This window comes from Lotus japonicus, chromosome 2 (genome assembly GCF_012489685.1).
Source record: "Lotus japonicus ecotype B-129 chromosome 2, LjGifu_v1.2".
NCBI classification, from domain to species: Eukaryota; Viridiplantae; Streptophyta; class Magnoliopsida; order Fabales; family Fabaceae; genus Lotus; species Lotus japonicus.
The window spans coordinates 65,326,704-65,388,174 of NC_080042.1; the positions used below are offsets into that span (position 1 = coordinate 65,326,704).

Sequence of the window (61,471 nt, forward strand, 5' to 3'; positions counted from 1 at the left end):
AGGTCATGCTAGTAATGTGATGATGCCCTTTGACTTGTTAAGAATTAAGATAGATGAACTGTGAGGACTAAGCTTTGCATACCGGTCAGTTCGGTTGATAATATGAGAGAAGATATACCTTGGGGTTATGATGGAGATAGAATGATACTCGTTCACTGTTAACCAATTCAATATTTATCTCACAGAAGGTAGTCATTACATAGTGTTACACTTTCAAGTATCTTTTGAAGAGGTCTACAAGGATGCATTGACATTAAAGAAGCAAGATTATGGAAATCGAATTTAAACTAGCATGTACTTGTACTTAGATAAAACAAATGAATTAAATTAGTGTCCCTGTTTTTTCAATTGAGTTATGAATGTTCTTGATATTGATGATTGACAATTGTTTATTTCTTCAGTTTTATCAAGTATGAGCTTCGGTTGTTTTTACCCTCTTGTAAAAAAATAGATTTGACAAAAATTCTTTAAAATGCGCTCAACTAACACATGCAAGGGAAGTGCATGTCCTAGGAGATAAGAAGAGAGATGATTAAAAAAGGAGGAAAAGTTGTAAATATTTCAAAAGTAAGGTGCAAATACGTACAGTTTGTTAATTGTTTGGCTTTTGTTCACGAATGAACTTTCAGTTAGTAAGACAAATGAAAGAGACTAGTATATTGCATAAGTAGCAAAAGGATGGATCTTTAGACATACGGAGGCCCCCCCTTTATAGTGGGTGAGCACTCTAACCCTAGCTCTTACGTCTATGACACAGTTTGTTGACTAAAGTGGACATGTTGCGCTAATTAGGATGAATGCCTTGACTTCTCCCTTGATCCTACCATAATTGCAAGGTGTCTAACTGTTTCCGTGATTGAAGGAGATCCGACTGTTTCCGTGATTGAAAGAGATCCGACTGTTATATTGACTCTAGCGTGATTGTGGAAGGATAAGCTCTAGAGTAGTCTGACCGGCCTGCTAAAGGTTCCATGTTCGCCCGACCCAAGTCGTGAGACGGTCCAGCTTGGAATTATGATTCCCTTATTTTTTTTCTTTCTTACCTAAAGTATGGTAATAGCCGTGAGACTAATCACTTGCCACATGGTCAGTGCACTAAGCGGTTGGAGTATGACCAAGAAATGTTTTCCTTTCACACTAGTTGAAAATCTCTTACCACGAGACACGAGTTGAAAATCACGCTACAGCTTGAATTACCTTATATCTATTGTCAAAAGAAACATTAGATCAAATGTTACATGACTTCATGTTTTAACCTTAACCATTCATGATTAGATCAAACAATCATGATTTATAGTCACATTTTCATATAAAAAGATCATTCTCATAAGATACATCCTATATATATAGAGGATGTATTTTTTTTCTTTTTCTTGAACACTTTTTTGATTAAAAAGAATTCAATGGCTTTCTCAAAATTATAAATTCGGGAAGTGTTTCCCTTAAAGCTTTATTTCATCTATGTTTATAATTATAAGATTTTAATAAAATAATGTCTTGCATATTTATTTATATTTCAAACTCTAGGTTTTTGAAATTTTTTTTTTCAAAATTTAAACTTAATAATTATAACTCTAAAAGTCAAAGTTTTCATTGAAAAAAGAACTCATTAAGAAGGAAGAGGCCTCAGTTTAGAATCTCCCAGATTCAATGACAAATTGTGCTATCAGTATAACTCTCCAGGATCAGATGAAAGTTATTGAGATGCCACCAATGTACATGCAATACAGTGAAAAATATGACATGATCAGAGAAAGCATGGTGAGAAAAAAGATGTTTCAGAAACCCCAAATGACCCAATGAAATCCAATCATGCAGATATAGACTTTCTTTCTAATATATCTGATATATTACATACATTAATACCTTTTCTTCATTGTGTGTTTGTTCAACTATGTGGCTAAAGAAGTTTAAAGAGCAAACTTAAGTGATGTTTGACACATTTACAAGGCAGTAACAACTCTCAAACATTATAAACACAAGGAATGCTAGCAACACGCTCGTTTAAACACTCCAACATATTTTGTGTGATTGGTTTATTTCGTAAGAAGACAATATATATTTGGCCGAACTTTTAGAAAAGAGAAAGGATATACTCACTCCAAGAGTAAGTCATCTAAGTCACTCCAAATCTTTAACCATTCATTATATTACAATCTAAAGGCTCATATTCATCACTAATTCCCTCACGTGATTTCACAAAACCTGGCACAGGGAGAAACGTCGATAAAATTTTCTCATCCTTGCAGCGCTAAACCAAGCTGTCGACAGGGTTGATCGATGGCGGAGGTGAATCCTATTTCTCTGCTGCCGCAACCTCCTTCGCCAAGGACTACTATCTCAATCACTCATTCTATGGCTTCAGGTTCCGTTGATGAAACAAAGGTATTCTTATGTAATTTTGGGAAATTGGTATCATTACGTTGATAAATCATCTCTCAAGAATTGTCCTATCATCTTGTTTGATTCTACTTGGCTGGGCACCATTGTGCAGTGTTACATATCAATATCGTTTTGGGTGTCATGCATTAGGATTTCTCCTTGGCTGGTTTTCGTGTTTTATATCTGTACTGGGAGGGAGATGGTGTTTTGTTGCTAAACATATACTATTTCTAGCCACCACTACTATTTCTAAACTCAAACTAATATTTGTTTTTCTTTTAAACTCAGGGCCAACAACTAATGGATGATAATGGTATTGGTTCATCTAGTAAGGATTTTACAACTAGTATACTGGATACTTCAGATATAGGTGGGGAATTGAATAGCAAACCTGAAATTGGGATGGAATTTGAGTCCATTGAAAAGGTTAGAGAATTTTATAATTCTTTTGCTAAGAAGAATGGTTTTGGAGTACGTGTTCGTTCAAGTAAACCAAAGAGAGCAGTTTTGGTATGTTGCAATGAAGGTCAACATAAAGTGAAGATCTCAAGAACTGAAGAAATTCAAGATAGCACTAATCAAACTAAAAGAAAGTGCTCAACTATCCGAAGTGGTTGTGAGGCTTCACTTATTGTTTCAAGAGGCACAACCGAAAGTAAGTGGATGATAAAGTCTTTTAACAATGATCATAATCATATCATGGTTAGTCCCAAAAGTGTGTCCTATATGAGGTGCCATAAAAAGATGAGTGTAGCAGCAAAGAGTCTTGTTGAAAAATTTGAAGAAGAAGGCATACCGACTGGAAAGGTTGCTGCAATTTTTAATGATGGTGACTCAACTTTCACTAATAGGGATTGTTGGAATTACATTAGAAATGTTCGGAGAAAGAATTTAGATGTTGGAGATGCTCAAGCTGTTTTCGATTATTGTAAACGGAAACAAGTAGAAAATTCTAACTTTTTCTATGCAATCCAATGTGATGAAGATTCTCGGATGGTGAACTTGTTTTGGATGGATGCTAGATCACGATTATCTTACCAACTCTTTGGGGATGTCATCACTTTTGATACCACTTATAAAACTAATAAGTATAGTATGCCGTTTGCTCCATTTGTTGGGTTGAATAATCACTCTCAGTCTATTTTATATGGTTGTGTTTTACTACAAGATGAATCAGAGGCTTCTTTTGTGTGGTTGTTTAAAACATGGCTTCAAGCAATGGGTGGAAAAAAACCTATATCTATCATAACTGATCAAGATTTAGCTATGAAAGCTGCTTTGGCAAAAGTCTTTCCAGAAAGTCGTCACCGCCTGTGTTTGTGGCATATTATAAAGAAGTTTCCTGAGAAGTTAGCTCACATATATCACAAACAATCTATTTTCAAGCGAGATATGAAAAGATGCATTCGAGGTTCACATAGCATTCAAAGTTTTGAAGAAGAATGGATGCGCATAATGGTCGAGTATAACTTGAAGGAAAATGAATGGCTTCAAGGGTTATATAAGATTAGAGAATCTTGGATACCAATTTATAACAGGAGTACATTCTTTGCTGGAATGAATACTACTCAAAGAAGTGAAAGTATTAATGCTTTCTTTGATTCTTTTGTTGATGCATCAACAAAATTACAAGAATTTGTGTTGACGTTTGAGAAAGCTGTTGAAAGTCGCTTAGAGGCAGAACGAAAGGAAAATTATGAATCAAGGCATAAGTCTCGTATTTTGAGTACGGGTCAAAACTTGAGGAGCATGCGGCATCTATATACACCAGAAATATTTTTGCTAAATTTAAAGGTGAGCTAGAGAAAATCAACCGATTCACTAGACATAAGATTAGAAGAGATGGGCCTAAATATGTGTATCAGGTGTCCAACTGCTATGATGCTCGAGATACTTTCACTGTTGATATAGACTTAGACTCACAGATTGCTAAATGTGGCTGTGAACTATATGAATTTATGGGGATATTGTGCCGACACATACTAGTAAGTTTCCAAGCAAAGGGAGTTGTTCAGATTCCTAGTCATTTTATTATGGAACGATGGACTAAGGATGCTAACAGAGGTCTTGAAGACACTTATAATGATAATGATTTGGGTGAAAAATCTGATACATTAAAGATTTTAAGAAGGGTGCATGTGCAACGAGAAGCAAGTTTTTTAGCTGATCTAGCAGAAGAGTCTGAGGAAGCATACAATTTCATTATTTCAGAAATGAAGCAAACTCATAAGTCAGCTGCTGCAATGAAAACAAGTGAAGGAGTAGCACTTTTGGAGTCAAGCGAGAAGAATGTAAATCAAGTTTGCTCATCTGAGCAAGTGAGTGAACCACCACAACTGACTATTGGAAACCCGCATGTATCACAAACAAAGGGGAGAAAGAAGGATGGAGGAAAAATGACTCAAAATGGCAGATTTAAGAGTGGACTTGAAGTGTCACTTAATAAATCAGTTGTCAAAAGGAAAGCATGTCATGAATGCGGGGAGCACGGTCACAATAGCAGAACTTGCAAGAAAAGAAATCAAAATGATTAATGGATACATGTAAGTATTCTCACTTTTAAATATTTTCCCTTAACTTATAGTTAAACTTACAGTTATCATAACAAACTAATATTGCATTTGTGACTATGCAGAACCGTTGTGATCAATTGCCCCTATTCTATTTATCCCCTTGAGTTGGCAGATTTGATGAAGGTAGCTGATTGTAATTTGTGTTGTCTCGTGGCAAATGGTCTTGGATGTTGGAGGATTTTGGCTATCTGTTTTGTCTTTGACAGACAAGTAAAAACCAGCAAGTTTCTTTTTTGGCAAAACCTTACAACGAGAAGTGCTGCGTGGATCTGTTTAGTTGGCTCTTAGTGAGCATTTGAAGTGTAGTGTGCTGTTTTTTGTGCTCTCTTTCAGAGGGATGGAGGGTTGGATTAGAATTATGTATTAGGCTTCACTCTGTAGCAGTTAATTATGTTACTATGTTAGAATTATGGCAAATTGCAATGAATAATTAGCAGGCTGTGTTCCTTATCTTGTAAACTCTTACTATATCGTGTTTGTCAGTTTGGTACTTTTCTTTTGGCAAGTGGTAATGAACATGCTGTTTTGGCTCTTTTAGTACTAGTAACTTGTACAATTGTTCAATCAAATGACAATTAAGAAATAGTTGTCGTATAATATTAATAATGTAAAAATCTCTTACAATGCAAAAAATAAAACAGATTCAATTTGTTTATGAACTAATTCTCTAGCTAAATACAAAAATAGTAGCAAAATACAAAAGTGTTGCTGTCATTAGCTTTCACAATGCAGCACTGTTTCACACATCTAAGTACATAAGCATTGAATTTCTTATGGTCTCTTAATGTCAGTTTGTTGTCTTGATGGAAGTTCTACTCTTTCCTTGCTGGTTCTTCAAGTGGGATTTACTTATTTTGTAATTGATAGCAGCAAATCCAGCAACTTTGCTTCTGTGTTTTAAGCTAAGTCGATCTCAGCTTATGTGTTTTATCCTGCACATTCAAAACACAAGAATGAGAGTGTGAATAACTTGTGTATAACTTGATTTATCAATATCATGCAGACTGGAATTTGGGTAAAATTTCAGCTTCAAAAGTAACTAATATGTGGAGATACAAAGTACAAACCGTCCAATTTTGAAATGCATGATGGAATTAGAGCTGCTTCCGGACTAATCAGTTTTAAACACTACAAAGCTCTCATTTGAAATGATAAACGTGAATTATGTAGGGGTTAATCAGTTCTGAAACAAAGCACTTCTAATATGCAATGATAAGCACATAATATAGAGGGTTAATTAGTTTTGAAACAGCAGCCCTGCAATGATTTTTTTGGTACCAATAACTACAATTTCTCATTATTCCCCTTTAAAGTGAACTCCTCATCCTAGAGGAATCAAGTCCAAAAAGTGCTGCACAGTTAATCTAGAGTAATGCATTCAAGTACTTGATAAGAAAAATGTTGTATTAAACTCTAATGAAGTGTTTTGATACATGTTATCCTGCAAGTAAGATAATGGTCTCAACCAGAGAAATAAACATAGAAAGAAAGATACCCTCCCAACAGATGCCCAAATGACAGCCACTCTCCCAATTTGATTCCAATATATAAGTTCTTAATGGTACCCTTAAGGAATGTGTCCCACCCAATTCAATGTTGCAGAATCTGTACCAGCACTTGATAAAACCGTGAGGGAAAAAGCCAGACACACAATTCAGCATATTGCCTTGAGTGGGTGAAGAATTGAAACCCTTAAAATGGATCCGGCAGCGAGAAAGCCTGCATAGTCCTTTCTATTTCCAATTCACCAAACATAAGCAATTAGATCTGGCTCTCATGACACCCATGAGAGAAATTGTCCTCAAAGGGATAATCGGAATCGTTGAAGACACAGAAGCAACGAGAGACAGGGAAGCCCTTATGTGGGGGAAGGGAGTAGCTGCAACCGTTGGTGTCGGTGTCAGTGGGGAACCCTTTCACCCCTTCCTCTGTCAGTCTCTCATGCCGGCGAAGGAGAGCACCGCTGCAACGATGAGAAAATTTTATCGTTTCTCCCTTTGTCAGTTTTTTTTAAATCACGTGAGGGAATTAGTGATGAATATGAGCCTTTAGATTGTAATATAATTAACGGTTAAAGATTTGGAGTGACTTAGGTGACTTACTCCTGGAGTGAGTATATCCCTCCTCGACATTTGTTGAAAAGTAAACAAATCAGATAGAATATACAGAAGAGTGTGTCTAAAAGAGTGTGTTGCTAGCATATTTCTAAAAATATACAAACTTAATTCAAACATGACCTTAATTCCCTAAGAAAGTATCAACCCTTTGATTTGTGGCCCTTGAGAAGAACCTCATGCAAATTGGTGGCTTAACTCCAACAAGAGCAAGTACTGAAGCAGGAAGTGTCCATATTCCATCCCCACATATCAAACCAGAAGCTACAGCTGGTCCAAATGCATCTGCCTTAGCCTTGTCAACCTTTTCCCAGACATATAATATAAAACTTCCAACACACATGTCAATGGCAAAGTAAGGCCCTATGTAAAAAGGAATTGTCATAGCCATTGGAAGTGGTATGAACCTCCCTCTCTTGCCCATTAAATCTTTAATCAAGTTTATCACAACGGCAGCACCAAGGAAGTTATAACATAGCATCAGGCAATTTTTGGGTAGCGAACCAAAGCCTTGTACCCCAAGTATGGCCATGTTGCGGAACACAATTGCATTTGGGGCAGGGTACTCACTTTTATGTGTCCCAAGGTCAGGAAAGGCCTTGTAGAAAATCCAAAAGACACAAGGAGAAATCACACATCCCATAGCTGTTCCAAGTATTTGGCTCACAAACATGGAGCGCGGTGAAGAAAGGGTAAGGTAGCCGGTCTTGAAGTCCTGCATCAGGTCAGAGGCGGTGGAAACGATGTTCATCATCACTCCACAGGCTGCTAGGCTAGCAAGAACTCCACCGTGTGATGCACCGGCCCACGCTCCGATTGTGAAGATGGCGAGCTTCCCGTAGGTGGATACTAGGGACCAGTCTGTTAGCCCGCAACCATAAGCATTGCAGAATGCTAAGGTGGGAGCAACTAGGTAGATAACAAGAATGTAATACCATTTTAGCTGGGGAAAGAAGTGTGGAAGAGTGGCGGTTGAGATGGCAGCAATAGCAACATAGCCTCCAACTGCAAACCATGGTGGAATCTGATCTTTAAGAAAGAATTGCTGGCGGCGCTGGTCATCGTAAGTTAGCTGACTCGAGGGAGAGTCCTGATCAGCGACAGGAAGAACATTCTCCCTTTGTTTCTCCTTGATTTGATAATACAAACCCAATAAGGTATGAGATAGCACCTTTAGGAAGTTGTATAAACCATCTCCCAGGATCATGGCTATGGCTATAAATACCTGAACTCAAGATGTAAGGAGAATCCTATTAATTGATATACCTTAGAAACTATGCAAAATAATGTGACTCTATAGGTGCTTTGCATCAGGAAACTTACCCTATATATATCCTTGGATTCCTTGAAGGCTACTGTCACCGAGGCCCTTATCGTACCAGTGACCCTCTTGATTTTCTATGAGAGGCCACATTACTCCCCAAGAAAGAATTCCTCCAAGGAGCGCTGAGATATTTATGATATATGGGCAAATCATTCCCACTCCAACATAGATTGCAGCAAAATCAAAATAAAACCTGCAAATAAGTAAAGATTAGATTGACACTTGCAAATTAGTTGGACTAATCTGAAGTTCATATTAATGCACGTTTTTATCTTAGAATAAAATCCACCTATGCTGTGTCATAGTCGGTCTAAGCCAGGATAAAGGTGGAATGCTATGTTTGGCTTGTGGCAGACAATGTTAAACTGGTTGTATCTTCAAAATGGATCATCTGATTCATATAACCGACTTCACTAAGTGGGATAAATTTCTTGTTTATGTTTAATTATGTTTTAACTCAGGAAACATAAATTTGATTTAAAATGAAGGGATGTGATGTGATATGAAAACGTACTTGTTTTCAAATGCTTTGAGCCCCAGTGAGGGGAAGGCTTGGAATCCACATCCATCAGAAGCAGTGTAGAACCATTGAAAGAAACCCCAGAAGAAGCTCAATCCAAAGAATTTTCCCAACACTTTCACCTGCTTCTTGGAAGAGTGGAAAAGAAGCAGTAAATTAGTACGATGGATGTCTAACTCCTCATGCACTCACTTCTAGTAACATGGCGTCTGCTACAGTGCTTACTTTGCTAGTTTGGCTCCTTGAGGAGTGTGGAAGCTGTTGATGAGATGGGCAGTTGCTGTACCACTTGGATATGCCAATTTGAAGTTTATGACCATAATCTACATCCAATAGTAGAGGCAACAAATTAATCAAGACTGTGGCATGGCAAGGGATACTGATAAATAATTGCTAGAGGTAAAGCAGTAAGAATAAATCATGGCTTAATTGCAACTTTGGTCCCTGACGTTTACCAATTCCACAATTTTAGTCCCCCACCTAATTTAATTACACAAATGGTCCCTGACTTTGCTGGCAGTCTACAACGTTGATCCTACCGTTTGTTTGTTAATGGAGGAGGTTTACGTGGATGGTCACTTAGCTGATGTGGAAGTTGAATTGGAGAGTGAAAGCGACCAACAACTGATTCAACCTTCTTGCTCGCCTCTAGGGACTCGTTCGTTCTTTATCTCTTCCCTCTTCGCTAAATCTCAAGCTTCGAAACATCTTCCTCATGGTACTCTGTTTTTCAAGGAGGAAGAGGGTAGAAGATGACCGTTGCAGGTCTCACGTGCAACTCACGTGCTTCCCTCTCTCTTCAGTCCTTCTTTCTCACTCTCCAATTGGACATTCATGTAAGCCTCCTCTGTTAACAAATAAACGGCAGGACCAACATTGCAGACGGGCAGCAAAGTTAGGGACCATACGTGTAATTAAATTAGGTAGGGGACTAAAATTGTGGAATTGGTAAACGTCAGGGACCAAAGTTGCAATTAAGCCATAAATCATTTTATTACTTAAAAATAAGTTTCAGCAATGATTTTCAAAGACTGAAAAATGCAAAGGTAAAAAAATGATTCTATGATTCGATTGATTCTGAAGCCAAAATCAATCATGGAGAGAAGCTTTTGTGAGTAGCTTCTAGGTGCCAAAACTGAGTCTGTAAAAAGAAAAGTTGATCCAAGCCTCATCAAGTTTTCTAAATTATTAATATATTCATTTATGGATACTGAAGTCTCAATATTTCAAGAATGTGTCATTACCTTTCTTAGAGGTACAACTGAGAAGAGGCCAAGAAAGCTAACAACAAAGAGAAAAGCAATGATCCACCCTAATTTTGGGTCCTTAAAATCACTGGTGTCTGAGGATTGCTTGGCTACATGCTCACTCATTGCAAAGAGGTAACTCCCAAATCCTCCTGTCATGACAAGAAAATTTTCATTTAATCAATCATCATAACATCAATAAAAAACTGTTTCTTGATCATAACCAGCTTAGGTTTCCTTTCACATTTATAACCTCAAAAACTCATTCTAGAGTTTCCCTTCTAAAATTCCAATTTTCTTAAATTACTATGACACACTCACCATACCAATGGTTAAACATCTTTGTGCTGGTATTTCCACTTAGATTTTATCTGTTGATTATTTTTTTTTTTCAAAATGATTGAACAGGGAGCAAATGATTTGATTTTCTTCAGGAGAAATCAAATTAATAGTCAATTTAACACTAGAAAACATGCTTAGCTCAAATTAGCATCCTGTAGAATCTAAAACAGGGTCGAAAATCCAATTATTCAAAACTTCTTGTCAATTTCAATTCGAGAAGCATGCTAGCTAGATTAACATGTTTAGAAATCCTTCTACAATCGAGTCTAAACCCAAAATTAATTATGCGGAGAAGCTTCCTTGAGTAGCTTCTAGGTGCCAGAATTGATTCTGACGAAAAATAAGTTGATAGAAACATGCTATAATCAATCCCAGATCATATTTAAACCCACGAACCAAAAAAAGGGGTCACAGTAATCACTGAAAAAAACATAGCAATAAGAACAGATTGAGAAAGATAAAGAGTGATGAAACAGAGAAGGTAAGATAAGGTTACCACTATAGGTGGTCTAAATTGGCACTTGAAAAGACCTTAGGTGAAGTACTCTATGTTTGTATATGGCTTAGTTCTATCATTTTGTGTTTTTTCCACATGAAGCTCTATTTGACTATTCTTTGGCATCTAACAATTGGTGGCTTAGAAAGGTCTGAGCGACACGTGAGTTGCATGGATTTTTTCCATGCAATAGTATTTATCTTCTATTGGCACCATACAATATTACAATTTACTAATTCTTTTATTTTTTCTTTCCATAATAATTGTATTATTAAAAGGGAGAGATATCATCCATTGGATTCATGGTTTATCAATTGATGAACTACTTCCAAGACCTAGGAATCTAAGTAAGATGGTCTTACTGCTAACCTTATTTGAAAATCTTTTATAATATTATTTCAGTTTGACGCATCATATACTAATTAGAGAACTTGATCCAAGTGAGTAGGTTTTATTTTTAATATTTGGCATGTAGAAAATTCCAACTGAGTGACTTTAAAAGTATTGGCAGTTACCATGGAATGTGAGGTTCAGAGGTACTCTCCTTAGGGACCCTTCTCCTATAGTCCAGCTATCTCCCTTACAAAACATCATATATAAATAGTTTCCAAGACCTTGAAACAGTCCAACTAGTAAGTGAGATGCCAGCTCCCCTCCTTTGCAATCAAAACATTTTCCAAAGACTAAAAAATAGCCAATCCTTACAGCACCAGACACCTAGAGAATTTAGAATTCTCAGAATCTGGATCAGCCATATCAAAATAAGTCACAGTGCATCAAGACAAGAGCATGGATCATAGATGGAAAATGAGAAATTTCCAGCCTTAGCCCTTAGCCACAGCCAAGCCTTAAATTGTGCCTTCTCAAAGACTTCATTGGAATCAAAGTCCTCTCCCCTAAACACTGGAGTTCCTCCCCATCCATATCTGCCATATAACTGCAACCCAAATTACCCAGCATCCTCTCCTTCGTGGACGCCACATAGGGGGAAGTTGCAAAAAGTTGTCCTTAATTAGCATCATCATGGAGCACAATTTCATACCCCTGTTAGGAGAAATAGAAAAGATGAAGAGAGAGCATAAGAGAAAGATGTGCTAGGGTTTCATTGGAGGCAAACAATAATCTAAGAGTATTACAATAAGAGACAAAGCAGAGTATAAATAGGTCAAGAGTAAAAGACTATACTACCCATAAATCCTAAATATTAAAATAATGTAATATTATCTAACATCCCCCCTCAAACTCACGATGCATCAACAGGAACAGGAAGCATCGAGAGTTTGCCAATCAAGAAACGAAAACGCCTAGCAGAATGAGACTTAGTAAATAGGTCAGCAAGCTGCATGGAGGAGGACACAAAGGGCAAGGTGATAGTCCCCTGCTGAAAATGATGTCTAGTGAAATGACAATCAATCTCAATGTGTTTGGTGCGTTCATGAAAGACTGAGTTGCGAGTAATCTGGATGGCACTCATATTATCACAACTAGTGTAGTGGCCCGTGCCATGCACGGGGAGTGTTTTTCTTAAAATAAATTTTAATTTTAATCATTTCTTATTTTTTTTATTTTTTTATAATATACATACCAAAATATATTAAATTTATATAATTTGTTTGGAAATATATTTAATAAAAATATGTTTTCAAAAAAAATATTTAATGAAAATATGAAATTTTACCTTAACTGAGGCCCTGTTGGGGCTTTCTACGGTGTAATTTAAACATAATTAAATGTAATGTATAAAGTTTAATTTTGATGCACTAACTGTGTCAATTTGTTTTACACCGTCAACCAGCAATCCAATTTCAAAGATTTGTCATGTCAGTCAATTTAATTAAATAAAAATTTCATCTTTCTCATTCAAGAGATCTGATTGATTGACGGTGTAAAACAACTTTACACCACCGGTGTATGTAACTTTCTCTCTCTCTCTATATATAAGTATATATATAATTCTCGTGTGATTTATTAGATTATTATAATTTTATATATTTTTTTTCTCCACAAATTATATAAAAAAATGAAAAATTGTTGAAATTATATCATAAATTCTTTATATTCTTATTTTTAATATGAAAATAACTTCATGTAAAATATTCCCATGTGAACTTTATATCTTATAATTTAAACACAAAATAAATGTAAAATACCCCCTTGTGAACTTTCAAATTCTCATACAATATATTAGATTATTATACTTTTATTAATATTCATTCATAAAAATTTATAAAAAGTACTCATATTATATTCTCTATTCTTAGCTTAAATGTTAAAATATTTTCATTTAAAATATTACTTAGTGTGGTGGCATTTTCCCGTACAACATATTTTCACTGTCATGTTTTTATTCCTTTTTATATATTTACTCTTAAGATTATTTTAATAATTATGAAAAAAATTCTTAAAATATAAAAAAATTATATTAGTTTTAACATAATTTTGTTTTCATTAAAATTGTTCATCTCGTGGGAACTTTTAATATATCTAATTATTGTGTCCTCTGATTCAAGTACTATCTCACCCTTCATCTCACTCAACCCTTATGTCTCTTAGCTCTTACCACTTAAGTTGATCCTTTGTGATGGATGATGCATGAATAAGCAAACTTATGAAATGTCCGAAGACAACGAAAAACAATATAGGTATTAATTCTGATTTAAAAGTCTTCCATAGACATGTGAATTTATGAGGGCTGAGGTAGGTATGAAATGGTGGAGGTCTCTAAGCTAGATAAGGAAATGACAACTAATTGATTACCTTAGGGTGAAGGACTCTATGTTCATGGCAAAAACAATCTTTAGAACTATAATATGTCATCAGTCTCCAAAGGCTAGCTCAAGTAGTAAGAGTTAGAGGACATAAGGGTTGGATGAGATGAAGGGTGAAAAGTCTAAGGTTCGAACCCTAAGGAGTGCTTAATTTACTAACATTACTAACAACTAACATTTGCCAATAAAAAAACTATAATACATCATCTAATATATTAGTTCAAATGGAGGAGGGGGGTTTAAAGTTTCGTGCAGAATTTTGTGATCATTTGTAATCTTAAATAAATTTTAGAAAAATTGTAATAGTAGGTTAAGATCAACCCCCCTAGCGGCATTTCTTATAAATTTGATTAAATTCATCATTGTAAAGAAAAGCTATGAAAATACCAGTTCACAATTTGTAGATCATGATTATTATATAACATGCAAGGAAGGTGGACTCGTGATATTAGTTATTTGGTTTGGATCTTGAAATAAAACAACACATGCATAGATTCAAGGTGCTACAAAGGGTAGAATACAACACTGATATAGTATATTGATTTAATAAAACTTTCTCATTATTTGCAGTTGAATAAGTATGCTTAGTAGGGAGTTCTAGCACAGGAAAAATTAACTACAAACTCACTATGAAGGTAGTTGACATAATGAGTTCTTACTTGTTGTTACTTGGTTTTTAGCATGAATTAAGCTATGCCAAAGCCAAGTTAATGGGGTCAGGGGTAATGATACTCATTTAGGCATAGAATAATATGGTAGATTATTATCAATAAGAGTTGTAATAGATAATCATAGATAAATTACTAACAATATAGATGAAAACATGTTGCAAAGGCATGGGCAGATTTCATTGAAAGAGATTCATTAATAAACCACACTGATTACTTTGGTTCTAGGAGAAGGGACTAAATTTACATGATAATAGCTTTTCATTGTAAAATAAAGAAACAAAAATACAACAATTTATATGCTAATCGTTGAAATCCTACACTTAAACAGACCCTAATACAAATACTTCAAGCCTTCCTAAATTAAGCCAAGAAAGTCCCAAGTATTGAAATCATTCCTAGTTCACCAAGACACATAAGTGTAGCAGTGTAGCTCATTGAATAAAGTTTCAAGGTTATCCTCCAATGTTACATCATTCATCATTGCTGAAAACCTGAACAACAATGAATAACAACAGGGAAATATAGCATTGGACAAATCCCAACTTTGAACATTCACAGTTCACAAAATAATAGTCAAGGGAATAAAAAATGAACCAAAAGGTACATCAAAGAAAGTTTAAAGTAGAATCCAACATATTTAGATTCCAGAAACAATAGGATGAGTCTAGCATTTTATAAGCAATATCTGGGAAAGACACAAATGAAGAAGGATTAGCAGTGATAACTAACTTGCTCATAAACCAGCAGTATCTTCCTTTCAAATTGGACACTGATTATGAACTCGTGTCTGATTATTTGATAACCTTCAGTGTTAGCAGCTACTGAGAAAGTCGTGAAATAGTGCACCAGATCTTCCCTTAGTACAACTCAAACTTTTTAACCAAAGACTCCATCGCCGAGGCCGGTATTTTGTCACTCTGTTAGAGAAATGTAGTTAGTAATGAAGTAAAGTTGTACATGTAAAGACATGTAAAATACTTATATACATAATATAAACTTGATTAGAGATTTCAACGGGAACATAGTCAGGTGATTACATGGATAGCCAAGCGATACATATACGGTGCAACAAACATGATAACGGTAAACTTAGACAACAGATGGAAGGTCTAGAACACGAAAATATGACAAAACACAAAGACACCCAATAGGACCACTACTAAATCTTTTAAGCTACATGGCCAATAGCAACATCAACTACATTGAAATTAGTATCATTAAACTTAATCTTGAGAATATCTCCAGCTTGAAGGCTATGCATGGCACAAAACCGTAAATTAACAATTAATTTTCGGCATTAGCCTAAGAATTGTAGAGTACCTATGTAAAGTTCAAACTCATTAAATTGAACAGAATGGTTTCTTCCAAACAATAATTCTGCTCCTAGTTTCCTGCCAAGTCTCGGAGGCATCTCTCCTGTGAGCTTGTTGCTTTCCAACTACACCAAACTGGCATAAAATCATTCCTGTACATAGCAGGATCAAATCACAGTTTTCATCAATAGGATCAAATCATTGATTTTATTAATTATAAAAATTATTATAGGAATGCCTAGTTCAGTAAAAATATCACAACCATAGTAAAATTACTTATCCCATGCTCACCTTTTTCATCTTATGCTTTATTTTCCTTTGTTGATTGTTTCTCTCCTGCAGGCTGCAGCATTAGAAGCAATATTCACTTTAGGTTAATTCTTTAGCTACTGCCCACTGAATCAAAGGAAAACAGATTAAGCAAAGGTAGCAAAGACAGTACTTTCAACTACATTCACCATATCAAAATAAGCATCTTAATAGACCATAAGACAAATTTAAGCAAAAGACAATAATTTTCTATTATATTGTAAGTTCTTAACCTTTCCATAACAAACTCACCCACAAAATAATCAATATTTTCATCTATACCCATAGCTATAAATTCATTGGTAGACCTCATATCATCTAGATTATCTTGGCTTTGCCCGTAGCCAAAAGCAACATAGGTTGCGGGCCAATACAATCAGGAGGTGCTTGTTTTGAACCTAACACAGTAGCATCCCATGCTTCCTTTGCTATTATTCTCTACTACCAAGAAATTTGAATTTCAAATTTGAAAAGAAGTGCATATCAAGGAGGATTCTTGGAGAAGGAAGATGCTCAGAGAAAATCAAGAGCCAAAACAAAATGAACATATGGCATGTTCTGGAGGAGAGTTATACAGGTTTCTCAGAAGTCGGAAGTAAGCTCATACTTGTGTACATTGCGTCCAGAAAACATGTGTGGGAAGCCATGTGTGTGGCGAACACATCAGTTCACGCCCAATACTTGCATTTAAGAAGAGATGCTTATCTCCATACAATACAATAATTAGACAAATCAATCTTCTAATTGTCATTCTCTTCTTAACTATTATTCCTCCCTTGATAAAAAAAAAGCATAACAATCTTAGCCTTCTATAGGTTCTAACAATTTAGGCATGCTTATATGACAACCATATTCTCAAGAAGGCTATCTTATACACATTTCTGTCACGTCTTCTCTTGTAAGTATTTCAAGTGGCTCTTCCATAAAAGAAAATAATCTGAAGAAGCAAGTCAGCTTTGATAGAGCTAAAGTGACACAAAGATTGAGCAAAAACCTTTCTAATAACTTCTTAACATGATAAAGTGTCATATGCTCTAGCTACTTCCATTCCTCTAGCCATAGTCACAGCATCTACATTTGTTCTTCCTATCTCCTTGCCTGCTCCATTTATCACAACTTGTTCCACAAATAGGTGTTAAAGCACTTTTAGTTTTTGTTTACTGAATCAAATAGTTAAGTTTCAAAAATCAATTCAGCTTGGTATTTATGTTGCAAACGCCTTCAGTTTAGAACGTGTTGCACATACACATGGTAGCAATGCTCATATTTTGCTACCTAATAGGAAAATGAGTAAAACATGGTTTATGTGTTTATTTCTAAAATATGTATTTCTTGACATTTGAAAATCACAATAGCTAAATATAATAAGCCTTAATGTGTTGAAGTATATGGGCACCCAAGAAAGAGAAACAAAGAAAACATTGTATGATAAGGCTAAGAAATGAAGTTAGTCCCTGATAGCAACTTTGAAAGCAAGCTTCCTGAAAGAAATCTAGAGCAAAATAAATACTCAAGAGCGCAGAACAAATAGAGAATATGTATATTTGGAACTTAGCAAAACCCCATAATGATAGCACACCAAAAATATAAAAAGCCAAGCAAAAATTGTAACTCCAAAGCAATACTGCGTACCAACAATGTCTTGGATAACCACTTAAGAGACTACAGAAGTGAACTGCTTAGTAAACTATATCAAAATTAATCTATGATGGAAACTTGAAGGAAACCCATAAAGCTTTGGCATTAAAACTTAATTTGAATAAAAACAGTTATCAGTAAAGGAAACCCCCAAACTTCAGCAAATCGTGGCACTAAAATTCTTATATCAAAATTCAAATAGCACAATAAATTTTCTTTCAGCTTAGAGCTTCTGTTCCAAACTAATGTTACTGAATCAAGAACCATAATAATTCAATCCTCTTCTCTATATAACTTCGACCAACCATCCTGCACTAACCCTAATACCCATTATCTTACTGAATCAAGAACCATAATCATTCAAAGAAAGTCTCTTCAGTTAAGTGCTTCCTAATGTTATTCTTCAATTCACTGATAATACAGAAAAACCATGCATCAGAACTCACATATCATAATCTTAAATGAAATGGTAAAAAAAATTGATAAAACTTCCTACTTACCCAAAACATGTATCATATCCTCCTCTTTGGCCAATCTCCACATCACCTGAAATAAGTTCAAACTAAAATGAGTTGCCGTATCCTTCTATTCCAATTCAAAAGAAGCTAGAATCAGATATGAGAATAAGGAGGAGGAACACATACTTTCAGAATACATCCTTCACTCTTGCCGACAAACCCTCGTTGTCTTACTCTTTAATCTTTATCACTAAGACTCACCCTGTTAAATAAATTCATGAATCATGATAAAATGGTGAAGACTGCCTTCAGATTTCACAATTATGTAGTACAGAAGCACATAAAGAGATTAAAAAATTCATATATGATGCAAATAGAATATAGAAGAAGCTACTCTTCGAACAGAAAGTAAAGAGATGAAAAATAGAGCAAGCTTCATCAAACCCACCCAGATCCTCCCTGCCATGAATCGATGTCCTCTGATCATGAAGCCTCCACTGTTATAAAACCTCAATCTCTCCGATTCAGACTCCATCTCCAATCTCCATAGCCTTTACCCTCGAAAATCCAGAGCATCCCCCTTCCGCAACCGTCGTCGCCACGTCCAACTCTGTCTTCAAAATATCCGCCAAGAGGAGAGGAAGTGATTCACAATCAGTGCTTTCATTCATCCCTATTTGTAGTATGTTCAATAAGGCTGAATGCAACTATTTCAAATTTCAAATAGAGTTCAGAGCCTCAGAGGCATCTGCAATAGATAGGGTAGGACTGGTGATGGAAAAGAAAAGTAGGCTAGTGTTTGTATCAGACACGCAAAGCAACCCTCATAATTAACACATGTTGTATTCTCTATTTTTGCTCTCTGGTAATTGGATCAAGTGGGCGGTTTGGGTAAACACTTGCACCTGCCACCTGGTGAACCAGTTCAATTTGAAACAAAGCATGCTGGTAGGCGGTTTGGGGCGGTTAGAGAGAAAGTAGGGCATGATAACCTATATCTAGCCTAGGTTTATTTTTTAAATACAGTCTGGAACAGATAAATGACAGATTTTTTTTTTTAAATCAATTTACACTAATCTTTCAAAAAAAATTCCACACTAAAACATACTTTTTGAATTCACTCATAAATGAGTATTCAACTTAATTAAGAAAAAGAACGTTAGAAGTGATAACCTTTCAATTTCTTTGTTTTTATTAAATATAAATAAATGACCTTATATTGCAACACATGCTGATTTCTTTTTCAAATATAGCCTGGATGATGACAGATTTTTTTTTTAAACAACACACGTTGATTGGCTCTCATGGACGGTTAGAGATAAAGTAGGGAATGATAACCTAAACCTAGATTTAAAAAGCTGTTTGTTATTTTATTTTATTTTCAAACACAGCCTGGAAATATTGCAACACATGCTGAAGCTACCACGTGTCCAGCTCCAATCTTTGCTAAAAATAGTAATCATAATTTCTTTTAGAATTTTTTTTAATGTTTCTGCATACATGGCGCAAGATTGGGGGTGGTTCCAATAGTATGACGTGGCAAACTTTCCTTCTAATGGGTTCTCTTTTTATTTATATTGAGATTGAGATACATAGGAGTAGGTGCAGAGAGGGAGACACCCATGGATGCAAGGAGCCAACGCAACCAAACAATTTCTGCAGTAGTGGATGCCATGGCACGATATTCAGCTTCAGTAGAAGATCGAGAGACAACAACTTGCTTCTTACTTTTCCAAGAAATAAGAGAATCTCCAAGGAAAATGCAAAAACCAGTTGTAGATTTTCGATCAGAGGGAGAACCAGCCCAATCAGCATCAGAGTAAGCATGCAGCTCCAATGAGGAAGAAGAGGGGAATAAGAGGCTTTGAAACTGAGTGCCCCGAAGATAACGAAGAATGCGAAGAATAGCTGCCCAATGAACTGTAGTAGGGGAGGAAACAAACTGACTAACAACATGCACTGCATAGGCAATGTCGGGTCTAGTAATGGTAAGATACACCAAGCTGCCAACAAGAGTGCGATACAAAGTATGATCTTCCAAAGGGACACCATCAGATGAGTTGTATCGAGTATTCATTTCAAGAGGAGTGTCAACTGTTCGAGTATCAGAGAGACGAGCTTGTGCAAGAATGGTGGCAATATACTTAGATTGAGAGAGGAGATAGCCTCGAGGGGAATAGTCAACCTCAATTCCCAGAAAGTAACGAAGAGTCCCCAAATCTTTCATCTCAAATTGTTTAGCCAATTGAAGTTTCAAATTCGTAATCCCAACAACATCATCCCCAGTAATAATCATATCATCAACATAAAGAGATAGCAAAATACGACTATGAGGAGAGCATTTGACAAACAATGCAGAGTCATGTGGGCTGGAGGTGAAACCAAGTGATTCAATCACAATGGAAAACTTCTCAAACCAAGCACGAGGGGCTTGTTTAAGCCCGTAGAGAGCCTTCTTCAATTTGCAAACTTCACCTGGATTATGAGAAACACCTGGTGGTGGTACCATATAAACCTCTTCCTGTAGATCACCATTCAAGAATGCATTTTTAACATCTAGTTGGGAAATATGCCACTGACGAACAGACGCAACTGCAATAAGGGTCCGAATAGTGGTCATTTTAGCAACAGGAGCAAAGGTTTCTTCATAATCCATACCATACTGCTGAGAAAACCCCTTAGCAACTAAACGAGCTTTGTATCTCTCAATTGACCCATCAGACTTGGTTTTGATCTTATAAACCCAACGAGAACCAATTGCAGTTTTTCCTGGTGGAAGAGAGACAAGTTCCCAAGTATTTGTCTTATGTAGAGCAAAGAGTTCTTCTTCCATAGCCTGCTGCCAACAAGGATCAAGAATTGCCTCTTTATAGGAGGAGGGCTCAGACAAGCTATGAACGGAGGTTAAAAATGAAGCAAATGAAGTGGAATAGAGAGAATAAACAAAATCAGGCTTTTGAGTGGACTTACGATCACGTTGAGGACGATGAGGTTGAGGATCTACAATCTCAGAAGCTTCTTGGGGAGGCATGGGTGCAGATGAAGCTTCAGAAGTAGCATAACTACTAGTGTCGACTCTGCAAAGCTCAACATGAGAATTAGTTTGACTACTGGGAACAAGGGGAGCATCTGTGATGACCGAATCTGTAGAAAAAGGATCAATGCGAATGAGATCAGATTTGGTAAGATCATGGGTACTAGAAGGAACAGTGTAAAAAGGAATATGTTCAAGAAACACGACATGGCGAGAGACATACAATTTTTTACTTGTAGGGTCATAACAACGATAACCCTTTTGACCATCACCATACCCAAGAAAGACACAAATTGATGAAATTTGGACTTTGGAGAATTCCTCTGTCAACTTTTCCTTTATCAGATTGAGACCTAAAGCGAACTTCTTCAGCTATCAATTCACTAACCACTGAATCAACAGATGGAAGAGGATTACGATGCAGAATTGACCCACGTATCCCCTCAAAATCATTCCGAAGAGCCATTAAAAATTGAACTAGACGTTGTTCCTCTCTACGTTTAGTGTACGATGCAAAAGCACTCAGTTCTGCAGATTCAGTGAGAGCCAACTGGTCCCAGAGGTCAGACATAGCAGAATAGAACTCTTGAATGCTCATGTTATCTTGTTGAAGAGCCCGAATGTCAATTTCCAGCTGATATTGTTTGGCAAAATTAGACTGCGCATACAACTTTTTCAAATGATCCCAAACCTCCTTCGCTGTTTCAAATTTTGCTAACTGGAAGCCAATAGACTGCATAACAGAATTATTAATCCAAGTAATAATCTTTGAATTATTTGCTTCCCAAGATTCGAGCTCCGTTTCATATTTTCCATCTTTCTTGTCTTTTGGTGTTTGAGAAGTTCTAGAAACATAAGCCCACATTCTTTTGCCTTTCAAAAAATTCTTTAGTACATAGCTCCAATACGGATAGTTTTTACCATTCAATTGCACACTAATAGCTTGAAGGGAATCATCCTTTTCACCAGCCATTGCAAATAGAGATGAACAAGTACAAATAAAAGAGAAGAGTAAGTGTTACCCGATTTAAAGGCAAAATTTAATGCAAGAGAGTGACCAACAAAGAAGCAACACAGCAACAAGTGGATCACAAGGTTCCTACAGCACGGTAATTCCAATATGCCCAATACTCCAGCATGTAACAACTTGCGTAACCAACCAAAAGAAAATCACAAGGTTCCAATATCAATTTCAAGGCAAATTAAAATCACGTGGTGGAGCATATATCAGAGGTGCAACAAATTAAAGCTTCAAATCACGTGGTGCAGTGGCAAGACAATTGAATCTTCAAATAACTAATATTATGGACCAGCTTTGCTCAGAAACACCACCAGATCTCCAAGAATCAAACTAGCTCTAGATACCATGTTAGGAGAAATAGAAAAGATGAAGAGAGAGCATAAGAGAAAGATGTGCTAGGGTTTCATTGGAGACAAACAATAATCTAAGAGTATTACAATAAGAGACAAAGCAGAGTATAAATAGGTCAAGAGTAAAAGACTATACTACCCATAAATCCTAAAATTAAAATAATGTAATATTATCTAACAACCCCAACCAAGTATTTATTTTTTACCACACCTTCCATGATTGGGGGCAAGAGAAAAACAAATGAGATGTAGATTCAGTAGAAGAAGAACAAAGTTCACATATACCATCTATTGCAACATTTCTCCATATCAAATTTTCTTTAGTTTGGACACGGTCAATCATAGTTTTTCATCCCAAAGCAACAGCGTTTGAATGGGCTGGGGTCCACGAAGAAAGTTCACACATGTTTGTGGGTATAAATTCCACCCCCCTCTCTTTATCTTCAGTTTTATCACTTATGAGCTTTCTTAACCTCCTGTATGTAAGGAGAACTTAGGCAGTTAAGTTTGTTGAGTACCACACTGAGTGAGAAAGGGCTTAAAGGCGAGATACTCTTTCGCATTATCGGTTTGGAAGGCTTTAATCTTGACATCAAACTGATTTTCAGAAAGGGTTTTAAAACTTTGAAAAGCTGCAAGAGCCTGTGACTTATGATGCAGTAAAAACAGCCAGCTATACCTAGAGAATGCATCCACAAAGACTATATAATATCTCTCACCAGTCCTTGAAGGCATTGGGGAAGGCCCCCAAATATCAGAATAAACCAATTCAAGAGGCTTACGGTAAACAGAAAGAGAAGATAAAAAAGGTAGTTGATGAGACTTTGCCAAGCAACATGATTCACAAACAACACTGATTTTATTCAATGACAAAGAAGGATTACATTGCTTGAGTACATGGCTTACAATCTTCTGTGAAGCACGTCCTAACCGAGAATGCCAGAGTCTAAAATCTATGTCAGCCTGAGTACATTTATTTGAAGAAAAAACAGAAACAGACAAAGCAGATGCAGGACTGGAAGAAGAAAACAATGCAGAATTTGAAAGTGTTGAAGCAGAATGCAAGTTCACTTTGTGAAGAAGGTTGTCAAAAGCATATAGACCATTCCTAAGTGTTCCTTGGAGAAGAGTCTCCTCGGTTTCCTGAGATTTCACAAGACAAGAGTCAGAGTGAAATTCAAAGAAAACATTATTCTGCTTACAGAATTGTGAAACACTCAACAGGTTTTTGCACACACCAGGAACATGAAGCAAATTATTCAAAACAAGAGGAAAAGAAGTAGAAGAGGATCGAAAAGAAGTATTGCCAACATGCTTAATAGGTTTACCTGCACCATTACCAAATTGAACCATTTCATGACCAGTGTAAGGAACCTTGTGATGCAAATTGCTAAGATCAGAAGTCATGTGGTTTGTTGCGCCAGAATTGGGATACCATACTGGATCAAGCACGGTTGAAGGTTCAAGCAAATTGCTAAGATCAAAAGGCAAACTTAATTATTTTTTTGCAATTAATTAAGGAATCCAACGAACCAATGTTCCAGTATATGTGGAGTATTTTAAGAACTTCCTGCAATTTGGATTCTAAATAACGTGCTGCTGCATAATTCAAGATGCCCGGTAAGAATTTTTCAGCTGTCAACCTTCCTCTTTGGTGCTCTTAGGAACGAAAAAGAAAGAATTAGATTTTGCCATGAAGTGAAGTGAAGTTTTTGTAGAATGATTGATCTACTTACTTCAACATCTGATCTCATGTGAACATACTATAAACGAGTCAACTCAGTATTAACATCATCCTCTTCAAGTGGTGCCAAGTTCAAGTCTAAAGGATTCGTGAATCGGATATCCTTCGTGTTTTGCTCTTTCCATACATGGATTCCAATTCCACAATCTAAGCCACTGTCAGTCCTAACCTCCACATGGTTCCACCCATTTTCTATAAGTATATATTTATCCTTGTCTGTTAGGCGTAGCCTACTAAGACACGTATGACCCCAATCTACTCGGAAACGGTGCATACTTGGGTACCCATAAAATCAAACGAGTGTAGGCTACTGGAGTGTAGTGTACCAATAATCTTTGTCCACTTAATTTGACGTGAATAAGTAAGAGCTGACTGGATTCTTTTTTACCCTATTTACATTATCACCCCAGTTGAATTTTAATATACTAAATATGTCCAATGTTTTTTATAATTACGTCTGTAAATTTAGTTTTTAACCACAGTTTTAAGGGTTCCATTATTTGCTTCCATCGCTGCACATAAAAATAGGAAAATTGTTTGATGTTCTTCAAACCCAGTAATTGTAATCCTTACAAATTAGGCCCAAAGATGCCAGTCTGCCTTCCACCGTGAAGCCACCACGCCGCCGGAGATGCCAGGCTGCCACCGCGACCAGGAACGCCCTGTGCGTCCTCTCTGCTCTGTTCTTCTCTTTCTCCCTCACAATCTCCTTCTCTTATCCTTCAGATCAACTCCTAGCCACTGCGAGTTACTTCTCCCCGGAACCGGCGCCGCCATTCTCCCTCATCACTGATCTCCTCTTTGCCCTCTTCTCCTTCGCTTCTCTCCCTCTGTTTCGACGTCACCACGCCGCACACCGTGCTCAGGGCTACCACCACCAAAGGCTGCGGGATTCTTCACGGAGCACTCTCTTCGCTGCCGCGAACGGCGTGGCCGGGCCGCCCAGATCTCTCTCTCTCTCTCTCCTCTGCGTGTGCCCTGTTTTTGTTTTCCTCTTTCCTTCCTTTACTTCATCTCCGTTTTTTTGGCCTTGTGTAATAGAGAAGAACTATTCATCTATTGGAAAAATTTCAACTTTTTTACCTATTTGCTTTTCCCCTATTACGGTTATTGGCAGAACAAAGAGAGAAGAAAAATTGTAACTTTACGGATTATATTGGTACTTTTGTGTTTGGAAGTGAATGAAAAAATGTAAAAGATTTTGGGTTTGTGCTTACTTCGACTCCGTCAGTCCTGTGCCAAGATTTGTTTTTTTAACCCTAAACCAGTTGCCAAACGAAGAACAGATGTGAAAGTAGTCAAGTAGATGAAAAAATTATCTGAAAAAATTAATCTAACAAAATGACTGAATTCGGAAAAAAAAGTTTTGGGATTAGTTTATAATTACAATAAACTTACAGGGTTTATTCAGAGTTTTAACAAGTCCGCAATATTATTAATCAATAAATCCAAGTGTATTTTTTCTATTGGTACATGTCACTCCTGTATTTAACCCATAATTTATTTGCTTGTACCGGAGGAAATGCCCTCGGAAACGGTCACACGAATAGCAATTGATGAAGGAATCTACAAATAAATAATTATGACCAGGCACATTTGGCGAAGGCATACATAGTAAGATGCAAGGGAAGTTGTTACGAAACCAGAAAGAAACTGACTGAGATCGACCCTTGTTCTGGTACTCAAACCACTCTAGAATCGTTTCTCCTTCTAAGTTTTGCAAATGAAGACGAATGTCTACAGCCTCATGCAGTTCCTGATTTAGCGTAGAACATTAATAATGATGAAATCCTCCATGCGAGTGGAGATGAAATCCTGGTCGAGAGCGACTGCACGAGAGTTCTGATTGTCCTCAAACATAGAAGCTATACGGTTCCAAGTAGCCATAGCAGTAGAACCTTTCTCCATAACAGTGGAGAGAAGGTCGAAGGAGATGGTGGAATAAATCCACTGTTTGACGGTAGAGTCAAGAGTGGCCCACCGAGCATAGGAAGCATCGGTGCGCGCATGAGGCTCCATGTCAGCTTGAGGAATGATGTGGTGGAGCACCTGAGTGGCGTGAGCATGAGTCTCAAACAATTCAGCCCACATAGCATAATGATCCTTGTCTATCTCGAGTTTAAAAGGAATGTTGTTTTTGATATTGGTGACAGCAAGGGCCGGATGGAAATCCGACTTGGCAGGGGAGGACGTCGGCGGCGCCGTCGGCGGGGGAACCATAGTGGTGTCGCCAATTGGAGAACCCGTGGTAGAATCAGTATCAGCCATTGAGCCTGCTGCAAATAAAGAAGATGGGAATAATAATAAAAATATGGGGTTTTGTTTTTTTTTTTTTTTTTTTTTTTTTTTTTGAAGGTTTGGGTGGCAACCGGTCTGGGGAGAACCGGTCTGGGCGAACCGGTTTGGGCCGGTCCGGTTCGCTGAAGTGGGGCTTGGAAAACGGGTCAGACGGGTTTGATGGACCCGGATCTGAAGCTGTCGGGTAGGAGAAGACAACGGGCAAGGGGCGAAGCGGCAGGCTTGGGCAGGGGTCGCGGCGGCAAGGACGGCTGTCGGCGGCGGCGATCCAGGAGCGGTGTGGCCTTAGAGAGTGGCGGCGCGACGGAGGCGCTGGAAGAGGGACAGAAACGCGAGAGTGAAGATGCTCTCCAAGGGACGACGGCGCTGCGGGCAGAGGCAGGGAGGAGGCACGCGGTGGTGCAGAGCGGCGGCGCGAGGGAGGGCGCGGCGGCTGGAGAAAGGGGCGGCGGCGGCAGCACAATGGAAGAAGTGGTGCGGCGGCGGGTAGGAGTGAAGGGGCGGAAGCAGTTAAGGGTGAAAGAAAGAAGCAGGAAATTAGAAAAAAAATTAGGTCAGAAAAGTGGATCTGAACCTGCTCAATGATACCATGAAGGAAATCAATTCCGTGAGTATTATTGATAATGAAATACCCTATATATACAACTTACCTAGTTGACTAACAATAAATATTAAACCCTAATTACAGGCGTAATTACAAAGAGAATAAATAATATCCTATTCTATCACATAACAAATCAAATCAAAAACTAACCTGCCTCATCAACATGCTTCTACAACTAGAACTCAAGGATCGACATCCTCTTACATATAACTCGGTTAATCTTGGCAAAATCCCTTCAAAAATCTCACTTAGTTGCTCGCAATAAGCCAAGGTAAGCCTCTAAAAAAAGCGACATTCTTTGATGCATTCAGGTACAGTTGTGAGTGAACAATGCTTTAGGCACAACTCTTTCAAGTTAGGAAACAACGAGGGAACAGATACTAAATATTCATCTGACAGGTCGCACTTTTCGAGAGTAAGATATTTTAATTTTGAAGGCAAAAGCATGGAACTCTCTCTTTCATTCAAGTTAGGAAACAACGTGGGAACTAATGCCATAGCTCCCCCATCCATCACTTCTTCACTCCAACTCTCGTCCTCCTCTTCCAATATCCACTGCTGCCTGATTTTGAGCCATACTAGTTGTGGCATCGTGACTAAGCTCCTTGATGGCAGCAAGTGATAAACTGTCATTGAATCAAGTCGAGTAAGATTTTCAACTGAATGTGGAAATTTGCTTATGTTAGTGCAGCCCAAATCAAGTTCGTATATATTTTTCATCTGGTCCAATATTTCTGGAAAACTCTCAAGACTTGAACAACATCTAAGCTTGAGTTCTTTAAGAGAGGGCAGCTTTAGGGGAGGAAAACTCCTAAGCTGGGAGCAATAATCAGCATCCAAGATTTTAAGCTTGTCCAACAACCCAACGGAACAGTCAATAGTGATTAATTTTGAACAATGTACAAATGAAAACTCTTCTAAATTTGGGAGACCAGATAGGTTAGGTATATGTGTTAATGATGCACACCGATTGAGATTTAAAACTTTCATAGTCACGAACTTCTGATAAAAAGAAAAGAAAGAAAGAAAAATAAGAATCAAATGAATATTAGTGATGTATCATACACAAGAAGATCAAGGATATGAAATCATTATCATACTTGCCTTTGATGATCTTAGCAACTCAAAGGACACCAAGCTACTCTCAAGTAATTTGCATATGGAGAGTTTCTTTGGATAAAAGTCACTTGGTAAACGTTGTGAAGGATATTTCCACCACTCTAATACTCTTAAACTATTTGGAAGATGCTCTGGACCTTTAGAAAAATGATTTTTTCTAATAATAAGTGTTTTGAGTTTTTTCATCTTCTTGAAAACCTCTCCATCCCAATCCACATCTTCAGATGACGGGAAATCTAGATGTATCATTTCAATTTTGCTTGTTCCCTTAAAAAAAGACAAATCAATCAAAATGAATACATATACGTTAGGACATTAACACAAGTTCTTAGAGACCTGCAAATATTATAAAGCGGGAAAATGGTAATATAAACATTAGTAGCTTTGAATAATCAAAAAGGCTAAATCAATATTAAAGATAAACAACCAAATCATCCATACTAGACTTACCGTATTTTCTTCCAAAACTTCAAATATATCTTCAAGAGACCATAGCCTACTGCGGTTTCCAGGCTCTTTTGGTGATTCTTGTCGCACAATTTCTTTACCCATATCCTCAATTAAGTCATGTAGTGTCACTTTTTCAGTCAAACCAGTATTCTTTATGAGAGACTTTTGAACCAACACTCTAATGTGATTTGCTATGGAGAAACCATAATGAGCAGAAAGTATGTCCTTGAACTCTTCCAACTTATATCCTTTGAAGCAACAAGCAATGTCTAGGAAAACATTCTTCTCTTCTTCCTCCAAAGAATCAAAGCTCACTTCAAGTATCTTTTGGATGTCTCTAGGTGGAATCCTTCTATATTGTTCTAATGTCGATTCCCATTCTTCCCTTGTTTTACCAAACAAGTTAGAACTTATTACTTCCAAAGCTAATGGAAGGCCGGAAGCGTAACTCAATGCTTGGTTCAGTAAGTCCTCATAACTTGAATTAACTTCCTGGTTTTTAAAAGCTTTCCACTTGAACAATTCGGTAGCATGTTCCTTCTTCAACTCTTTCACTTTGTATGTTCTTTCAACCCCATGGCATGCTAGCAATTGTTGGTTTCGAGTCGTGATGATGACTCTACTACCAGGACCAAGCCAATTAGGTCTTCCAATAACATGATTTAATTGCTCCTACTTGTCAACATCATCTAGAATCAGAAGAACCATTTTTTGTTGGAGCCGATGTTGTATTATTGAACTTCCATGCTTGACACTTGTTATCTCAATTTCCTTCTCTCCAAGGACAGCCAAAAGAAGAGTCTTTTGGAGATGTAGTAACCCATGTTTGTTTGAATTTTCTCTAACATTCTCCAAAAAACATAAACCTTCAAAATGGTCAGCAATGGAATTGTAAACTGCTAGAGCAAGTGTTGTTTTACCAATTCCACCTATTCCATGGATCCCTACCATGTGAACTCTATCAATAGACCCAACATCCAAAAGTGAAACTACTTGTCGCACTTGTGACTCTAGTCCAATCGGGTAATCAGCAATAGGTAAAGCAACACGATTAATCTTTCTCGAAACTTCATTAACAATCTTTCCGATAAACTCGTGTTCATATCCATCTTTGTCCAATAAGAGAAGTGAAGTTTGTGTAAAGTCATAATAGTGCATCATGTTCATGTTTTTATTATTTATTCACTATAACTAAATTTTTGTAATAATTAGACAATATCTAAAACGCAAGGAAATCAGTATATGAAACACACCCATGTTTGAAATGCCAGCCTGACAAATCAGCCACTTGTTGTAGAGCTGTCCTCCATTTTTGCAACTTGTCCTTGTTATCTATGAACATCTCCGTATGCAGGATCATTGCTTCTCCGAATGTTCCTTTCAGCTTCCGTACATCAGAAGGATCCACATCATAAAATACTAGCCAAACGAGATGTCTCTCTTCTTGAGAGCAGTCAAGAATCTTGGAAAGCTCATCTAAGCAAAACGAGGAAGATGCATAGTCCTTAGAGAGGACAATGATGAAAATCCTGGACTTTTCAATGGCCTTCTCAAGTGATGGTGTGATTTCGTCCCCTTTGTAAAGCTCCTCATCATCAATGAAGGTGTGAATTCCCTTATCAGTTAGAGCTTTGTAAAGATTGCCGGTAAAACCATAGCGGGTATCAAAACCCCTGAAGCTGATGAACACATCAAATGTGAATGCATAGGTGATGGAAGAGGAGGAGGAGGATGATGGTAGCAAAGCCATGATAAAAGAAGGCTTGGAATGATAAGTGTGGAATATGAATGGTTTGTGTGAGTGAGTCTCGAAAATCAAACAAAGTATGGTAGCAACATGTTGCAGAAATTCACAGGAAATTTGTTCTCTTCACACGCTTTGTATTATTAACCCAATAACGACGTCCATTATTTTACTTTAATATCGATTTCATCAAATAGTAATAAAGTATTGTAAGTCATGTGAACAATTGAACAAAGCAAGCAAATCGACATGAGATTTATAAGACAAAAAGGACAAAGAGATCTAATATATAGAAGCTAAATAAGAAGTGTAAAAAAATATCTAGGAGGGTGATGCTTGGAATTACAGAATTAAAAGTTTGAGTTGTAAAATTGTCTCACGCGACTTAGTCTTTTCTTGTTCTTCACTTAGGAATTTGGAATTGTGGAGAGACTAACAAATAAATAAAGAGAGGAGGAGAGAGGTATGACTTATGAGAGATAGAGAAATAGTCTGATGGAGATACACTGATAGGTGCAATCTCCCTTGTATTTATAATATTAGGAGAATGGTCTAGAACAAGTATATAAATGAGCTTGGTCGATGACGGACATCCAAATATTCATAACAAAATGTACTATGTAAATACATACAATTTTTTAATTGTTGGGCTTGGAATTATGATTCCCTTATATATATTCTTAACTAAGGTATCTCCATAGCTGATAGTCGTGAGACTAATCATTCGTTCCACAATCAGGGCACTAAGCGGTATGAGATTGATTAAGAAGTGTTTTCCGTTCACACGAATTGAAAATCTCTCTACCGCTTGAATTCCCTTATATCTACTGTCAAGTGAACACTAGATCAAACATCACATGACATAATATTTTGATCTTAACTATTCTTGATTAGATCAAACGGTCGCGATTTATTCTCATATTAAAGGATCATTCTCATAATATACTGTTGGAATCAAGTTTTAGAGTTAAGTCCCACATCGGATAAGTCAAGGTAAGAGGAAGAGTTTATAAGGAGATGGACCCATAAACCTAATGCCTTAAGGTTTTGGGTTAAGATGTGGTGTCCCAGATCTCCTTAGTGTCTCCCCTCGGACTTGGCCCATGGGTCCTCGCCGTGACCCTCCCCAACAAGTGGTATCAGAGCCGATGGTTCGTGTGACCATGACGGCTCCTTGTGTCGAAAGTCTTCCTAGCAGTGTGGCTAGGCGGCGGGTTCCGTTGAGCAGCGAACGGCGGTGCAAGGTGGATAGCTTCCGCAGACGGGAGGACCATGGGTGATGTGGTTGAGGGACTCACACTTGAGGGGGAGATTGTTGGAATCAAGTGTTAGAGTTAAGTCCCACATCGGATAAGTCAAGGTAAGAAGAAGAGTTTATAAGGAGATGGACCCATAAACCTAATGCCTTTTGGTTTTGGGTTAAGATGTGGTGTCCTAGATCTCCTTGGTGTCTCCCCTCGGACTTGGTCCATGGGTCATCGCCGTGACCCTCCCCAACATATACATCACATAATATCAAGTCTGGCATGTTAGTTGCACTTTTCAAATTTTTTTTTAGAGTACATTTTTTATCAAAAAAAAAAAGTCAAAGGCTTCCATAAGATAAATTCATGTTTGCATAATTATTTATTTTTCAAACTCTGGATTTTGAAGTTTTTTCTTCCAAAATTTAAACTTAATTATAACTCTAAAAGTCCAAGTTTTGAAAGAAAAAAGAACTCGTTAAGAAGAAAAAAGTCTCACTTCAGAATCTCTCAGATTCAATGACAAATTGTGCCATCAGTATGACTCTCCAGTCAGATGATAGTTTATTGAGATGCCACCAATGTACATGCAATACAATGAAAAATATGACATGATCAGAGAAAGCATGGTGAGAAAAAAGATGTTTCAGAAGCCCGAAATGACACAATGAAATCCAATCATGCAGATATATACTTTCTTTGTCATACATCTAATATATTACATACATTAATACCTTCTCTTCATTGGGTTTTGTTCAACTATGTGGCTAAAGAAGTTGAAAAGAGCAAACTTAAGTGAAGTTTGACACATTTACAAGGCAGTAACAGCTCTCAAATATTAAAAAGACAAGGAACGCTAGCAACACGCTCGTGTAAACACTCTCTCCAACATATTTTGTGTGATTGATTTTGTAAGAAGACAATATATTTGGCCAAACTTTTAGAAAATGTATTGACATTTGGAAAAGTAAACTAATCAAATAGAGTGTACAGAAGAGTGTGCCTAAAATAGTGTTGCTAGCATTTTTCTAAAAAGATACAAACCTAATCCAAACCCAATCCAAACTTGACCTTAATTCCCTAAGAATGTATCAACCCTTTGATTTGTGGCCCTTGAGAAGAACCTCATGCAAATTGGTGGCTTAACTCCAACAAGAGCAAGTACTGAAGCAGGAAGTGTCCATATTCCATCCCCACATATCAAACCAGAAGCTACAGCTGGTCCAAATGCATCTGCCTTAGCCTTGTCAACCTTTTCCCAGACATATAATATAAAACTTCCAACACACATGTCAATGGCAAAGTAAGGCCCTATGTAGAAAGGAATTGCCATAGCCATTGGAAGTGGTATGAACCTCCCTCTCTTGCCCATTAAATCTTTAATCAAGTTTATCACAATGGCGGCACCAAAGAATATATAACATAGCATGAGGCAATTTTTCGGTAGCGAACTGAAGCCTTGTACCCCAAGTATGGCCATGTTGCGGTACACAATCGCATATGGGGCAGGGTACTCACTTTTATGTGTCCCAAGGTCAGGAAAGGCCTTGTAGAAAATCCAAAAGACACAAGGAGAAATCACACATCCCATAGCTGTTCCAAGTATTTGGCTCACAAACATGGAGCGCGGTGAAGACAGCGTAAGGTAGCCGGTCTTGAAGTCCTGCATCAGGTCAGAGGCGGTGGAAACGATGTTCATCATCACGCCACAGGCTGCAAGGCTAGCAAGAACTCCACCGTGTGATGCACCGGCCCACGCTCCGATTGTGAAGATGGCGAGCTTTCCATAGGTGGCTGCTAGGGACCAGTCTGTTAGCCCGCAACCATAAGCATTGCAGAATGCTAAGGTGGGAGCAACTAGGTAGATAACTAGAATGTAATACCATTTTAGCTGGGGAAAGAGGTGTGGCAGAGTGGCGGTTGAGATAGCAGCAATAGCAACATAGCCTCAAACTGCAAACCATGGGAGAATCTGATCTTTAAGAAAGAATTGCTGGCGGCGCTGGTCATCGTAAGTTAGCTGACTCGAGGGAGAATCGTGATCAGCGACCGGAAGAACATTCTCCCTTTGTTTCTCCATGATTTGATAATACAAACCCATTAAGGTATGAGTTAGCACCTTTACGAAGTTGTATAAACCGTCACCCAGGATCATGGCTATGGCTATAAATACCTGAACTCAAGATGTAAGGTGAATCCAATTAATTGATATACCTTAGAAACTATGCAAAATAATGTGACTCTATAGGTGCTTTGCATCAGGAAACTTACCCTATATCCTTGGATTCCATGAAGGCTACCGTCACCGAGGCCCTTATCGTACCAGTGACCCTCTTGATTTTCTATGAGAGGCCACATTACTCCCCAAGAAAGAATTCCTCCAAGGAGCACTGATATATTTATGATATATGGGCAAATCATTCCCACTCCAACATAGATTGCAGCAAAATCAAAATAAAACCTGCAAATAAGTCAAGATTAGATTAAAACATACAAATTAGAACTGGACTAATCTCAAGTATCTTGCAATCAGATTAATGCACGTTTTTATATTAGGATAAAATCCGCATATGCTGTGTCAAAGTCAGTCCTAAGCCCAGATAAAGGTGGAATGGTGTGTTAGGCTTGTGGCAGCCAATGTTAAACTGGATGTATTTTCAACATGGATCATGTGATTCATATAGCCGACTTCACTTAGTGGGATAAATTTTGTTAATGTTTTTTATTATGTTATATCTTAGGACACATAAATTTGATTTAAAATGAAGGATGTGATGTGATAAGAGAAGACAGGTAACATACCTGTTTTCAAATGCTTTGAGCCCCAGTGAGGGAAAGGCTTGAAATCCACAAGAATCAGAAGCAGTGTAGAACCATTGAAAGAAACCCCAGAAGAAGCTCAATCCAAAGAATTTTCCCAACACTCTCACCTGCTTCCTGGAAGAGTAGAAAAGAAACAGTAAATTAGCGTGATGGATGTCTAACTCCTCATGCACTCACTTTGCATGGAGTCTGCTATATAGTGCTCACTTTGCTAGTTTGGCTCCTTAAGGAGTGTGGAAGCTGTTGATGAGATGAGCAGTTGCAGTACCACTTGGATATGTCAATTTGAATTTTATGACCATAATCTACATCCAATAGCAGAAGCAAAAAATTAATCAAAGACTGTTGCATGGCAAGGGATACTGATAAATAATTTCTAGAGGTAAAGCAGTAAAGATATATCATTTTATTACTTAAAAATAAGTTTCTGCAATGATTTTCCAAGACTGAAAAATGCGAAAAAAATGATTCTATGATTCGATTGAATCTGAAGCCAAAATCAATTATGGAGAGGAGCTTTTGTGAGTAGCTTCTAAGTGCCAAAACTGAGTCTGTAAAAAGAAAAGTTGATTTAAGCATCATCAAGTTTTCTAAATTAATAACATATTCATTTATGGATACTGCAGTATCAATATTTCAAGAATGTGTCATTACCTTTCTTAGAGGTACAACTGAGAAGAGGCCAAGAAAGCTAACAACAAAGAGAAAAGCAATGATCCACCCTAATTTTGGGTCCTTAAAATCACTGGTGTCTGAGGATTGCTTGGCTACATGCTCACTCATTGCAAAGAGGTAACTCCCAAATCCTCCTGTCATGACAAGAAAATTTTCATTTAAGTGAGTCAATCATCATGACATCAATAAAAAACTGTTTCTTGGTCATAACCAGCTTAGGTTTCCTTTCACATTTATAACATCAAAATCTCATTCTAGAGTTTCCTTTCTAAAATTCCAATTTTCTTAAATTACTATGACATAAATTTCAGCAAGATTAAACAGTTTCATTTCAAGGTGAGATACAATACATTCAAATGATACAAAACAGATGATCTTGTAAAAAAGTAATTATGAGATAAGAAAAAGTAAATTGAAACTTTAGCTCAGCACCAAAAAAACAAAAAAAAAAACAATAAAAACTTTACCTGATGAAGTTGATAAAAGACATCAACTTCTTATTCAATGTCATGCGAAAAGTAAAAGAGAAAGCGATATTAAATTAATTTCCAACTGTTGCTGAAGTTCAAATAATAATACATTGACTTATAAACAGTCATTTTCACTATTAATACTGAAAAATTAGTTTGATTTGGCTTCTATGCTTCCTGCCTTGGGACATTTTTTCTAATAATTAATACAGCCCAAAATTTTCCAAATTTGCCGGTATGAGTTGAAGTTTGAAAACAAAAGCTGCATCTTTCAAGACAGGATGAAATGGGTGACTTTTCAGCTCTTCTCCTGTTGCTATTTATCAAAAGTGACAGAACTTGTCATCAATCATATGCCCAGGCTGTGATCAAAGGGACTGCAAAACACAATGAGAGAAATGGTGGAAAATCAGAGACTGCAAACACAGAAGGAAATAAGGTGATGGCAGGATTGGAATTGTGGTGTGGCCCAGAATTACCTAAGGGGGAGGAGTGGCTATTGAGGAGCAAGGTGGGAACAATAAAAAATTTAGAGATGGTTTCTGTGCTGCAGGAGGCATTCTTACTGGAGGGGCATAACACAATACAAATTAGGCATATGGGAGATGACCAGGTGCTAATTACTGGACCAGAAGGTGAAGCGCTTGAGGAAATATTGCAGGGATCGGAGGAATGGTTGAAGGAATATGTGGAAGACATCAAACCTTGGAGTGCCATGGTAGCCCCAGTGAGCAGAATAACTTGGGTTCGATGCTCGGGGATCCCGCTGAATATGTGGACGATGGAATGTCTCAGTCACATTTTACTTCCAGTGGGCAACGTTGTGAAAGTGGATGAGAAAACATGCCAGTTTGAGAAGTTGGAGTATGCCAGGGTTCAGGTGAGAACGACAGCCTTGGAATTGATATCTCTGCCACGAAAGATTTTGGTGAATGGAGTTACGTACACTATCAGAATCATGGAGGAGATGTGTGGTGGGCATACGTGCTGCTGTGTTGAGGAGGTAGAAGACGAGGACGATGCAAAACTCGGGATGGTCCTTGAATGCCGGCGTGAATTTTTCAGAACAGTCGGAAGGAGATGGTGAGGCTGGCCGTTCAGATCTAGGGGAGAACGATGGTCAACGGGAATACCAAGATGCATTTAATTGCTCCCTTGGAGATAGCAATAATCCTGGGAATACCAAGAATGGTGAGGAAATTCAAATTGTGGGCCCTATTGGTAGTGGAAAAGCACTTGAGGAGAATATCATGCGTGGGGATAGCAATAATCATGGAAATATCAAGAATGGTGATGAAAATCAAATTGTGGGCCCTATTGGTAGTGGAAAAGCACTTGAGGAGAATATCATGCGTGGGGATAGTAATAATCATGGAAATATCAAGAATGGTGATGAAAATCAAATTGTGGGCCCTATTGGTAGTGGAAAAGTAATTGAGGAGAATATCATGGGTGAGGTGAATGTGGGGAATATTGAGTCTACAACAGATCAGGATATGAATGGGTTGGCAAACCAAATAATTGACCCACAAAGAAAGATTCCATTATCAATCGGGGACCCACACCAGGACTTGTGTGCTACTGGACAAATTAACGAGCAGATTAATTATCCAGAGAAAACTATGGCTGAGGAAAATCAATTATTGGGGGAAAAATCCAACTCTGATAATTTTTTTGACAGTGGCGTGAGGAAAGAAAGACCGTCCAACCTAGATGATACAGCAAGAGACTCAACCGCAGATACTGCCAGAAATTCCCAAGGTGAAGCGGTGGTAAATAGAAGGCCCGTGATGCTGTTGAGTCGTGATGGAGGCACACCTAGACTTCAAGGGATTGGAACACCGGGATCCATCTCGTTAGCAAAGATGAATGCAGCAGAAAGGAGACAATTTAGAACTGCTATGCACTCAAATTGCAGCTCTGTGGCAGAGTCAGGGATTAAGAATTGCAATAAATCCTTTTGGCTGAGGAATGTTGAATCAGAAGCAAGGAAAATATGGGCGCTAGGAAAAGAGTTTGGGGTTACTGTCGTAGGGAGTGAAGATGAAATTATTGGCAGATTAATTGCAATGGAGCAAAGGGATGCAGGGGAGGCACAGGTTCAGACGAATGGTGAACCAAATGGGGCAGAAGTTGTGTCATCATGAAGTTAATGTCCTACAATGTTAGAGGTTTGGGCAGCAGATTGAAAAGGAGAGTAATCAGGGAAATGGTACTACAACAACAGGTGGAATTGATATGTATTCAAGAGACTAAATTGGAAACAGTGGATGCAAGCTTATGTTCTCAAATCTGGGGGGATACTGAATTTGAATGGAAAATGGTCCCGTCTATCAATAGAGGTGGCGGCATCCTTTGCATATGGAAACAAGGTATATTTAAGTTCCAGGAATTTGTGATTGGCAATGGTTTTTTGGGCCTAGTTGGTGTATGGGGTGATATGACAGTAAGTTCGGTGATTGTTAATGTTTATTTCTCTTGCCATATTGAGGAAAAAAGAAGGTTGTGGGAAGAATTGCTAGACTGGAAAAGAAGGAGCAGCTCCACAGTTTGGTGTGTTGGGGGAGATTTCAATTCAGTAAGAGAGGAAGATGAAAGAAGAGGGGTGGCAACGGGGGCAAGTTCACAGAGAAGGGAAATGTTTGAGTTCAATAAATTTATTGAAAGCATGGAGTTGTTGGACCTACCACTTGCAGGAAGGAAGTTCACATGGTGTAGGCCTAATGGTCGTGCACAAAGCCGTATTGACAGGTTTCTTGTTTCCCCTGATTGGATTGCATTCTAGCCTAATTGCTCTGTACTGGGCCTCAATAGAGACATATCAGACCACTGCCCATTGTTATTGAGGAGCAAAACTACTGATTGGGGGCCTAAACCTTTTCGTGTGATGAATTGTTGGTTCAAGGACACAAGGTTTGTGAGTTTTGTGAAGCAGGCTTGGGGTGAGAATCAGTTTTCAGGGTGGGGAGCGTATGTGCTCAAGGAAAAACTGAAACATATGAAAGTGAAACTGAAAGGGTGGAATAAAGAAGTTTTTGGTGATCTTAGGAGCAGAAGGGATGTGGCTGTACAGAAACTGAATGAGTTAGACCGTAAAGAAGAGGAAGAGGGGTTGTCGGAGGAGGAAAATAATGAGAGAAAGCGGCTGCTTGATGAGTTTTGGAGTGTCTTACGGCTTCATGAGTCACTTCTTTATCAGAAATCCAGATCACGATGGCTCAAAGAGGGGGATCAAAATACAAAGTATTTTCATTCTCTTATTAATTGGAGGAGGCACACAAACTCAATCTTGGGGTTGATGATCGACGATAGATGGGTGGAGGATCCACAATTAATTAAATCAGAGGTGAAAAGATATTTTGAGCAACGCTTCATGGATTTAAATGGAACTTGGATGCGATTGGATGGGGTTACATTCAATTCAATTTCAGATGCTGATAATGAATTGCTAATAGGGCAGTTTGGGATGGAAGAAGTAAAGGAGGCAGTGTGGGAATGTGGCGGGGACAAAAGCCCGGGGCCTGATGGATTCAATTTCAAATTTATTCAGAAGTTTTGGGACTTGATTAAGGAGGATTTCCATCGGGTGCTTGAGGATTTCTGGAATAAGGGAGTGTGGCCCAAAGGCAGTAATGCTTCATTTATTGCTTTAATTCCAAAGGTGAGCTCTCCCTTAAGTCTAAATGATTTTAGACCAATTTCACTCATTGGATGTATGTATAAAGTTGTTTCCAAGATTCTTGCGAATCGACTGAAAATGGTTCTACCCCAAGTGATCCATGAAAACCAATATGCTTTCTTGGGCGGTCGCAGTATGCTGGAAAGTGTGGTAGTAGTGAATGAAACCATAAATGCAGCGAAGAAGGCAAAGAACCCAACTTTGATCTTCAAAGTTGATTATGAAAAGGCGTACGACTCGGTAAGTTGGGAGTTTTTGTCCTACATGATGAAGAGAATGCAATTCAGTGATAAATGGATTCATTGGATCCAAAATTGCCTCCAATCTGCTACTGTATCTGTCTTGGTGAATGGAAGCCCATGTGAGGAGTTTAGGATGGGTAAGGGCTTGAGACAGGGAGATCCTCTTGCCCCTTTCTTATTCTTAATTGTGGCAGAAGGATTAAGTGGTTTGTTTCGTAATGCACTATCGTTAGCCAGGTTTGAAGGATTCAAATTCGGAAGGGACAGTGACTTGGAAGTTTCTATGTTACAGTTTGCTGACGACACTATCTTTATTGGTAGGGCGACCGGACAAAATGTCGAAGTATTAAAATGTGTATTAAGATGCTTTGAGATGGTCTCGGGCCTCAAAGTAAATTTCCACAAAAGCAAGCTCACAGGTATAGCGGTGGATAGAGGAAGTTTGAGAAGATATGCTGCTGTATTACACTGTAAGTTGATGGAGGTCCCTTTTACATATTTGGGCATGCCTGTTGGTGGAAGACTGAATTCACTTATGATGTGGGAGCCGATTATCAATAAATTAAGAGGTAAATTGTCAGCATGGAAGCAGAAGCATATATCATTTGGTGGGCGAATATGTCTCATCCAAAGTGTGTTGTCTGCAATACCTCTTTTCTTCCTCTCCTTCTTTAAGATTCCTGCAGGGGTGCTTAAAATATGCACAAGTATTATGCGTAGTTTTCTGTGGGGTGGTACGGATAATGAGAATAAAATTGCTTGGGTGAAGTGGGAGAAGGTGTGTTTGCCAAAGGAATATGGAGGGTTGGGGTTAAGGGATTGGCGGCTGTTTAATATGGCATTGCTCGGCAAATGGCAATGGAAATTTCTGAATGAGCCGAATTGTTTATGGTGCAAAGTAATAAAAGCAAGGTGTGAGATGCAAGGGGGATCTCCATGGTGGAGGGACATTAAATCAGCTTGCTCGATGGATGGTTGGGATTGGTTTGGAGCTGCGATCCAAAAGACAGTAAGGGAAGGCAATGACACACTGTTTTGGATTGAGAAGTGGATGGGGAATCAACCATTGGAATCTCGGTTCCATAGATTGTTTAATTTATCAAAACAGAAATGGTGTAGTGTGAAGAACATGGGTACATGGAGTAACGGGGAATGGAATTGGGAATTTAAATGGAGAAGGAATTTACAGGGGAGGGAGCGAATGTGGCTGATGGAATTATTGGAGGAATTGAGGTATGTCTGCTTAGTGGAGGCTAAGCCTGACAAGTGGACATGGAGCCTTGAAGGGGCTGGTGTATATTCAGTTAATTCCTCTTATCTATTTTTGCAGGAAAAAGAATTGGGTGACCGTGACTCAGTCTTGGCGTCGATCTGGTCTGTACCTGCACCTTCTCATGTTCGTGCTTTCGCTTGGAGACTGGTCCAGAATCGTGTGCCAACGAAGGACAATCTATTTAGAAGACAAGTGCTGGGAACTGAAGATGATCTGCTATGTCCACTGTGCCATCAAACAGAGGAAACAAGTAGGCATTTATTCTTTTCATGTCCAATCTCTTTAAGCATTTGGTACTGTTGCTATGCCTGGAGAGGTCTTGATACAGTGCTGCCTTCTACACCAAGAGAGCATTTTCTCCAATTTCCAATGAGTGGAAGACCTAAGTCACAACAAGTTGGTGAATTGGCTATTTGGTTGGCAGCTACTTGGACTATATGGACTATGCGCAACAGGATTATTTTCCAAGGTGCAATACTGGAAATTGGGAATATATTGGACCTAATTCAAGTGAAGTCGTGGCAATGGATAAAGGCCAAGGTTGAAGGTTTCATTTACACATGGTATGATTGGAGATCAAATCCAGGGGAGTGCTTAAAGTTGCTATGATAAACACAAATGGTAAATGTGCTGGCCTAGGATCCGTGGGTGCTATGTGCATATGATTCTCTGGCTGTTACAGGTTGTTTGTTGCATAAGGGATAGGTTTGTGTTACAGCACTATTCGTGGAGAGCATATTTGATGGAGGAATTTTTGGGTCAAGGACTTATATGCTGTTTGTATATACCTCTGGGTGGCTCCTCTAGGTTTATTAAGTATCTACTCTTTTTCCCTACTAGGTTTTTCCCAAGGGGTTTTCCTAGTAAGGTTTTAATGAGGCATTTCTTAATTTAGTCATGCTTCCAAGGGGTAGTCAAAGTGGTCACTTGAGTTGTAATTTTTATCCACCTTTTCCTGTATTGCTTCTTTTTCTTTCCTTCTTGTATTGGGTTGAAGTACCCCTTGTACTTCATATCAATATATTTCTTTGCTTATCAAAAAAAAAAAAAATGTAGGCAGTGATTGATAGTGAAAAGTAGCAACTAGCAAGTAACCTTTGATAGCTAGATAGTGATATCATCCAGCCAGCAAGTTTCCTCCAAACTTTTCAAACAGTGGGAGTTGACTTTAAACTTTGGAAACTAGAATAAAATAAAGAGAATCCAATCCTAGTAAACCAGGCTTGTTAATAGGGCGCTATAGCGACGTAATAGCCTATAGTGTAGCGCCCTAGGGGTTCACCGCTACTCCACTATTCACAGCTATTTGGCGCTATAGCGCTGCAATAGCGCTTGAAATAGCGTTTTTTGGGTTTGCCGCTACCCTACGCTATCCGCCATTAACAACCCAGAGTAAAACTATTTACCATATCACTAAGATGAACCACTCCAGTAGTTATATAAGTGTGTGTTAAAATTTCCGTTGAACTCAATGTGGCAAAATCTTGTTTCTATGATTTGGATTTCTGATACATTCATGAGATCAAACTGCACTTTTACTTAAATCTGTTGTGAGACATGAATTGCAATTAAAAGTGCTTTTAATAGCAACTTAGCAAGTTTAGATCTGGTTATTTTCTCTCATAATCAATTCTGACACCTAAAAGCTACTCACCGTAGCTTCTCCTTACAATTGATTTTGCTTGTAGAATCAATTCTACAAGGATTTCCAAATATGCTATAAGTCTTGCTAATAAAAATTCAAACACACTCATCATTCCAATGTTGAAATTTATCCTATAAATGATTGAACAGGAGAAAATGATTTGTTTTTCTTTGGGAGGAGTCATATTCAGAGTCGAATTCAACACTAGAAACCATGTTTTTGCTCAAACCCATATCATATCCCTTGCAATTTAGCATCCTAGAGAATCTCAAACAGTGCCAAATATCAAATTGTTCAGAACTTCATGTCAATTTCAAATATAAGAAGCATGCTAGCAGATAACTAGCATGTTTAAAAATCCTTCTACAATCGAGTCTAAACTCAAAATTAATTATGTGGAGAACCTTCTGAGTAGCTTCTAGGTGCCAGAATTGATTCTGACGAAAAATAAGTTGATCGAAACATGCTATAATCAGTCACAGTCTCACAGATCAAATTTAAACCCATGAACCAAAAAAAAGGGTAACAGTAACCACTGAAAAGAACATAGCAATAGGGACATTTAAGATTGAGAAAGACAGAGAGTAATGAAACAGAGAAGGTAAGATAAGGTTACCACTAAAGGCTATGCCAGAGGAGGCAACAACACAGGTCTGGATGACAGTGTTCTCCTGCCTTGTAAAAGGCTGCTTCAACCACCCAGACCTCTCCAAGAACTTAGTCCAAGTCTTCACAAAGAAGAACCCCAGAAGACCAGCAGAGACATTGAGTGAAGGAATAATCCCAGTGGTGAGGTTGAGCTTCATGACAATGAAACTGAAGAGTATGCTGAGTGCAAAGCTGACCACAAAAGCTCTCACTGTCAGCTGGTTCCTCCATGATGGAACAAGCAGGTGCTGGAACACCCTCTCCACAGAGGGCTCTTCTTCTTTCTTCCCTTTCAGCTTCTCTTCATGTTCATCACCCCTTGCATGGTCATGGTCATGGTGGTCATGGTGGTGATGATCATAATCATCAGTGTTTTCCACCATTACCCTGTCTTGATTCCCGTTTTGGGCCATATGTTGGAAAGTGCAGAGGATGAGATCCCAATTATGTGGATGTGGGTTCGGAATCTACTAGGATTGTTGTATATGTAGTAATAATTCCAATTCCAATTGGGTTAATGTTGGCGTTTACCTTTATTCCTAAGGATCAAATTGGAACATATATATTAAATAAATAAACACTGTCCACTAACGGTGGCAATTGGCATTGATAATATACACATGTATATATTATAGATAAAATATGGAGAGAGGAAGAGAGCACATGTGAATGTGATAACCCACCTTTGCTAGAAGTCATCGACTTGTGTGACATAGTGGAATTGACCAGCTAGCACACAATTGTATGGGGACATCTACTACACCTTAAAAGAGAGACAAGAATTCACTATTCATAAGAGAACTTTCAATCTGGGCCGTCTATTCCATTCTCTCTCCATTTTCACTCTTTAATCTTGGCCACTCTTTTGTCAGACTTTTTTTTGCCTCTATCTACTCTATCTTTACTAGAGAAGATCCAATCTGAACCATTGATTTCAATCCAATGGCTGGTTCTACTCCTCACCTAACCATACATCACTGCAGTGTCCTGTCTCTCTTACACACACTGTTCACACGCCACCACCAACTATACTGCCATGGAACTTCTCCCTTCCATACGCTACCAACAACTCCATTCCCATCATTCACTTTCTCACTGTTCGAATTAATTGGAAGGTCAGAGGAGAAAGTAAGTAGAGGAAGCTTGCATCAACTAGAGTATAAAGCAGAATAGAAGGTGATGAGAAAGTAGAAGGAGAAGTAGAGGCAAACTTGCATCAACAAAAGGATAAAGCAGAAGGAGAAAGGGAGCATCAAAGAGGTTAGCATTTAGCATACATCTTATAGAAATATTAATAAAAATCCAAACTTTACATAAAAAAATCAAACTTTACAGTAAAAAATGTTCTTTTACACTGAATATTGATATTTACATGAAAAAAAAAGAAAAATCCATCTTCAGAGGCTTGCAAGTCCAGTTTGGTTGACAGTGAGATGATCTGGAAGGGAGAGGAGAGGGATTCAGTGAGTGCAAATTTTAAACAAACAAAATCAAGTAAAAATTTGATTTTTACATACCTCAGAGCCTTAAATGTCCGATCCAGGTGCTTCTTCCCTCGGATTTTGGTGAAAAAATCGTTGCTTGGATAGCAACGAGCCTTGCATGCATCAAATCGTTTTAAAAATCTCTGATCCAGGTGCTTCTTGACTCGGTTTTGGAGAAAAATCAGGGTTTTCGATCGGCAGGGGGCGAAAGTTAGGGTTTTGGATCGGTTGGGGGCGAAAATGAGGAAGAAGAAGAATCGAGTTTGAAGAACAGTATAAGAAGAGGAAAAAAGAAGGGGGAGAAAAGGAAGGGGAAGAGAGGATGAGGGGGAGAACGGGAAGATGAGAAGGAGAAAGGGAGGAAGAAGAAGAAGAAGAAGAAGTTTTTTTTTATAAGCAGAAGAAGAAGAAGAAGAAGAAGAAGAAGAAGAAGAAGAAGAAGAAGAAGAAGAAGAAGAAGAAGAAGAAGAAGAAGAAGAAGAGAGGAGAAGAGAGGAGGACGGAGACGTTTCAGAGAGAATGAGAGATGAGAGGTGGGCGGCTAGGGTTTTTGGGGTGAGGAAGAGTGGAATGAACTTTATATAGTGGGTGACCTGCTGAGCAGGTCATCCAACTGTTGTTGACCGGTTCCAGACCGGTTTTGACCGGCTGGAGCCAGTTTTTTTTAAGTTTTGACCGGTTTTCTCCCTTTTTCCAGCATTTATTATTTTAAATATTAAGTAAAATTAATTTTGTATAAATACTCTTTAAATTAATTTTTACTTATTGCAGATATTGGGACATGAAATTTGATCAACCGTGAGACCTTAAATTGGTGCAAGTATTTTGAAGGAAGCAAGCTTGGAAATTTGGGACCTGTCAACGACATGGGCTCGTCATTTAGAAGTTTGTGCTAAAATTTTAATATTATTTGTATTATTTTAATATTGTAATTTTGTTAATTACACTAATTGTGTGCTCTCCTGTTTATTTTGACTAATTTGTAGATATTACCAACAAAATTCAGTACTCAAGTTGTGTACAAGGGAATAATAGTAGTGCTTTTCTGTCTGAATATCTCTTTTTCAATTTTTAAATAGTAGTGATCACGTACTTGTAATGGCATCACCATTTAGAGGTTCCTATGCTTAAAAAAATTTATATATTGACCTAATTAATACCTTAGATGCGTTTTTTTAGTATAGTTTTGTATATATATTTGCTAATTGGACTAATATTGTGGTTGTTTGTTTTATTTTTCTTAATTGGTAGATATTACCAACGAGATTGATTTATCAAGTTGTACACAACGTAATAATAGTTGTGGTATGGTTTTCTATTTTAATTTATCTTCATCAATTTTTGATGTTATTTGTTGTTAACGAATTTTGTTTAAATTTAGAAATGTATGTGCAGCTGATATTTTTCATGTTATGGACAGGTTCAAATGAGAGTAGGAGCATGGAACACAAAGCTTTCTGGGCCATTAAAGAATTGAATTTCAACCTGAAAGATGCTGGTGAGAAGAGGTTACTAAAGCTTAATGAACTTGATGAGTTTCGACTCCAAGCCTATGAGAGTGCCAATGCCTATAAGGAAAGGACCAAGAAATGGCATGACAAAAAAATCATGCACAGAGAGTTTGTTGCAGGACAGTTTGTATTGCTTTATAACTCAAGAATGAAACTTTTTCCTGGGAAGTTGAAATCAAGATGGTCAGGACCTATGATGATAACAAAAGTTTTTCCACATGGAGCTGTGGAAATTGAGGACCTAAAAACCAAGGGTCGCTTTACAGTAAATGGACAACGCTTGAAAGTGTACCATGGTGGTACAAATCTGGAAGCCGAGTCCATGCGCTTGTTAGCTCCAGAATGAGGTGATGAAAAAGTCTATCTAAGACTATAACTTAGAGCTGCTTGGGAGACAACCCAAGGAGGTTTGTTTTAATTTCGTGTGTTTAAATCATTACTGTCAAAAAAAAATAAAATAAAATAAAATAAAATAAAATAAAATAAAATTTAATCTCTGGTTTTTATTTCCATTATATTTAACTTAGCCAAGTTCTGTCACTAAACTTCCTGTTGTCCACTTTTGTTTTGTAAATACCTCTCTTAGTAAACTTTTGCACACTGAATTGTTGATTGGAAAATGACTTGAACTTTGTTTTGGAACTTGAATTTCAAAAAAGGGTAGTTCACTATAACTCCCTAAAAACTTCTTGAAGAGTGTTGAGTGTGTTTACATTGATTCCTGACTTGTTTGCATACACCCGGTTCTGTTCTGACATACATTTCAATTTTTGCAAGGAACATTAATCTTTGAAGAGACTTGGTAGGAATTTTTTAGGCTTCAGAGATTTGTCAAACTTCAAATTCCCCTAGTTGCCCAACTTTGAGCTTTATGAATGAATTCTTTGGCACCCAGGTTAATTGAAGAATGAACTCTTGAGTGATTCCAAAAGGAAATATGTTGAGCAGGTTTAAACCAAGAAATGACTCTCTTCTTTGGCAAAGCTGTAAAAAAAAAAAATGCTTGGATACATGAAAAGCAAAAGTGCTTAAGAAAGAAAGAACAAGCAAATGCAAAAGAAAAAGAAGTGAGTCTTGAAAAAAAAAAAAAAAAAAGAAAATATCTTGCTCGGTCTTAATCAAAAAGGAAAATCACTCTTGAAATTTCTGAACCCTTGTGATCCAATGTTTATCCTACCTTAGCCCTAGCCAATGTTACAACCCTTGAAGTCTCACAGATTCTTGTTTCATTGCAATTTTATTGAATTGATTGATTTACAGAACCAAGGCTGCGTGTTTGCAAGTTAGAGCACCCCAGAAAGGTGAGTTGAGAGCTCAAACGGTGAGGTTTGGTAAATTCTTGTTCCTAATTCAAAGTTTCATGTTACTAACTTCTCAATTCATGTGTGCTTAAGGTTTGTGATTTCAAGGAAACAAGGTATTCTGTTTTGTAACGTTTGAACAACTGGAAAGAAATGACTTGAGCTTGAGGGCAAGCTACTCGAGTTTCCGCTTGAGGGCAAGCTGCCGTTGAGTATAGTGGTGTGATGACCCTGAGATTGTTGTTAATTTTAAGTGTTTTAATTGTCATTTTCTTTGTTTTTAACTTAGTAAATTGAGTCTTGCATTATCATCTTAATAATTTTACACTTTATTTGCTTTTAAATCCTTTTAGTGTGTTTTAGTGAGGTTTTGGCCCTTAGAGTTGCAACCTTTGCATCTTTGGTCATGTTAGAACATTTAAGGGCATCTTGGGCATTCACTTAAGTTTCTCTACCTAGAAATTATTGTGATATATTCTGATTTTCCTAAATGTGCTTTAGTCATAATCTTTTCTTGTTTTAAGTTTTTGTGTCCAAATTTGTGATTTTTCCTACCAAATGTGAGCTTTTAATAAATGTTTCTTGATGAGTAAGTCACCTTGATCTGATCCTTAAGCTAAAGATAAGTGAATGAAGGATAGAAAGAAATTTATTTCACATTCTTCCTTGCTCTTGATGATTCACGAAATTGCCTTGCTTAGATTGATGATTTCATGGCTTGAAATAACATGTGCTTTGGTTGGTTTTGTGCAGAATTTTTGCAAAGAATGATTGAATATTCTTTCACACATAAACAACTCAAGGAAAGGAAGAATGAAATCTGAATAAGAAGCAAGAGAACATGGCAAAGGTAGAAAGAAAAGCAAGAGAACATGGCATAAAGAAGCTTGGACAAGATAAAGAAAGAAAAGCAAGAGCATGGAATAAAGAATTATTCATAAAGAATGATAAAAAAACCAAACTTTGCTTTATGAACATGCATTGATTCAGCTTGCAATTTTCTCATGGAATGTCCTTAAAAGTATGACTAAACAATGCAAGAGAAGCATGGGCAAACAAAAGGACATAAGCTGCCCAAAGAAGGAAGCCACGGCTAGGATTGCAAAGCTGGAAAGTTTGGTGATTCAGCTTGAGTTTTTGGGATGTTCTTGCTATCCTTGAGTAGTTTATCACACTATAATTGATGATGACTCACTCCTTTAATGAAAAGGAAGACAAGGGTCCATGAATGAGCTGGTTGCAAGGTTGGAAAAGCTCTTATTGATTTGGGAGCTAGTGTTAAAGAAGGATGAATGCAGTTTGGCTTCAGATTTTCTGGTGCTTATTGCGTGAGCCATTTCTCACAACTCAGACATTTTCTTGACAATCTGACGGTTCATATTGAAGATCAATGGGTTGGGAACAACATATCCAAATTTCAGGCCAATCCAACGGTTAATCACGTCACAATGACCGTTTTTCTAAAAGAAGTCTGAGCTGTCCAACACCCACGGGTTGAGGAACCAAAACTCAATTTCTTCCCACAATCATGAAGGGACAAAGCCCACATGAAGTAATGTGATTATCAGCTGATTCATGATGATAATGGAGGTCCCAAGGTGTGGTTAAAGTGGCTTGAATGGGGGACAAAGACAAAAGCAAGATAAAGCAAAAGATTTAAAGAAAAAGAAGGTGGAGCTTTCATGATCAAGAGGCCAACCACCACCACGGTTTTGGCACTCAAAAATACTATAAATAGACCCTTAAGCTCTCCTTCATTGTCATCCCTTCACACCATCATTCTAGCATACCATAGCTCTAGTTTCTCTTGTAATATCTTAGTTTCTTCTTCCATTTGTGAGCAAGCCATGGCCTTCTCCAAAGGTATGATCTTGTTCTCCATAGCCATGCTTGGCTAAACTTCTTTATGTTTTGGGTTTTTATGAAGCTAATAAATGAGTAGGTTATAAATCCTTGTTCTAACTCATGTTATCTTTATGCTAGAACTTCAACTTCTGAACTTATTGCTTTCATGTATGCTTGCTTCTCACTGAATTAAACAAGCCTAGGATTAGCTTCCTTCCGTTTATTCAAGCTTGTATGCATGTTAGCATCTTACTAATTTCTTTGAAACCGAACGGAGATTTGGAGTTAGGGAACCTGTTTTGAAGTTACTTGATTTGTTTCATTACACTAGACATAGGGATGGACTTCAAGTTTGTTGATCCGACTTATCTTTCTTAATGCTTTAAGTTAATTTACGGAATAACAAGACATTGTGACTGGTTTTAGCTTAAAAGGATTACTCGTACGGCAAAATCGACAAGTAATTAACGAGATTAAATCATCTAGATTTCACTTAGAGAATAACATGAATTAGAACTTGGCTACTTACCCTAAATTAGTGGATTATAAACCCAAAGCATTCTTCTCTTATATATTTTACTTATCATATCACTGTTTACCTTGCTACACAATCAACTCAATTGCATATGTTATTTATTGTTTTCTCACTTCAAACTTTGGCAATAGAAACTAAAGATTCAATCCTCAGGTCTCTGTGGTTCGATAATTATTAAAACCGGGTTAAGTCTGTACACTTGCAGACGGCCTATCAGTGGCGTACGTTTTCAGTCGGAAAGGAGGGATGTCCGGGACCTCCAAACGGAGGCCGCCGGCTGCAGTGGAATCAGGGTCGCTCCCAGAGGAAGAAGAGGGGTGATTAGGGGGGTTAGGGTTTGAAGCCATTTTTAGACAGTGAAATGGAAAAAGGAAAGGATGAGTATATGTATGATGCAGAGAAAAGGGCAGTAGGACTCACCGGAAAAGGATGTGAAGAGTGGGTAGCGGAAAGGATGGTAAGCGACGGCTCCAGAACGGAAGTTGGCAGAGGGAGTTTGGTAAGCGATTAGCGAGGTGAAGAGAGGTCTCGGAAAGGGATGATTGTAAGGAAGGAGGGTTTTTATAGGAAAAGGGGGGAAGCTGGAAGGGTGACGCGTGTTGGGCGCGTGGGGAAGGTTGGAAGTCATGATGGTTTTTGGGAAGTGGGTCGTGTGTAATGGGGAGTTACTGCGCACGATGGGACAGTTATGAAAAGTGAAGTGACGGTTCCGGAGAAAGAGGGAAATTGATGTAACTGGCGCGTCACGTGGGGCAGTCACGTGGGGCAGTTAGGGATTTGAAAGGTTTTTGAAATAAGGGAAAGCGCGAAAGGCCTCGCCACTGAAGAAACCAAACATCATCGCCTGATAGGTGATACCAACAACAAAGTTTAGACGCTCGCCGGGAATACTGCCAGTCCATGGTTGGATAATCAGCACGTGACCAATGCCTGCCACCTTTCCCGCCGGCGAACGATCATGTACCTGCTCCGAATAATCGCCAGCACGGAGCGACCGCTCTCGCCGCTTGTGGACTTGTGGACTCGCCGGCTCGGGTTGCTCGCCAAGTCAGTGGACTAGGTGGCTAAAGATGTTAGTTTCCTTTTGCTCACGCCATGTTGGCGACGTAGTTTACCACACTTTTCTCAAGTCATGTTGACAGCTTAGATCCCAGTGTACAGTAGGACACATGTAAAGGCATTTAAAAGACACGCTTAGCTCTCATACTTCGAGCTCGGTGTCTTGTGGACTAGTGGACTGGGCGAGCCCCTAGAGGGGCAACGCCCAGCGTGTAGCCCGCCCTGAGGCGGGACCCTGGCCTTAAAATTGGGCTTTGATCTCGGAGGCCCAATTGGCCCAATAGGTAGTACCCAAGCTCTATAAATAGGAGGTAGTTATCAATTGTAAGGGACTTTTTGCTCATTTGATGAAATCACATACGAAATTCAGCATTCTCTCTAGCACAATTCTCCGCTCTCTAGGTACTATACCTTTCCTCAATGTTCATTCCTAGAACATATTCTAATATTTTTCTTTAACAAAAATATCCAACGACCGATAACTGTGAGATTAATCTTTCTCTTTACCGCCAACACTAAAAATGATGGAGACTCGCTAATGAATTACTATTTTAATGGGATGAGTTGGAAATCGAACTCACAATCACTTACTTAAAGATTAAAGTGCGGAAATACTACCTCCATCCACTTATTTTGACATGGGCTCCTCTTTAAAGTCACTGCAGTCTTTTAATATCGTTTCCTGGGGATTTTCAATCAGCATTTAATTAGTTTTAATTGTGAGAAAACTAAGAAACAAATAAAAAATATTAAAAAGTCATCATAAAATTGAATGGAAAATAAATTTGGATTATAAAAAATAATAATGAGTGGTTAATTTTTTTTTAATATTTAACTATATAATTTTTTTTTGAATTTACTATATAAATAAAAGGGTTAAGCATCATATTAGTCCTTGTCTTTGTGTCGCCGTCTGATCTAGGTCCCTCGCCGGAAAAATTATTGTAAATTGTCATCGTCTTTGAATTTTTTTTGGAGCGGATCCTCGCCGGTGTTCGGAGCTCCGACGAGTGCTTAAATGGCACGCTGACTGGATTAATAAAGCTGATGTGGAATTAAAAAAATAAAAAATAAATACACTTCAGATAATTAACAAAATTAAAACCTATTACTAAATTTAACCTAATCTAATTAACAAAATTAATTTCTCCCCCAAATTAATCCCAATTCCCCCAAATTAACCCAATTCTTTTTTAACTATCCTCAGCTTCATCAATCTTCAGACCCAGAAATCATCAATCTTTTTGAAGTAAACTAAAATTTTTAGAACTGAATAGAGTTATACCTAGGTGAGAAAACCTGTAAGAACGTCAAAATGAAAATAAAGGTGTGGTCAGTTCTACATTAAAAACCTCCAACTTCAAGGCAGAGGCATATAATCATCGTGTGGAATGCTAATTCTGCAGAGATGATGCTGTCCAATCTAATGACACTAGTCTAGAGATTCTCAATCGTACAACTTGGAATGCAGGATGTAGATTTGAACCTTGTATTATGCTAATTCCTATGAGCTGTCTATAAATTGCGTAACTGAAGTTATGTACAGAGGAAAGACCCAGATATCATTAATCTTCACCATTCTTCAGACCCAGAAATCATCAATCTTCAAACCCAGAACCCCACCATCGAGTGAACAACTTCCTCAACTTCCTCTTCTTCACTCGATTTCTCCCCCCCCCCCCTCACCCTCACCCACCTGCAACCTCACCCTCAAACTCTCACCCGCAAACCCCAAACCACAACCCTCAAACCCTCACCTGAAACCTCACCCCCAAACCCAAACCCCAAACCCCAAACCCTCACCCACCTGCAACCTGACCCTCAAACCCTCACCTGCAAACCCCAACCCGCAACCTCACCCATGGTCGCAGCAACACTGTCAGTTCTGGAACCTCACCCCACCCCCACCCGAAACGTGAATCTCAAAAACCCAAAATCCACACCAAACGAAAACCCCAACCTCCATAAGGAGAAGGCGAGCTCAGATCGAAATCGAAGAAAGAAGGCAAGTTGATGGTGGAAAGTGGTCGGTGATGGCGGCGGAACAGGAGCTTGGATAATGCCGCCATCACCGGCGTAACAGGAGCTTGGCGGCGTAATGAAGAAGAAGAGGGCATGGCCCAATTGAAGAAGTTGGAACAGAAAGAAGAAGGTGATGAGGAAGAAGGTGATTCTGGAACAGGAAGAAGAAGAAGCTCCATGGTTGGTTCTGATTTGGGAATTTTGGGGGTTGATTTTGATTTAGGGGTTAATTTCATATTAAGGGGTTTGTTTTTTGGTACATCAGATTAAGGGGTTGGTATTTTTATTTTTATTTCAGATTAAGGGGTTAGTTTTATTAATTGAGTTTATTTTTATTAATTAAATTAAAAAATCTGATATTTTTAAAAAATCTGATATGTTATTTACTTTTTATTTTTTATTTTTTTTATTTTAAAATCCATGTCAGCTGACTTAATTCAGTCAGCGTGCCATTTAAGCACTCGCCGAAGCTCCGAACTCCGGCGAGGACCCGCTCCAAAAACAATCCAAAGACGAGGACCATTTACAAAAAAAATTCCGACGAGGGACCTAATTCAGACGACGACACAAAGACAGGGACTAATATGATGTTTAACCCTAAATAAAAATAATATATATGTAAAAGTAAAACTCATTTGAAATTTTGCATTAAATACACTAACCAATAAAACTTTCTCACTTTTATGTTAAAATACATTTCTTGGACGAATTTTATTATAATACATTAAGCAATAAAAAATTTCTTCTGCCAAAAAAAAAGTTTCTTTTGTAATAGATATTATTAAAAATGACTTGAGAAATCATAATGGAGGAAAAAAATTATGACCAAAGTTGAATACATTTAGTACTAAATAAAAATTGTACACTATTAAATTTATAACTTATTATAATTTTAAAAGTCAAAATTAATTTATTGTTCTTGGTCTTGATATGTGTAAACATGTTTGGGAAATTGTGGCTATTCCTCCTAACAAATAATTTTTTATGGTATAAACAATATATTAATTATAAATTATTTGATGATATTAAAAACTTACTACTTAATTCAAAATATTTCAAATTAACTAAATGATTTTTGATATTATTATATAAATAAAGTTTTGAAATTACTTCAATGCTAATTAAATATCAATTACTAAGTTCGAGTAATATTAATTATTTTAAACAAATAAAATTATAATGCTAATTATCGAAATTTATTAACACATTTTTTTATTTTATAATTAATAATATTTATTATTTATTTAAACTATAATATTTTTTATATAATGTTAAAAAGTAAATTGGTACAACATATGAGTATTATATCTTGTATGCGATCATAACTATCTTACTATTTTATAATTAAATTATGTAAAAAATAAAAATGTTAAAAAAAATAATGAAATATATCTAGTTATTAACCACATGAGTGACACAAGTGGTGAATGTGCATTTCCTTAAGGGATTTCTCCTAGGTTTCTGACTCGGGTTCGATCCCCTCTGAGGTAAAAAAAATGATACATTTGTGGTCAGGGATATCACTACTGTATCCCGAGTCAGATTAGTCACGTAAGACCCGTTTCCCCGTTGAGACTGGTGGCCAAAAGACAAAAAAAAAAGATATATCTAGTTATTACCTTTTTTTTTTTTCTGATTCAATGTTTCTATTCCTTTGATATTTTATGATGGTTTTCTGTTTTTTTTTGTTTGTGTTATGAATAAAGAGTAAGCAAGTAAATAAGAGAGGAGAATAGAGGAACAAGAGATATAGAATAATGTGATGAGGATCCTCTGCTAGGTGCAGACTCCCTTGTATTTATACTATTAGGTTTAGAGTGTTGAACAAGTATACATGTGGGTTTGGCCCATGGACTCCTAACTCTGATGGGCATCCAAATATTCATAACACTTCCCCTTGGATGACCATCCCTTAAGAATGTGCCTCATTAAAACCTTACTAAGAAAAACCCAGTGTGGGATAAAAACCTAGTGAAGGAAAAAGAGTACATCATTCTATAGTTCGTCTTTATACATTGCCTCATTAAAAACTCTACCATGAAAAACCCAATGGGAAAAAACATGGTTAAGGAAAAAAGAGTACAATGCATTTTAATTGAGATCTTTGAGTCGACGAACTCTCATATTCTGCACAAGTTTTTCAAATGTTGTTGTTGGAAGAGTCTTCGTAAATAAATCTGCCAAATTATCACTTGAACGAATTTGTTGGATGTCTATGTCACCGTTCTTTTGTAGATCATGAGTGAAGAAGAACTTCGGTGATATTTGCTTTGTCTCATCTCCCTTGATGTATCCTTCTTTTGATTGAGCAGTGCATGTAGTATCATCTTCATATATATAGTTGTTGGCGGCATTTTTCCAGAGGACAAATCACCAATATCAAGTACGCATTGAATCACGAATCTCAGTCAAACGTATTCTCGTCTTGCCTCATGTAATGCTAATATTCCTGCATGGTTAGCTGAGGTGGCTATCATAGTTTGTTTCACAGATCTCCATGAAATGGTTGTTCCTCCACATGTAAACAAGTAACCTGTTTGAGATATTTAGACAAATATCCAGCATCTGCATAACCAATTAGATCAAGCTTGGACACAGAGGGGAAAAATAAACTCATATCCATTGTGCCTTTAAGATAACGAAAGACTTGTTTTATTCAATTTCAATGTCTTCGTGTAGGTGAAGAACTATATCTTGCTAATAAGTTAATAGCAAATGATATATCAAGTCGAGTATGACTAGCAAGATACATTAATGCTCTGATAGACTAAGATATGGTACTTCAGGACCAAGTAATTCTTCATTCTTTTCTCAAGGTCTAAAATGATCTTTATTTACACAATGGACATGATTTGTCCATATAGATTCCTTTTAATACCTTTGCAATATAAGTCCCTTGGTACATAAATACCTCAGCCTTTAGATACTCAATTGATAAGGCTAGACAAAATTTTCATTCTCAACCATTTTATCTCAGATTCTTTCTTTAGCAAATCTATAGCTTTGGTAGCTCTTCTAGAGTCCCAATAAATCATTGTCATTAACATTAATTATGACATAAGCAATCTCACATCTCATCATAAATATGCATGAGTTGGTTGGGTCATTTTGTGACCGTCCTTAAGCAAATAATCATCTAGATTGCTTCAATCTAGTAATTTGTTCATTGTTGAGAACATGAATTGTGTGCTTTAGGCATCTTACAATCTTCAAGGAGTTTTATAGAGATATCAATCTCAAGTGAGCCATACAAATATGTTGTAACTCCAAGACTCCAAGTATCCACCACGATTGTCATATGTGTCTTAAATATGACAACATTATTTCATTTTACTACAAAGACTCTTTAAGTCTTATCGTCTTTATACCTTTAGGGTATAGACATGAGGTCCAAAGACCCTTAAATTCATCAAATGAATTGCTTCTTTCTATTTATGGCCAATCATACCTTCATTTTCGGGTTCAAGATTCTCGCACACATTTCTAATATTGAGCGCTACTTCATCATGTCGACAATTCTTCATATTCTTGGTTTCTTGTTTTAACTTGTAGAGACATAATCATATGAGATCTCTTAAATAAATAATTACAGGTACCTGAACCTCTTCAGGAGGAATAAACATTTTTGTAGTCTCTACACTTTTCAAGATAGTTTGCCTCCTCAACAAGACCATCATCCTTCTCTAGGATATATATTTTTGAACCAAGTTTTAGGCATGCCTTAACCTAATAATAATGACAAATTTTCCAACTGGGATATCAAGTTAGAGAAGGGTATTTGCAGCATATAAGGAATTTAATAATTCCTTTTAGGTCAGAGAATGCATCTTTTGAACTTTTGGTTCATAGTGCGAGTATACATATGCATTCTTCACAAATTTTCAGAGCTGCTTAATTTCCTCTCCCCCTAATGCTGAGAAACAACAAGTAAGATATGAAATATCTATCGGTAATGGCTCAAATTGATTACATAATCTCAGCTTTCCTTGTGGTCTCACCTTAGTGCGTTGTGGTGGAGCAATTGAAAATATATAACGCACATTGAAAATTCTTAGATGGGAGATATTAGGTTCCTGACCATGAACCAATTACAATGGGGAGAATTCTAATGGATTGTTGGCTTGATGCGTGTCAATGCTGCTAATTGCAATATCACATGTCCATAAATAAGGATATTTGTTCTCATATGTAATTGTCTAGCTATAAATATGAGGCATTTAATTAAACAAATCAGCTAGATAATTTGAATACGAACATGTGCAACTAGATATTCAAATTCATGTCATTTACCAACTTGATCAAGGTTGGAATTTTCACTCTCTCAATATTGAGAGTTGATGACATATATTTGGTCATTTAGTCAATGCATCGATACATTTATGAAATACTTAAATGACCCATAAAAAGAGTGAATACGTGCACATGTATCGCATCTAATATACTCAAGAGTATGCGGGATTCAAACCCATATATTTTACCAATTATTAATTGGTAATGAGAACAAGATATAAGAATTCATTATATTGAAGAATCTTTAGGTTCTTCGATGAGTACTCATATGAATTCATACACTTTCGCATCATAAGACTCGGGATGGTCTAACCGGTCATGCATGCCAATCACATTCAATTTGTTCCATATATAGAACTTTATCATTCAAAATAATACTTCAATGTTTGAAGTAAAATTTTCTGGCATTTTAAATCCTTCAAGGATTTTGATATTTTCAACCCATAGTTTATCGTTACATCAATTAGATGTAAATAAAGTCCTTCAAGACTTTCAAATTAATAAGGAATATGTGTACATGACAATTGTGTCACAAGATGAGTATTACATCTCATAATTTCCTTTAACTCATATACATCGCATGGAAAACGCAATAGGTTTGACATATTTACATGTCTGGATTACTACCGATCCAAGCAATATCTAACAACAGTTTTTATATTGCTCCTTATCTTTCTATACATTGATCCCAATTTAGGGGAAGATAAAGGGAGCAGAAAGCATGAGATCATGTGCCAATGTGAGACTCTAACTCACTTCAATTCTCAACATTCTCCCCCTAAGTGTGAGTCACAATCATATTATTATGCTCCCCTCAACAAACTATTAGCAATTGCACTACAATTCGCTTTATCATCGTGTCAATAGGACATGTTGTATGACCACCACATTGTGTCAAGAAGACTTTCGATATGAGGAGTCATTATCATGGTCACATCAACCATTAATTCAAATACCATTTTTAGGATTGCAACCGCATCTGGGGTTGTTTTCTTCAAAAGAAAAATAATAATAATAAGATTATTGATCAATAGATATTTTCAAGAGTGTCAATGATCCCTTTTAGGATATTGCTTTGAAATTTCATAGACTTCTTCTAGAGAGCCACCACAAAAGTTTCATTTCATGAAACAATACCATATATGTCATTGGATGTCCTTCAAGGACATTTAACCATGCGTTGATCTAAATGATCACAACTTTTGTCATGATTGTTGAAATATTCACTTCAGGAAATATCTCAATCCTTCCTTAATATAGGATAGACACATGTCTTTCAATCAACTTGATCATTTATAATGTGAATGATATAGTTCTTCAGGAACTATAATATAAATATTGACAAAAGACTATAGGGTCTTCTTCTTTTGTTTATTTCAAATAGAAAAAATTGTTCAAATATTCCTTTATGATACAAGAAGGAAGTCCAAATACATGTAAGTAAATTTATTTATCATAAATAACAAAAATAATTTTATGACAAACTCATAGAATTATTCCAAAATATATTCTCTTCATAATCTCATAAATATTTACACATATTAAAAAAAACCTTTAAATTCTAATTTTATTAAGAGTCCCAAAATCAATTGATATTAGATTAACTATTCCCATATTATCTGGTCATAAATCAAGCTTTGCAATGTTCTGCATTTTTACTAAAAAAATTAATCAGTTATTGGACTGGGCGAGCCCCTAGAGGGGCAACGCCCAGTGTATAGCCCGCCAGGGGCGGAGGCCTGGCCTTAAATTGGGCCTTAGCTTTGGAGGCCCAATTGGCCCAATGGGTAGTGCCCAGGCTCTATAAATAGGAGGCGGTTACTATTTGTAAGGGACTTTTTTGACTCATTTGATAAAGGAACACTTGAAATTCAGCACTCTTTCTCTCATTCTAACTCTCTCTTAGCACATTCTTCCACTCCCTAGGTACTATCCCTATCCTCAATGTTCATTCCCAGAACATTTGGCGCCGTCTGTGGGGACCGTAAACTTTCTACTCCCATTCACGTGGATTGATTTGTGCAAGAAGTTATCTCTGATTACGATTAGGCAATTCTCTAGTATTCCGATTTTGATTCTGTGACCGGTGTTCGTTTTCCAATCGAGTTTGCGTCATTCCTGGTTTAGATGGAGACTCGACGCAGGAGGCAGCATCATTCACCAGTGCGACAGCGAATTTCGCCGCCTCGGCGGCCTCATCGAGTTGCCCTGGATTCTCCGATACGAACGACGGGAGTACAGCCGCCTTCTCCTCCTCCATCACCCCCACCTCCTCCATCGCCTTCGCAGGTCGGATCTCTGGAGCGCTCACCAGAGAATTCACCTACTCCAGAGCAACAACCGGCGGTGACACAGGAGCAATGGCGCCATATGATGCGCAACATTGGCAACATCCAGCAGCGGAATGAGCATCTACAAGCTCAGTTAGATTTCTATCGCCGCGGGCAACAGGATGATGGAAGTAGAGAGGCGGATTCCGTAGCCGAGTTCCGTCCATTCTCGGAGGACGTTGAGAGTGTGGCAATTCCAGATAATATGAAAACGTTAGTTCTGGATTCCTACAGTGGAGATTCTGATCCGAAGGATCATCTACTGTATTTCAACACTAAGATGGTGATAATTGCGGCATCGGATACGGTGAAGTGCAGGATGTTCCCATCGACGTTCAAATCAACGGCGATGGCATGGTTCACGACTTGACACAATATTCGGGGAAGATGAGTGTGCCAGGGTTTTGAAGGTAAGGTATCTGGTTCTCCAGGTGGTGGCATCTTACAATGTTATCATTGGGCGAAATACATTGAATCGTCTCTGTGCTGTAATTTCAACAGCCCACTTGGCGGTCAAGTATCCACTAAGCAATGGAGAGGTTGGCAAGCTGAAAGTTGATCAGAAGATGGCGAGGGAATGTTACAATAATTGCCTCAACCTGTATGGCAAGAAGAGTGCGTTGGTCGGGCACAGATGTTATGAAATTGAGGCTTCAGACGAAAATCTTGACCCACGTGGCGAGGGGCGCGTGAACAGGCCCACGCCAATTGAGGAAACAAAGGCGCTAACGTTTGGCGATCGCACTTTAAAGATCGGGACTAGATTGACGGACGAACAGGAGACGCGCCTGGCAAAGTTGCTAGGTGAAAATTTGGATTTGTTTGCTTGGAGCTGCAAGGACATGCCCGGAATTGACCCAAACTTCATCTGCCATCGATTAGCATTGAATCCAAGCGTCAAGCCAGTTTCACAACTCAGGCGGCGCTTGGGCGGGGACAAGGGAAAAACGGTTCAACAGGAAGTTGACAAGTTGCTGGCGGCAGAGTTCATCAGGGAAGTGAAGTATCCGACGTGGTTGACGAACGTCGTGATGGTGAAGAAGCTGGACCTTTTGTCTGAAACGCGTGACGAGGCGCACATTCGAGAAACGGCGATGAAGCAGCACGTGGCCGCAAAGTACAACAGCAGGGTTCGCGTCCGAGATATGCAGGTCGGCGACCTGGTCCTCAAGTGGCGATCGGGAGCCCCGGGAAACAAGCTGACTCCCAACTGGGAAGGGCCCTACCGCATTGTCAAAGTTCTTGGTACCGGGGCCTATCACTTAGAAGAGCTTGATGGAAGGCGGCTACCCAGGTCATTCAATGGTTTGAGCTTGCGCTACTATTATAGTTGATCGCAGGCGAGAAAGCGAACAAGGCGAATTCGCCAAAGCTGGATATCTTTAAAATTTTTCTGAAAAGTGTCTTCAAACTCTCCAATGTATTGCTATAACAAAAGCGTGCTCTTTTTCTCCGAAAGGAGTTTTTTAATGAGGCGCTCCATCAATAAAATAAAACGAAAATTCATGAAATTCGTGTCAAAAAATTCCAGGGATTCCCTGCGATCGGAATTGCCGATCGATATAAAGAATTACGGCGATCACTAGGTGGGACAAGCTTGATCCCCAAAGGGGCCTGCTGGAACCCTGAAGGTGGCGGCGATTCCACAAATGGCCTTTGACGCCTGGGAATCACCCCCGGAAAGTCTGACGTGATCGCCGGTCCCGTAAACGATGTGCTGGGTAAGTCTCGCCAGAATACGACGAGCACCGTTAACTAGGCAAAAGTCTTGGGACCCCCAAATGGCCATTGGGACCCAAGCATTGTAAGCCCCGAGCGGGCAAAGCCCCGGGCGAAGCCCTCAAGAATGGAGGCCATTTATCCCTTTGTGGAAAAT

General features: G+C 37.9%; 2 protein-coding genes, 2 long non-coding RNA genes and 3 pseudogenes across 9 annotated transcripts in view; 2 read left to right on the forward strand and 5 right to left on the reverse strand.

Annotated features, from left to right (window-relative positions):
• LOC130735562 (uncharacterized) overlaps window positions 1-66 on the forward strand; it is a 779-nt gene extending 713 nt beyond the window's left edge. The window contains exon 3 of the long non-coding RNA XR_009018502.1: window positions 1-66. This exon is cut by the window's left edge and continues 82 nt beyond it. This is a non-coding gene — a long non-coding RNA (uncharacterized LOC130735562).
• Window positions 67-2,280: 2,214 nt separating this feature from the next.
• LOC130736858 (protein FAR1-RELATED SEQUENCE 5-like) lies at window positions 2,281-5,534 on the forward strand. The gene is made up of 6 exons (XM_057588635.1): window positions 2,281-2,385; window positions 2,671-4,176; window positions 4,248-4,739; window positions 4,834-4,925; window positions 5,018-5,078; window positions 5,439-5,534. Exons 1-6 carry the CDS (start codon window positions 2,281-2,283, stop codon window positions 5,532-5,534), a joined length of 2,352 nt encoding a protein of 783 aa, XP_057444618.1.
• A 1,609-nt stretch (window positions 5,535-7,143) lies between these two features.
• Window positions 7,144-24,093, reverse strand: LOC130738892 (probable metal-nicotianamine transporter YSL8; annotated as a pseudogene).
• LOC130738893 (uncharacterized) lies at window positions 14,579-19,134 on the reverse strand. 6 transcript variants are annotated; one of them, XR_009019649.1, is made up of 7 exons: window positions 18,604-19,133; window positions 18,342-18,417; window positions 18,198-18,243; window positions 17,054-18,108; window positions 16,042-16,093; window positions 15,758-15,902; window positions 14,579-15,354 (listed from the first exon to the last, which is right to left on the reverse strand). It is a non-coding gene; the product is annotated as an uncharacterized LOC130738893 (long non-coding RNA). The 6 variants fall into 6 exon arrangements; XR_009019647.1 differs by having other exon boundaries at window positions 16,042-16,146; XR_009019646.1 differs by having other exon boundaries at window positions 16,042-18,108; window positions 18,604-19,134.
• Window positions 24,094-26,065: 1,972 nt separating the features above from the next.
• Window positions 26,066-26,572, reverse strand: LOC130736859 (uncharacterized). The gene has a single exon (XM_057588636.1). It carries the CDS (start codon window positions 26,570-26,572, stop codon window positions 26,066-26,068), a length of 507 nt encoding a protein of 168 aa, XP_057444619.1.
• A 291-nt stretch (window positions 26,573-26,863) lies between these two features.
• LOC130738891 (disease resistance protein Roq1-like) lies at window positions 26,864-32,083 on the reverse strand (annotated as a pseudogene).
• A 444-nt stretch (window positions 32,084-32,527) lies between these two features.
• LOC130738894 (probable metal-nicotianamine transporter YSL7) lies at window positions 32,528-43,716 on the reverse strand (annotated as a pseudogene).
• Between the last annotated feature and the right edge of the window lie 17,755 nt (window positions 43,717-61,471).

Coding starts and splice junctions, on each gene's coding strand:
- LOC130736859 (XM_057588636.1), bottom strand. CDS start 26,572: ATGGCTGATACTGATTCTACCACGGGTTCTCCAATTGGCGACACCACT.
- LOC130736858 (XM_057588635.1), top strand. CDS start 2,281: ATGGCGGAGGTGAATCCTATTTCTCTGCTGCCGCAACCTCCTTCGCCA. Junction 2,386..2,670: donor GTTCCGTTGATGAAACAAAG/GTATTCTTATGT, acceptor TTTTAAACTCAG/GGCCAACAACTAATGGATGA. Junction 4,177..4,247: donor TATTTTTGCTAAATTTAAAG/GTGAGCTAGAGA, acceptor TATGTGTATCAG/GTGTCCAACTGCTATGATGC.